The following is a 72089-nucleotide window of genomic DNA, read 5'->3' as shown; positions in this document are numbered from 1 at the left end:
CTCCCTCTCCCCTTCTGCCGGGTGAGGACACAATGAGAAGTCTTGGACCCAGAAGAGAATCCTCACTCAATCATGCTGGCACCTTGATCTCAGACTTCCAGAACTGTAAGAAATAAATTTCTCTTGCATATAAGCCCCCCAAAATATGTGATATTTTGTTATAGCAGCCCAAATGGACTAGGACACCTGCCCTCCACACTCTGCCCTACCCCCACTGCTCTACTCATTCTCTCCACGTAGGTATCATCTCCTTTAAAGAGCCTTCCGGGACCTATCACTCCAGCAATCCCAAATTAAGTCTCTCTCTTCTGCGCTCCAAAAGCACTGTGGATATCACTTATCACTACTCTTACATACTATATGGGCTCTTTCTTTTAACCAGTTGGTGGTCCCTTGAGAGCCAGTCCATCAGCACCTGACCTGGCACGCAGCAGACAGTCAATATTGAGATAAACTTTGAATCAATCGTCCAGAGACACCTCAAAGTCAACAGACAAAACTAAAGTCATGAGCTCTATTCCCAAACTAGCTTCTCTACTGCCTTTTTTATCTACTCAAATGACATCACCTGTTCATCCGAGCGAAAAACCTAGATTTCTGTCTGTCACTCACTCCTCTCATCCAACGAAGGACAAATCCCTCATCAGTTGTCTCGTATCCTCTCCCTCCTCCCTAACTCCAGAGTCATGTTTAAAGTTGCACTGTAAAGGGGGACTTCCCTGGTGGCACAGTGGTTCAGAATCTGCCTTCCAATGCAGGGGACAGGGGTTCAATCCCTGGTCAAGCAACTAGATCCCACATGCATGCCACTACTAAGAGTTTGCATGCCACAACTAAGGAGCCCGCCTGCCACAACTAAGACCCAGTGCAACCAAAATAAATAAATTAATTATTTTTTTAAAAAGTTGCACTTGTAAGGGGATCCTAACTGGTCTCTCTGCTTAACTTCTTATAGTTTATAATTCAATGTCTCTCAGCTTCTTGGGGAGTCTAGTCAGGGTAAGTAATTAAGAGCTGTTGCAACAAGCAAAACTCAAATAAACAATGTCTATTGCTTGCTCATGTTACTGTCCCCCAGGGGTCCTCAGGGAGCTCAGCTCCACTCAGACATTCAAGGACCCAGGCAGATAGAGTTTCCCCCTCTTTGTAGCAGAACCAGAACTGCACTGTCTCAACCAGTAGCCACCAAGCACATGCGGCTGTTGAACCCTTGAAATGTGGCTCGTCCTAACTGAGTTGTGTTATAAGTGTAAAATACACACTGATTTCAAAGGTTTTTTTGTTATTTTTGAGAGTAATTCTTTGCAAGAGCTCAATTATCAGTTGTCCGTGTCATAATTTTAATGTGTGGCCCACAGGGAGAGGGTGCTAACAGTACACTTAGCATCTATCTTTCCTAGGTACAAAGCATGAACAGGCAGTGTATAAGATATTAGGGGGATTGTGAAAATATTCTTAATGTTTTGAGGGGGTTAAGGCAGTGGAATGGTGAGATACTTGTTTTTCATTTTGGTTCCTTAGTTCTGGGGATTCTGACATGTTCCTTTATTTTTTAAAAAATTGAGATGTAATTGACATATAACATTGTGTTAGTTTTAGGTGTACAACGTAATAATTTGATATATGTATATATTGCAAAATGATTACCACAATAAGTTTAGTTAACATCTATCATCACACATAATTACAACTTTTTTTTCTTATGATGAGAGCTTTTAAGACCTACTCTCTCAGCAACTTTCAAATATGCAATACAGTATGGTTAACTATAGTCACCGTGCTATGCATTATATCCCCAGGACTTATTTATCGTATAACTGGAAGTTTGTACCCTCTTACCATTTTCACCCATCCCAATATTTTTTTAAATGTAAAATATCTTGCTGGTTTTTAAGTGAATCTGAAAATTGGGTTTAGACCAAATTAATTAAAAGAGACCATATTCAAATATATTGAACTTTTTTAATTTTTAAAAGTAAAGAAGATATAAGGCTCACACCCAGGAGGAAAATACAAAATACCAAATCAGGAACCAAAATTATATTGATGTCAGACTTTTCCACATTGAACACCAGGAAGTAATGGAGTAAAATCTTCAAAGCCCCAAAGGACAGAAAGTACAGATCAGACAGCACCTGCTCTAACAAGCTTTCTTTGACCACCAGATGATACATTTGTGACATTTTATGGAGTTATGCACTTAAGAGTTGCACATTTCTCTGTGTGTATGCAATGGTTCAATACAAATTTTGCTTAAGAAAAAAAATACGTCTAACGTGTAGCTTCTCTCTCTCTCGCTCTCTCGCTCTCTCTATATATATATGGAATCTTCTTTATCCATTCATCTGTTGATGAGCACTTGGGTTGCTTCCATGTCTTGGCTATTGTAGATAGTGCTGCTATGAACATTGTGGTGCATGTATCTTTTCGAATTACAGTTTTTGTTTTTTCTGGATATATGCCCAGGAGTGGAATTCCTGGATCATATGGTAGTTCTCCTTTTAGTTTTTGTTTTTGGTTTTTTGGTTGTTTTCTTTTTTACTTTTTATTGGAGTATAGTTGCTTTACAATGTTGTGTTATCTTCTGCTGTACAGCAAAGTGAATCAGTTATATGTATACATATATCACCTTTTTTAAGATTTCCTTCCCATTTAGGTCACCATAGAGTACTTTTAGTTTTTTAAGGAACCTCCATACTGTTTTCCATAGTGGCTGCACCACAAGGTGATGTGAGGACACAGCAAGAAGATGATCCAGGAAGCAGTCCTCTGCCAGACCTTGATCATGGTCTTCCCAGCCTCCAAAATTGTGAGTTTCTGTTGTTTATAAGCCCTCTAGTCTCTGGTACTCTGCTATACCAGCCCGAATGGACTAAAACATCGCAGAATAGTTCAAGTGAGGGGTTCCTGGTCGGTGAGCATGCCTCCTTCCTGAGGAGATTCAGGAACCCAGTCTCTTTTTCATTTCACGAATATAAGGGGTATTGGGAAATGAGATCCCTGGATGAGCAGATGCATCCCAAATACAACTCTGCACTGGCCAGCTCTGCTTCACTGGCCCCAGCCCACAGCTCGCAGTGTTTGCGAAGCCTCACTGCTGCCCTCCCTGGATGCTCCTGCAAACTCTCCAGGAAGGTGGAGCCAGACCATGACCAAAATATACAACATGGCTCCTGGGAGCCTCCCGCAACAGTGGGAATGATGTTCTCCCCTCATCAGCCAGGTTTGTGTTCACCACCTGGTTTTCCAAAACTAAGCAATATATCGTCTAAGCATGCAAATATAAGTGTGATACTATAGAGAACTATAGAGAAAAGCAGGACAAAGATGAACACCAACGTCAGGATAGTTGTTCCTTCTAGAGGGGAGGGGAGGACCACCCAGGCAGCAAGTCCTGGCGATGTTTCATTTCTTAACTTGAGTAGTGTGGTTTTGGGTGTTTGGATTTTGTTTGTCTTTATTGAACTCTTTAAACTGTACACATACATTATATTCATTCTTTTGCGTGTATGATGCATTTCACAATTAAAATTTTTAAAAGGTACAGAAAAAAAGGAAAAAAGTGATAGATGCAGCTACACAAAACTGTAAATCTTCAATAGGTTAAAACATTAAACTGAAAGGCAAACAACAAACTGAGAAAATATTTGTCAGGAACACTGCAAGAGGTATTCTCTTGCAGGTACACTCTTCCACTGAAAGCCTCACGAACTTCCCTCCCCTTATTCGAGTCTTTGGGCAAATGTCACCTTCTCAGTGAAGGCATCTCTGAGCACCCTGGCACTCCCTCTGCAACTTCCCTGATTTATTTTTCTCCATGGCATTCACCTCCTCCTAATATACTATTTCACATATTTATTCTCTATCTCTCCTCACTAGAATGGAAGCCCCTTGAGGGCAGGAATGTTCGTCTGCTTTGTTCAATGCTGTATGCCCAGCGTCCAGTACAGTGCTTTCCTCCTTGTAAATGCTCACTAAACATTTGCTGACTGAATGATTATGAAAAGCTCACGTTACATTTTTTTGTATTTATTTTATTGAAGTGCAGTTGATTTACAATGTTGTGTTAGTTTCAGGTGTACAGCAATACATATATGTATAATTTTTCAGTTATACATATATGCATATGTATGTATAATTCAGTTATACATATATATGTATAATTTTTTTTCAGATTCTTTTCCCTTGTAGGTTATTACAAAATATTGACTATAGTTCCCTGTTCTATACAGTAGGTCCTTATTGGTTATCTATTTTATATATAGTGGAAAAGTTCACATTAATTGATAAGACAAGCATGAAGAACATCTACTCAAAAGACAGAAGATACAAACTAACAACGCAATAAGGCATCAAAATGTCTTTGAAGCACATGTGGAAATATTTACTATCACTAATAAATAAATTCACATTAAACAATTACCTATCTTTTGCCTATGGAAGTAGCCAAGTTTATCTTTTTAACTATAATAATGTTGGCAAGAATGTGCCAAATTGAGCAATTATTCACTGCTAATTAGTGTAAAAGGATACAACATCCTGAAAAGCAAGTTTACAATTTCATTCAAGAAACTTAAAAATATTCATGCTCTTTGGACCACTAACTACTCTTCTAGAAAGTTATCAGAGCAAAATAATTTGAAAATATATTAATAAAACTGTGTACAAAATTATCATAGCTTATCATAAAATATCAAGAAAACTTTTGAAATGTTTAAAATGTACTCTAAATACTTGGGTAAAAATCAGGATGAGAGGGAGAAAATAATTCAACTATCGAAAATAAGCTGGACTTCCCTGTTGGCGCAGTGGTTAAGAATCTGCCTGCCAATGCACGGGACACGGGTTCAAGCCCTGGTCCAGGAAGACCCCACGTGCCGCGGAGTAACTAAGCCCATGCGCCACAACTACTGATCCTGCGCTCTAGAGCCCTTGAGCCACAACTACTGAAGCCCGCACACCTAAAGCCTGCGCACCGCAACGAAGAGTAGCCCCTGCCTTCCGCAACTAGAGAAAAGCCCGCGTGCAGCAACGAAGACCCCACGCAGCCAATAATTAATTAAGTAGTTTTTACAAAAGGAAATAAGGTATTAAAAAACAGGAAGGAAATATTAAAAATACAGGAATAAAAATACTAACAGGAGTTACTCTGGGTCATGGGGAATGGATAATTTTCATGTTTTCTTTATAGTTTCTCATTTTAAATGAACATCTATTTCTTTTAAAATAGGGATGCCTTTATGGTCTGAAAACTGGCAGCTTTAAAAATAATGGTTAAAAAATAAATAAATAAACAAAAATAAATAAATAAAAATAATGGTTGTTTGGTAATTTGAATAAATCATTTCCATTTTTAATGAAATAGTATAATGAATGGAAAATATGAGATTATATGAAAATGGCTCTAAGAAAGAGTCAGTATCTGAAACCTGGAACCTCAGACCAAAAAAATAAAATAAAATAATGAAAAATAATATAATATAATAAAAGATAAGATAAGTAAGGTAAATAAAATAAAATAAAACTTTAAAATATCCAGGCCACCATGATCATGGCCACTGAACCCCCTTGTGGCAGGAATGCCAAGTAGGGAAACAGTAAGGTAAGAATCCACTCTAGCTGGGAAAAAAACTGCAAAATTAACAAATAATACACTCTAAAGACATAGCTCCATGTTCAAAACATCAGGAAAAATATCTCACCCATACAAAGCAACACTGAAATAAACATATGCCTTCATCCTTTTTATGCTGTTGTGTCTGTCCCCTGGGATTGAAACCTGCCGCCATATGTATTGTTTTACACCACCATGAAGGAGCCATTCATGTTGAAGGCACAAATTATCTACTTTGGGGCATAAATTACCCAAATGGACTATTTATCTTTATCAGTTTAGATCATCACTGCCATATCTCCATCATATGCTCAGCCTTGTGGTACCTCAGATGAAAAATAAATTCGTCAGGATCAAAAACAAGTTATGGTGGCAGTTTAGGTGGAGGTGGGGAAACAAGAGGAAATTGGCTTCAGAAGCTTTTAAATATCAAAACATCACAAATCGAAGTGCTAAGGTAACAATAGTAGTTTTCCACCTCTCACATAGGGAAAGGGTTTTAAATATTACAACGTCCGCTCTGATCAAGTTTTCCCTCCCATCATTCCCCTGAAACGGTTCCTGTCACCAACACCGGCCTCAGCTTTAGTACTTTTGTGACATCAAGCAAGTTTTTAAATGTCCCTAAACCTTCACCCAGAAAAAGAAATTTGAGCTGTGCCTGGGAAAAGTTTCAGAGTAGCTGGGGAGAGAAGTGATCAAAGCAATTGAAGGCTTAGGAAACTGATAGACAAGGAGAGAGAGAGAAAGAGAGAGAGAGAGAGCAGGAACATGGCATGGGGTCTTCCTGTTTCTTTTACCACAAAGGCCCATCTAGGATCCAGGTTCAGAAGCTCAGAGCCTATCACAAAAAGAGCACTGAGGAAGGCTGGTAATAATATCAACAAGAGAGACCTGGAGGCTTCCAGGGTGGTTGCTTGTCCTTGTGATTCCTCGCATCCTCAGGTACCCACTACCACCAAGTGTACAACTTAGGGCAGAGCTGACAAGGTTAATTCTCAAAGCGTGGAGCTCATTAATGGTGATGGAGGGGAAGTCCGTGTATGTCTGTGGTTAAAAGCAAGCAGCCTTCAAAGGCTCCTCTCAAAGGTGATTTGTATCTCACTGCCTCCTGCTAGAAGACCACAGGTTGGTTACTCTCATGAGTTCCTGGAGGAAGTAACAGAACACGTGGTTTGTACATACCCAGATGTGTGCCAAATAGGGATGATGGTGATGGTGACAGGGATGGCAATAAGATTTGCTCCTAAACTAACATTGATTGAGGACACCTGGGTCACTGAGCCTGCATTAATTTCTTGGAAGAGGAAGGTTAAAAGGCTGACTCATTCACCTTTATCTGCCCAGGGCCTTCCTGGAGGAGAAGGGCCTTAGCTGAGTCTTACTGGACGATTACAAGGATAATTATGAAAGCTTATGTTGGAAGAAAGTTTGAATGGTCTTCCAGTCCATTTCTCTGTCAAAAGATAAAAGAAAGTGATACTACGTATGAGCAAAAACATTATCAAGATTAATTTTAGACAACTTCAAATATAGACCTATCCCAATCCAGGGATTATTACCTAAAAAGGCAAGAAGTCCTTCTCATGCCCAAATGAAATCTTTCTATCTTGAATTGGGACCATGTACCATTGTATAAAAATTCATTACAACTATTACTAAAATGGAGCAGGACCCTATGGTCCTTGTCCCCCAGGTCCTCTGCCTATATTTTTAGGGCTTATAGAAGTTCTCTTCTGGTTGCTTTTATTTTCTGAATAAAATAAGAAGCAAGGTCATCTACCCAGAGTGAAGGTGGTGAAGGAGGTAGTGGAGATTTGGAGAATATATTTATCAAGGAGATGAGAGGCAATAAATTGGTATCTGGCACCAGAAGGTAAGAGAGAACATGAAATAGTCATGTAGGGGAATGAGGGAGCAAATGGGTGTTTCAGGAGAATTACAGACTCAGCTGAGGTTAGCGGTCATACATTTCAAGTGAGATTAGTCAGCAGGATTGCAGGATTTTCTCCACCCACATTCAGCAGTGTAGGTTCAAGCACAGAATAAGTAAGCTGAGACTTGAATTTAACTGGTGTTGGGATTTTACCAGTTGAATATGACCAAGTGAGAGAGGCAAGTGACCGAGGTCAGGTGCAAAAGGAGTGGTTATAATAGCTTGCCATGGGATTTAAGTGGGGTAGAAAGGGAAATAGGACACAAAGGCAAGAGACAGTAAACTGATTATAGGATTTAGCAGGGGCGAGAGAGCAGGTGATAAAGATTGTTGGACCCTCACATCAGTCACTGATGACTATTAACTTTTCCATTCCACTTGCATGTCACTGAGGTGCAATTTAATATTCTGCTAATTGGTGTAACTCCAATCCAGCCTTCAGAGTAATGGAATTGATCATGGGCAGAGTGGCCAGTTTGGGGGATGGTATGATGTGGGAGTGGAGGAAAGATCGGTTTAGGTTTAGACTCCTAACATGGGGTTTAGTGAGGAAGCAGTCAAGAGGAAGTGTCCAAGATAGATTAAAACACTTGACTAGAAGCTGAGACTGCCCCCTTGAATAGTACTTTGCATATAACAAATAGTTGCTGAATATGTTTGAAGAATGAAATTGAACGGATACATGAATGGCATTCTCAGCCTGGAGGAAGTAATTTGAAAGATATGATTTTCCTGAGGGAGATGGTAAATAGTGGCAGTAGATACAGAGAGAAGGGGTGAATTTGAGAAATATTAAGGATAAAATTAATATGACTTGATGGGGAAGTTGGGGGGAAGTAAGCAGGAATGGAGAAAGTTAATGATGGTGCCCAGATTGCTGACTTGTTTAATCAGGTAGATGACAATGCCCTGCAATAAGATAAGGAATGGAGGAAAGAAGACTATCAGGCTAGGGGCCAATGGGAGTGGTGAACGACTTTGAGCTTATTGAGTCTGAGATATCTGTCGGATATCCGTGTGGCACTGTCCAGCGGGGACATGGTAAAATGAGCTCAGCCAAGATCTGAGCTTGAGGAACTTGGAGAGTAAAGCCCCTCAGTCACAAGCAGGCTCCAAAGCACAGCGAGGGCACATACATGATTATCAGAAGCCATGCGTTCACTGGTGTCTCCTAAAGAGAAGTCACAGAGCGAAAGGATCCAACAGCGAAAGATTGAACCCTGAAGAACCCTGATGTCTAAGGATCAAGAGGAAGGAGAAGAGTCCATGAAGGAGACTAGGAAAGAGCTACCCAAGATGTACAAAGAGAAATCGGAGAGAAACGCCAACGGAAGAGAGAATTTAAAGGCAAGGAACTGCTCGAAGGAATCCAATGCCAAGAAATGTCAATTAAGTTGTGACCCGAAAAGCGTCTGTTAGATATGAACTATGAAGCCATCAAGCCCTAGAAGGAGATGTTTCTTTGGAGAGGTGGAGGCCAAAATCAGATTAGAATAGTTTGAGGAGAGAATAGAAAGGGAGGACATGGGAGATGCAAGAAGAGGCTCTTTTTGAAGGAGTTGGCTGTAAAAAGAAAGGTGATGGCCATGGGAACCTGTGACTTATTTGTAGGGTTTTTTGTTTGTTTTGGTTGTTGAAGACTGAAAATTCCTTTTTTTTCCCCAGGTTTTTATTAATTATCTATTTTATACATATTAGTGTATATATGTCAATCCCAATCTCCCAACTCATCCCACCACCCCCCTCCCTGCTTTCCCCTCTTGGTGTCCATATGTTTGTTCTCTACATTGTCTCTATTTCTGCCTTGCAAACCGGTTCATCTGTACCGTTTTTCTAGATTCCACATATATGCGTTAATATACAATATTTGTTTTTCTCTGACTTATGAAGACTAAAAAATTTTGAGCCTGTTAATAAACTCAGAGAAAATGGCCAGAGGTTAAAGATATAGGAGAGCCATCAGAAGAGTCAGGTTCCTTGGTCAAAGACAAGTCAAATATATAGCCCAGAAAGATGTCTTTCCCTACTGGAAGCAGCAAAGAATGGTTCAGATGGAGGCATATTTCTATCTGCCATGCTATTGAAAGATGTCTTTGTTTCCCCCACTTTCTCATCGCTTAATTCTATGCATTCTGGTTTCTGACTCGACTGATTTGCTGAAACTGCAGTTTCCAAATTCTCAAATTACCTCCCAATTTCAAATTCAGTGGCGTCTTCTCAGTTCTTTCCTTCTAAGCCTCTGTGGAGCATTCACCGTACTGAACACCCTCTCCTTCCTAAAACTCTCTTTTGCCCTGGTTTTTGTGACACTGTGACATTCTACCTCACCTCCCTATTAATTTCTTCTGTCTCCACATTGGTTTCCCTTCTTTGTCTTCTGCCCTAAATGTGGATATGGTCCCAAGATCTGTGGGTTCAGCTCTCATCTTTATAAAGATGGCATTCACAGTTACACGTCCAATCCCTGTTATATGACTTACCTGTCCAGGACTGTGTTGTTCAGGCCTCCACCCCAAGATATTTGTTTGCAATAGAGCAGATGAATCAGAGTCACTGGGCATTGTGAATAGCACCAAATCAATAAAGAAAATCAATGATGATGGGCCAAATTTTCCAACATATAACTGTGATTGAGTGACTGTGACACAAACATGAAAGCAGCAATACCCAGTATCACCTGCAGTGGGTTTAGAATAAAGACGAATGCCAATCCACCAGGAGATAAGAGAAAGATGAAAGGCAGACTATGAATAAAGGATAAAACTGAAACCAGATTACTCACTGAAGGACACATGTCATATATTCTATGAAGAGAGGCTCAGAGGAACCCTCCCAAGATCAGGACAAGATGACATAAAAGGATAGGGGAAAAATCAAGTTTTCTGATAAAACATTGACTCAGATGGAGCTGCTAGGATCTGGGATCAGCCCCTTGTGCATGCAGTCCCCAAGCAGTGACACCTAAATGAAGGGGCAGGGCTCTTTGGTGGCACAGGTGTGTAAATCAATATAGTGCGACATGCCAATTAAAAGCACACTGAGATACCCTGACTCACTCACTAGAGTGACTAAAATTTAAAAACTAGCAATACCAAGCGCTGACAAGGTTGTGGGAGCCACTGGAGCTCTTATATGTTTCTAGTGGGAATGCGAAGTGACAGAGTCACTTTGGAAAATAGTTTGGCAGTTAAATGTACACTTGTCATAAGCCCCAGAAATCCTACTCTTAGGCAATTGCCCAAGGGAAATGAAAACATATGTGCAAACAAAGACCTATATGTAAATTTTTCATCATAATAGTCAAAAACTGCAAACAACTCAAATGCCCATCAACTGGTATAGGAATCAATGTTAGCACATACATACAATGGGATACACTCAACAATGACAAGGAGCAAACCACTGACACCCAGCAACATGACTGCATCTGAAAAGCATTACGAACATGAAAGAAGACAATTGCCAGAGAATATAACCTCAAACTACCCGCTGCTCAAACTAAGAAATCGTATTTATATTTGACAACCATACATTCAGTCCACCATTTCACTATACCTGTGATGAGCAAACAATTTTGCCTGAGGGCAAGTTCCGGAAAAGAAGAACAAAAATATTTGCAGGCTACACGTTATTTTATAAATTGTACGGTTATGTTTTCTTTTTGTTTTGTTTTGTTTTTTTATCAGGAGGTACAGTATCTGCAACTGGGCTTAAGCATTTGTTTAATATTTCTTTAACCAAGGGTTTCAGAATTATTTGGCAAAGTTTCTGAAATAACAGAGGCGCACATAGTACAGTATCTGGTTTTAAGTTTTGCCCTTGAATAGATGCTGTTGTTGTGTAAAGTATTCATGAAGCTCATTACTGTCCCAGATAACTGAGCCTTTATTTCTGTGTCATATCCAAGTCAACTCCCACAAGCCCCCTTCTCTCCAGGCTCAGTCTGCCTTGTGTCTCTGCGAGCCGCGTGGTTAACCAGACCGTCTACACCATCCTGACTGGTTGATGGCTCACCATGGTGATGCTTACCACAAGAATGTGATAACTGTATCTCTCAGCTCCTGAGACACAAGGTGGGGTTGGGTGAGGGGAATGCATGCACTTTCTTCATTGCAGTGAAGTAGAAATTCTCGTCTTGAATAATGTTTGAATTTAACACAGACAGAAAGAGAGCTACTCTAATGCCATTCCCTTTGGAGACTCTTCCCCTTCCTTTTAAGACCCTTTGCCTGTTCTCAGCATCAGCTTCAAGTTCAAGGCTAAAGAAAAATCAAACAGGACAAACTTTTCTCTACCTCTAGAAGTGAAAGATTCCATAATCATTCATGGCTCAACCTGAAATCCTCCTGAGTTGTTACTGTAGTTGTAATTTTTCCAGATTTCTTCAAACACTGGCAGATCAGCAAGTTCAAATAGGTTCTAAACAAAAAGGAAGAAAGAGAGAGAAGGAAGGGAGGGAGGGAGGGAGGGAGGGAAAAGAGCTTCTATGGAGAAACTACTGCTCAACATACATGACATTTCTAAATCCTCTCTTTTAATTACTCCTGCTGAATACTCAGATGTGACCAAAAGAATCAATGAGCTTAATCACCACATTTATGTCAGCAGCAGCACATATTAGAAAAATGGGTGCATCCATCATAAGCATAAGCATGATTCGGCCACAGTGTCCTTCCACTCTCTCATCCCCAGTCCCGTCAGTAGCAATCAAATCTCAGGGCAAACCTCAGAGATGCTCCTCACGCTTCATCTTACAGAGTGATTGTTAATGGACAAGTGCCTAGGATTGACTGTATATTGTTTTATAGCATGTAAATTTAACCAAACATAATATGTCTAAACATGTAAACTTAAAATAGACAATCATATAAAGTTGAGGTAAATACTATTAAGGCATGTATTAAATTCATCACTACCTCTCAGTGATTCACAGAGGCCATGATTCCTGGGTGTTCTGTCACTCGAACAAGTTTGGGAACATCTGCCCAGGCAATCCCTGTGTCTATGATACCAAAGTTTACCAATCTTTTCAGAATATCAACCCTACCCTTATTCCCCTCCTGCTCCCAGAACCTGCTTCCTGAACCAAAAGCCTTCAACATCCACCCTTTTCCTCAGTTATAAGCTTTCCTTGTGCCTCAAAGATAGTGATAGCAGTAGAGGGAGAGGGGGAGAGAGAGAGAGAGAGAGAGTATGTGTGTGTGTGTGTGTGTGTGTGTGTGAGAGAGAGAGAGAGAGAGAGAGAGAGAAGTACTTGGTGCCCAAAGGCAAACCTTTCCAGTCAGTTCAGGGCAGAACCACCTGGAAGGAGGAGATAGGCCATGAATAAGATCAGAAGGTCCTGAGAGCAGCACCTAAGAACCCAGGGGGCTGGATGAACCTGAGATTCTCTCCAGGAATCTCCACAGGGAGGAGGGGAGGGCCCTCTGGCTGTCTGAACCAGTTGTCATCTAAATTTCAATAGACAGGAGGACCCCAGCTGACCGGGGCCATCTTTGCTGACTTGTTTCTGTCCCCCTTGTAGACCATGAGCATCACAGTGGAGAGAATGGCACCTTTGTGATCTCTGATTCCCCAGTAGCTGACACAGTACTAGACCTTAAAAGGAGGGTTTTCGGAGGATGACTGAAAAATTGAACCTACCTTACCAGCTCAATGTGTCAACCTCCCAGAGGTGTGTACTTTTCAGTAAAGTCCTCAGAAGTGATGTTTCAAAGAGAGGATTTCAGCAGAGCACAAAGATATATTTTGCCGGCAGAGTCTCTTCCCATGGCCCACAGATTACAGCACAGGGAATGTAGTCTGTCTTGCTAAGCTTGAGACCCAACCATAGCTGACATTCCTGGAGGAATCCCACGTGAGGATGAGAACGAAGACTGAGAGGCTGTGGAAGTGGAGGAACCAGGTTTTCCTAAAAAACAGCGTGCCCACAAAGACTAATAATCATCCCCTCAACCATGTTGCCCTACTGCCCTTTAATCTATCAAATTCAAAGAGTTGGATGAAACCAAAGGATTTCAAATAACCCTTAGATTAAATGTGATTGTCATGCACTGTTTACTTTTATGCGTTTAACCTTGAACAGCTACAGGTATAGTGAAGGTCATTTGGGAGGCTGAAAATGTAGGTCGGGTTCAAGTTCGTGGAAGGAGCACTCCACCAACACTGACTTCCTTCCCCTGAGGTTACTGTAAGAAGTTGCCTGTTTCAGTCAGATGGTGAGAAGCCAACTTCAGGTTCCAGAATGCTCTTCATGCATCTCCCACACAGGGCACTCAGCAGTCAAACTGAAACAGCATCCCTCTGCATCCTTTCAGACCTACCACATGAGTGAGTCAGAGACATTTCCCTCTGAGGCCTCCACCTCCTGCTCTCACCAAAGACATGGTTCAATAGAACTGGCCACGGGATAAAGCAAAATTTCCAGAATAGACTAAAAAGAGGTCTAAACACATGAACCTCAATTACTGCTCTGAGGCATGAACAGTGGCCAGGAGATTAGAAATGGGTAGATCATGACCAATAATTTCTAGAATGAATGTTCTCCCAGCCTCGAAATATAATTCTTATTTAGGCTAATCAAACATCCAAGTTGACGAAGAGTTAGCCATGCAAGAAAGATGTCAAAGAAAAAGAAAATTCAATTCGTTTCCTATCACTGCTATAACAAATTACCGCATGCTTGGTAGCTTAAAGCAGCACACATTTATTCTCTTACAGGTTCACTGGGTCAAAACCAAGGTGTCAGCAGGGCTGTCCCTCCAGAGGCTCTAGGGGAGAACAGTTTCTTTGCCATTTCCAGCTTCTAGAGCTGCATTCCTTGACTAGTGGTCCCTTCCTTCATCTTCAAAGCACATCACTCCAACCTCTGTTATCAGTCATCACATCACATTATCTTCTGTTGTCAAACAGACAACAGAAGATAATGCCTCCCTCTTATAAGGACATCTGATTACATTTAGAGTCCACCATAATAATGCAAGATAATCTCCCCATCTCCATAGCCTTCATGTAGTCACATCTGCAAAGTCCCTTTTGCCATTTAAGGTAACATTCACACGTTCCAGGCATTAGAGTGTGGATATCTTTGGGGGCCATTATTCAACCTACTATTCCATGCAAGAAAGATTTTCAGAGAAGAAAACAATCAGACACACCCTACAGCACTCTTAACACAATTAAACATAATATTCTCTTGATTATTTAGGAAACAATATCTAAGATCATTCTCATTATGAACATCAATTCATCACCATATTCTAGGAGCACAGAAATGCTTGTTAGTATAGAGTTCTGGTGAATAAACGAAACCAGAGATTCAGCTCTATTTGACTTCAGAATAAATTATGAGGTATGGAATCATTTTCGTTCAGTAAGAGTGCCCTAAAATCTTTGAAACCTTAGAGCAAATAGTAGTATTTGAGAATTTATTTCCAAGAGGCAAGCAAATTTTTTGCTTTGCACTAGAGGTATATTGAAACCCCCTATTTTTTTCTGAGAAATGCAAACAGTTGGGCCATTTAATTATGCAAATATAAAATACAGCAACTTAGGAACTATAGTTCCTGGGGATTAACTTGCTTTTTGTAAAAGGTGATTTTAAAGGTCATTAATACCGAAGGCAGAGTTGCATCTCTGCAGACTATGTCCTTTGCACAAAAATTCCTTTCTAACTATCAATATACTTCATTGTTACACCCTGTTGTTTTTTAATATACAGGTCTGTGTTTGTGAGTTTTTAATTAACCTTGTTGAGGTGGCCAAAAAATGCTGCAAAGGTATAAAGGCACAATTTTTAACTCCTACTGGACGACAGAACAAAAAATAGAATTGAACTAGGCATAGCTCAGGTTGCCTAGACTCACAGATTTAAGGCTGAATGAACATTTAGAAAGGGTAACAGTGCTGGGCTATTGCAGTCTGAAATAATTGTTTTTGGAGCATAACATAATTACTATGGCCATGTAATAAAAACCCCCAAATTTCCTGGTGTAAAGCAACCATTTTAAGCCCACAGCTAACATCATACTCAATGATGAAAGGCTGAAAGCTTTTCCTCTAAGATAAGGAGCAAGACAAGGGTGCCCACTCTCTTCACTCCCATTCAACATAGTACTGGAAGTCCTAACCAGAGCAATCAGATAAGAAAAAGAAATAAAAGGCATTCAAATTGGAAAAGAAGAAGTAAAATTGTCTGTTTTCAGATGACATGATTTTATGTAGAGAAAGTCCTAAAGACTCACCAAAAAACTGTTCGATCTAATCAACAACTTCAGTAAAAGTGTGGGATACAAAATTAACATACAGAAATCAGTAGCATTTTTATACACTAACAATGAATTACCTGAAAAAGAAATAAAGAAAACAATCTCATTTACAATAGCATTAAAAACAATAAAATACTTAGGAATAAATTTAACCAAAGGAGTGTAAGATTTGTATACTGAAAGCTGTAAGACAATGGTGAAAGAAATTGGAGAAAACACAAATAAATGCAACAATATCCCATGTTCATGGATTGGAAGAATTACTATTGTTAAAATTTCCATACTACCCAAAGCCATCTATAGTTTTGACGCACTCCATATCAAGATTACAATGAAATTTTTTACAGAAATATAAAACACAATCCTAAAATTCATTTGGAACCACAAAAGACACCAAATAGCCAAAGAAATACTGAGAAAGAAGAACAAAACTGGAGGCATCACACCTTCTGATTTTAAACTATATTATGAAGCCATAGTAATCAAGACAGTATAGTACAGACATAAAATAGGCATATAGATCAATGGAATGAAATAGAATCAAAATCTCCAAATAAACCCATGCATTTATGATCAAGTAATTGACAAGGGAGCCAAGAATATACTAAATGGAGAAAAGACAGTCTCTTCAATAAATGTTGGACTTCCCTGGTGGTCCAGTGGTTAAGACTCCACACTTCCACTGCAGGGGGCACGGGTTCAATCCCTGGTCAGGGAAGTTCCACATGCCAAGTGGTATGGAAAAAAAAAAATGTTGCTGGGAAAATTGGATATTCACATTCAAAAGAATGAAACTAGACTCTTATCTTATACTGTTTACAAAAATAATCCCAAAACAGTTTAAAGACTTAAATATATTATATTTTTTTAAAAGGTTTAAATGTAAGACCTGAAACCATTAAACTCCTAGCAGAAAACATAGGGGAAAAACTCCTTGACATTGATCTTGGCAATGAATTTTCGGATATGACACCTAAAGCACAAACAACAAAAGCAAAAATAAACAAGTGGGACCACATCAAACTAAAAAGCTTCTGCACAATAAAACAAACAATCAACAAAATAAAAAAGCAACCTATAAATTGGGAGAATATATTTGCAAACCACTTGTGTGATAAGGGGTTAATATCCAAAATATATAAGCAACTCATACAACCCAATAACAAAAACAAATAATCCAATTTAAAAATGGGTAAAGAACCTTATTTTGTGTTCCAGTACCCCAATTGCACCATCTGGGCATGGGGGTTTCCCCCACATGTCTAATAAGCAATTCTCAGACACCAGCTGGGTGTCCTATAATTCAACTCAATACTGATACCACCTACCCCGAGATAGCATCAGATTCCACAGGGTAGGGGTTCAGTTCTAAATGACTCCCCCCAACCCCCCCTTCAGATGACAGTCACAAGCCCTGGTTGTTACTTGTGCTTCTGACCAAGTAGCTACAGATTGGGGGTTGCCATGACCTCCTTCTAGGGTTTGATTAATTTGCTAGTGTAGCTCACAGAACTCAGAGGAACATTTAACTTACCAGATCGCCAGTTTATTATTTAAAAAATGTAAATCAGAAACAGCCAAATGGAAGAGATGCATAGGGTGGAAACGGGACAGAGCTTCCATGCCCTCTCCAGGCTCACCACTCTCCCCAGATTTTCACCAGTTCACCAGCCCAGAAGCTCTCCAAAGCTAGTCTTTGGGGGTTTTTATGGAGGCTTCATTACACAGAATGGATTCAATCTCACAATATATACGTATATCAAATCATTGTGTTGTACACCTTAAACTTATACAATGTTATATGTCAATTATATCTCAATAAAACTAGAAAAAAATAAAACAACCATTTTATTTCAATCACAAAAATTTAAGAAGGGCTCAGCTGGGCAGTTTTCTCTTGGGATCATGAGCAGGCTGATTTCCTGGGTGCACAACCTGTATAGTCACATCGGGCCCTCAGCTTAAACAGGTCCCATGGTTGGTTTAACTCTCTGCTCAACATGCTGAATTTTTTAATGAGGAGCTGTGCACTTTGTCACTAGGCCCCATAAACCATGTAGCCAGTCTTGCTCATGAGGTGCCTTCAGATACTGGCTGGGGCTCCGGCCTTTGAAGACTCAGCTAGACAAAGTGAACAAGATGGCTCCCTCACATGGCTGTCGGCTGGGAGTACCCTGGGACTGTCACCCAGAGCATCTACACATGGGCTTTCCAGCATGGCATCCTCAGGGTAGCTGCGCTTCTTGAATGGCGGTTGGCTTTCCCCAGAATGGGCATCCCCAGAGAACCAGGTGGAAGCTGCATAACCCCTTGTGACCTAGCCTGGGAAATTGTAGAGCCTGACAGAAATGACCAGGCCTCCACCTGCCAGTGGCTGGGCAGGGGAGAGATTGGCTCTCAAAAACCAGACAGTTGATCAAGGTAGTGAACATCCTCGGGGAAAATTGGAGGGAAATGAGGATGTTGCTCAGAGATTCCCAGAAACCTGTGAGGAAGAAGGCCTGGGAAAGAACTGGCCTTCCTATACACAAGCAAGATGAGGGCCATTACAATCTGAGGTATTTATGGAAGCTGGCACAGTTGAGAATCTATTGGTTACATTTCCAATGAGCTTTCCATAAGCTTAAAATTCTGCAGTTGCATGATTAAGCAAATACTGAAATTAACGTGCTCTCTCTGACCACTCACAGAGAGAACGATCCTCAGAGAAGATTCTGTGATTCAGAGATTCCAGTACAGGCAAGGGATTCCCAGTGGACCGCCTACAGCAAGGCAATGTAGCTGAGGAACAAAAGGAAGGATAAGTATTGTCACCTCAAGGAAGGTACTAACTCAGTCTCTGCCTCAGTATTCCCATCTGTACAGTGACACGAATTAATAGTTCCTAATTGTAGAGTTATTATGACAAATGAGTGTGTGAATGCATATAAGTTAGAAGAGGTCTATTCTATTGTAACCATTCAACAAGTGTCAGCTTTCATTAAAATGGGTTCCAGTAGTAATGAGAATACTAGGGAATCCCTTGGTATTCATCTTCTGTGCAGTAAGAGTAATTAAATCAATTCTTTTTTTACTTTTAGTTAATTTATTTTTTTATTGAATGAAAGATTCTTTAAATTCTATAATGCTTTACAATTTTCAAAATTTTCACACACATGATTCTATATAATCCCATAATAACACTTTTTTCCCCCTACCTCTATATTACCCCTCCCCCTGCCCCTCTCCCAACTGGTAGTTTTTTCTCTATATCTGTGAGGCTGCTTCTTTTCTGTTATATTCACTGGTTTGTTGTATTTTTTAGATTCCACATATAAGTGATCTCATATAGTATTTGTCTTTCTCTGTCTGACTTATTTCACTTAGCATGATGTCCTCCAAGTCCATCCATGTTGCTGCAAATGGCAAGATTTCATTCTTTTTTATGGCTGAGTAATATTCCATTGTATATATATATATATATACCACCTCTTCTTTATCCATTCATCTGATGATGGACACTTAGGTTGCTTCCATATGTTGGCAATTGTAAATAATGCTGCTAGGAACATTGGGGTGCATGTATCTTTTCGAATTCGTTTTTGGTTTTTTCGGCTATATACTCAGGAGTGCAATTCTTGGGTCATATGGTAGTTCTATTTTTATTTTTTTGCGAAACCGCCATACAGTGGCCATACCTAGTAAAATTCATTCTAATATGACAAGAACTTCAATTCACCCAAATTCTCAAACCCAAATCATAGTACTTAGTGGATTTCACAAAGCTAAGCAACATAGAAAGAGAAAAGATTTGTTTGCTTTTATACTTAATTCAACGTCTATGTGTTTTCAGATACAGTCACCAGAAGTTTGGCATCCCATATGCAGACACAGTCAAAAGCAAGTGGCTTTCTTAATGGATCTCACTTGAGGTTTGAGGTAACCGCAGAAGGCAGTCAGGCGTTTGACAAGTGGTCTGTGGGAAATCTGGGTCTTTTTTCTCTTAGAGGTCTCTTAGGACCCTGGGAAACTCTTGCCTCATGGATTAGTATTTTCAGAATTTTTCGTGAATAGCGTGTCCCTTCCGGGGAGGCCCATCAAACGCAGACCCCACTCCAGCTTCAGCACACACAGCGCCCCCAGAGCTGTGCCTCCCAGATCTGGTTTCTGTCAAAATCACGAGACCATGGTTGTGGGAAATGGTTACATGGCTTCTGGTGTTGTTACCACCACAAACAAGGTCTGGTCCTTGCCTTCAGGCCATGCAATGGGCTGTGGTATGTCACCTACAGACAGCATGTAAGGAAACCACAGAGGTAAGCCAGTGGAGTAGGAAGTCTCTGAGAGAACAGAGAGAATGCAGATAGAATTTTAACATGGAAGGCAACTGTACATACATAAAGACGTACACTCTTCTGTCTATAGTGTATATATCACATTAAAAAGTAATTAAAACAGGTATAAGCATTATCTCATTTTTCTAAGCAAAAATAGTTAAAGGTTCACAACTAAAGAAATACCTAAACAAATTCTGGTTTGTCAACTTGAAAGAGTAGTATGTAGCCACCAAAAATCATTGTGAACCATATGGAAACAGAAAATGTATAAAATATAATATTAAGTAAAAAATATAGATCGCACATATGTTGCAGTTACAGCCTTATATAAAGCATGTATCTGTGAGATGAATGAGCAGAAAAGAAAGCAAAATATTAATTTAAAAAAATACAAATGAAGTTGTTTACAAAACAGAAAGAGACTCACAGACATAGAAAACAAACTTACGGTTTGGGGCAGGAGGAGGAATAAATTAGGAGTATGGAATTAACAGCTACACGCTACTTATATAAAATAGATAAACCACAAAGACTTACTGTATAGTACAGGGAACTATATTCAATATCTTGTAATAACCTATAATGGAAAAGAACCTGAAAAAGAATATATATATATATATATATATATATATATATATATATATATATAAAACTGAATCACTTTGCTATATACCTGAAACTAACACAATATACTAAATAACTATACTTCGAGAAAAAAAGTGATATGTTATTATTGTGGGATAATGGATGGCTTTTCCCTTTCTTAATAACACACCAGACAACACATGCCAGGTACTATGCTAAGCACCTTATATATATTATCTTATTCTAGCCTCTCAACAATCCTGTGAAGTAGGCACTGTGATCATCCCCATTTTACAATTGAGAAAAGAGGAACACAGAGAGGTTAGGTGACTTGCCCAAGATTATTAGTAATTGGTGCAGCCAGTAAGTGCCAGAGCTGGCATTTGGCTCCAACACCTACATGCTTAGTCATTATGGTGTGGTTTCTGATATTGCTATGATGCTCATACAATTTAAGAGAAGAGATGAACATTTTGCAGGTAAGAAGTCTTCGTGTTCAAATGGGGGTCATTCTTTTTTTTCTTTTTAGTTTTGAAATATGTTCTCTTCACCACTGAGCAAAATTCTCAAAATCAGCACGGGTAAGTAGCTGCTAGTGTGCCAGCAGTAAGTCACAATTTTTAAAGCATACATTTCACACAGCCCCTGTTATAAAATTACAAGACCAAGGTCACACACCTGCTACTAGTAAACAGAGGTGTGTTTCCAGAAGGACATCAAGTAGTGCTATTTGTAGATCAAGGGTTAATCCTGAGAACCTCCAGTGACCTATGTAAGAAGCATTTTAATCAGTCTTCATTTCCAGATAGGAAAAGATTCCAGTGAAGAAATATTAAGACACTTATCCAAGTTTACCCAGATAAACTGATTAGATGATCAGGCAATAGGAGATCTGATATGTTGTCCAAGAGACCGGAGTTTAAACCTTGAGGCTAATATTTACTAGCTCTTGTGACCTTGGGCAAGTAATTAATTCCACAGTTCCCTCATCTGTAAAACGAGGATAATAATATTTCCAAACTCACACCACTGTTGTAAGGACTAAGATGCGTGTAAAACAGCACAGTGGCTGACACACACAGCCAACACTCCGTGTATACAAGCTGCTGTCATTGTTATCATTTTCATTCTTTTTAACAACCCTCAATAGAATTGTTATTGGGTTTAGCTTCCTGGGTCACATTAATACTCCAGATACGAAAAGTAAGATTCCGTTACAAATATGTTAAATCCTATCACAAACATAAGAAGATGCAGAATTATGACTTGGTAAGTACAACCTCCCTGATTTTCAGATTCACAGATATAAGGGATAAGTGCTTCTCCCCACTACCCCACACCTGATCTCTCACTGACTGGAGGGACTCTGTTTTCCTGGGTACTCTTTAGGGAAGAAGGAATGTTTTTGTAGTCTGTTATGACACTTGGAGATGCACAAGCAAGGCTTAGAGCTCGTCAGCTTCAGAAGCTACCTTTTTTCCAAAGATTCTTTCCTTGGCACCAAAGAGGGTGCCAAAAAAAAAAAAAAATGATGTTTCAGTGTTTGAGAAAATGTGTGTTCCTTTGTAACCTGAGGGGAGTCAGGCTGAACAGGTACCCCTTCTGCAACTTACTGAACCAAAATGCTTTATATCGGTGGAATAGGCTACAATGCATATGTGGGACAAAGGGGAATTTTTTTAATGTATTAAATCTATAGCTTCCTCCATAGAGAAAGAGATCAGATTTGCAGTTACCAGGAGGGGGGCGGAGAGGGTGGGAACTGGATGAAGGTAGTCAAAAGGTACAAACTTCCAGTTATAAGATAAATAAGTACTAGTGATGTGATGTACAATGTGATAAGTATAGTTAACACTGCTGTATGTTATATATGAAAGTTATTAAGAGAATAAATCCTAAAATTTTTTATCACACACAATTATTTTTCTATTTCTTTAGCTTTGTATCTATCTGAGATGATGAATGTACACTAAACTTACTGTGATCATCACTTCGTGGTGTATGTAAATCAAATCTTTATGCTGTACACCTTAAACTTATACAGTGCTATATGTCAATTCTATCGCAATAAAAATGAAAGAAAAAAATCTATAGCTTCCTCTACTCTTTTCAACTTAATTTAAGGTGTTTAAACAAACCATCTTTATAATAATAACATACTAACAATATATAGATCATTTGTTTAAACTACCTTAAATTATATATTGAATACATGTGTATACAGAGAGTAAATAGAGAGTATAAATTTAATAACCACGAGGAATATTATAGCTGTGGTGTTTAAGCATAAAAGTTGGTTGTGAGTTTCCTGGGGCCAAGCAAAATGGGAAACATAAGTTCTGTGCCTCTTGGGATAATGACTACCGGTAACTAGGTGCCTACAATTTCCTGGGTACTCAATTGTCTTTTACGTTTTTTGTTTCGATTGTATTACACTACTCTTTAAAATAGCTATTATCCCCACTTAACATAGAGGAAGCTGAGTCTCAGAACCACTAATTTGCCTAAATTTATACAACCAGAAAATAGTAGAACCAAGATTCAAAATCAAGAGTTGTCTAAATATTAAACGCATTTTTTTCTACCTCTCCTATTAGAAAAAAAGACAAACCAATTTCATAACCGTTTTCCTCACTGTAAATTACAAGCGAAACTTCTCCCATGTGATGTCATAAATATAGGTGACTTCTATCCAGGTTTGGGGAGGAAGAGAGAGGGAGAGAGAAAGAGAGAGACTGAGAATGTGTTTTTCCTCTCAGCCAAGTCTTCATAAGTATGAACTGGATATCAAAAGAAAAGTCTATATGCTTTCAAGTTTCCATGTGGAAAGAAAAGTTCCTCTCTCCACACACTATATGGTGGTTGGATTTGGATGCCTGAACCACTCAACTTGGCCACATCTCCTGCAGGCAAAACAAGACACCTCCAAGTCCCAGAAAGCTGGGTGCAGAGCTGAGGAGCACAGGAGGGTCTCAGGTGGCTGCCAGGGAAGACAGAGTCCCCCAGGAGGGAGCCATCATTCCCTAGGCACCTATGCTAGGGAATCTGGGGACAAACCGGTGCAGTGTGCCACCCTGTGAGTGGGAGAAGACCTGCAATTTCCTGAACAGCAGCCAACCATGGAGGGAAGCTGTAACTCAGGGCCCCAGGCTCCAGGGGGCGCCATGTACAAGGTACCTGGAGATGTGGGCTGGGGAGGTCCTTCATCACGGCTCCCAGAGTCCTTATTGGAAACGCTATAGAACCAACATGAAAAGTCACGAACTTGGAGTCAGTGAACCTGCTTATGTCACTAACTACCCAAGTGACCTTGAGCAAGCCACCTAATTCATCTGGGCCTCATCTGCAAATAAAAAATGTCGACAGGTGATCTACAGGGGCCCCTCCAGCTCTAACTACGTGAATCTACCACAGGAGAAATTGCCTTCCCTCTGACCTTGTAACCGGCCTTCTGGTTTCCATCCCTTTTATACACTTACCACCAAAATTCTCTTATGAAATACAGCTGTGCTCTTATAACATCTGTAATAGAGCATACAAAACCATCCACAAGGGGGCCCTCTGCCTACTGTCCTTTGCCTACTGCCATGTTCATTCATTCACTCATGTTTTCAATCGTTCTCTCAAGAAATATTTATTATGCATCCTCCACTGTGTCCCCGTGTCCACATTATCCCAGGCATATGCTGTTCCCTTAACACACCAAGCTTTTTTGTGCCTCTGCACTTTTGTTTATACTGTTCCCTTTGCTAGGAATGCCCTTCCCTCATTTTCCTCTAGAGCAACTCTTATTTAACCCAGTGCAAAAGTCATCTCCTTTCTGAAATTTCCTGGTGAGCTATCATCCTCTGTGTCTTCTTTAAATCTCAGACCTTGATCATGGTACTCAGCACATCGTTTTGAAATTACATGTGACCACGTGTAACAAGATAATATCTTGATACATTCAGAGGCATAATTTTTTCCTCTGCAATGTCCTTCACCTCTATACTTCTCTCACCACTCAGATTGAGGCTTTTTGTGTGTACTACCCTCAGGGTAAAGCTATTACTGCCAAAATGAACAGGGAAAGGAAGATTCATTGCACAGATTTCTGCACCAGTATGGACTTGTGGGATTCACAGCAAACTTACGAAGCTGATAACTATGAAAGAAAATGGTTTTTAGATTCCAAGAGGCTGAGCATTTTAAGTACAAACGTCAATGTTTACACCATACGTGAAAGACTCTGAAGCAAAGAGAAGAGCCCGCTTACCAACTCCTCCATCCCCACCCTCACCTACAGACTAGGTAAAAGTTGCCCCCACTAAAGAGTTAAAAATGGGTGCCAGGCTCCTGCCCACTGCCCATCCTCAAGCCAAGTTGCAGGTGGGAGTGAGAACTGATGCCCCATCCCCTCTCCGGGACTGAAAGGCAGCAGAACACAGATGTGCCTTGAACCGGTAGTGTAGCAGTGAAGGAGGAAATGTGGTGCATCTGGGCGAGAGAGGGACCAGTGAGCCTCTGAGTGGTAGGGAGACCAAAATCTGGAAGCCCCTGTGTCCTCAAGAAGCACAAGAGATTCATGAAAGACCACTAGTGATTCCAGATGCAGAGTGACCGCCATGGCCCTAGGGACCAGGGGCTCTGCAGGCGGCCGCTACCAAGACCATGGCCCCCGCCATGTGCATTTGTTACTTTTCTTCGTGTCTCCAGTAGCTACCACAGTGGCCAATAGATGTTCACGTTGTAAAATAATATAGCCAGGAAGACAGAGCAGTAAAGAGTTACTAGGGAATGCGAGCCCTGTTTGCACAATTTTCTTTAACTCTCCTCCTAACCCCCGAGAACCATTAATAATAGAGGAACTCTCCAAGGCATGGAAACAGAGAGGAGATTGCTGGTTGCCAGGGGCAGGGTGTGGGGGAATGGGGAGATGTTGGATGAAAGGGACACACTTTCATTTATAAGATGAATAAGTTCTGGGGATCTAATGTACAGCCTGGTGACTGTAATTGACAATACTGTATTGTATTCTTGAAATTTGCTAAAAGGGTACATCTTAAATGTTCTTATCACACACACACAAAAAAGGAATTATGTGAAGGGATGGAGGTGTTAAGGAACCTTATTGTGGTAATCATTTCACCATATATACATGTATCAAATCATTACCTTGTTATCACTTAAATTTACACCATGTTATTTATCAATTATGTCTCAAGAAAGCTGGGGGGAAAAGCTAATATTACCAAGATCACACACAAATAATAATAATAAAAATTCTGACACTAGCACTCTGATGAAATATGAAAAACAGATGACAGGTGTATAGAATTTCATAGTCTTCAGGTCCACAAGGTTCGTGAGTACAAGCTGAGACTGGAAACAAACATCTGAAGCATTTTTCAATCATTAAAACTTTATTATATTAGTACTTGATATATTAATTTTTCTCCTACAATTTTATATAATCAATACATCATAAATACATGGACAGTTTCCCTATAGGTATAAATATCAGGCCAACCTCATCTATATTTAGCAAATGTTTAATAAACAGGTGCTGGATCCTTATCCCCATCCTTCCTGCCCACCCCATCCTGCACAGACCCTCCCACACACTCTTACATTGTGGTTATTTTATTTGTTGCCTTTTGTGGAGCAGAAGCCCATTTTACCAAGGGGGACCCACCCAATGACTGCATGGCTGGGAGGTGGTCATGATAGCACATAAGCAGAGTAGGTGAGGGTCCTGCATTCTCCTCCATCTATTTTCAGGGGGGTGGGACACTGGAACATCTCAGGACCGTATAAAGATTCTGAAGCCCCAGAAAGTTACTCTATCTAATACAGAGCTTTGAGAGTCCCATGCAGATCTTATGAAGAGACCTGGGAAGTGGAGAGAATTGGGAACCACACAGGACTCATGGCAAAGTGCTGGGTAAAGAGGGGCGTTTCTACAGCTTCTTCAGCTGAGCTGATCTGCCGCCCTCAAGCCACGCACGTAGCGGACGATGGGGGTGACACAGGTGCAACCAACAGTCACCCGCACCTTCTCCAGCCGGAAGGAGCGAGAGCAACCCTGGGACTCCCTCCGGAGGACCAGGAACTCTTGCTGGATGGGGACGGAGTTCACGGAGCTGTCTTCCTTCCCCTCGGCGTCGATGCAGCCCGTGTGCCTGCACCGGGCCTCTGCGATCTCGGAGGGGAACCGGTGGGGGTCCCGGGTGATGCTGCAGGAGGAGCAGGGAGAAGCCGATGGTGAGACCGGGGGTGGGAGGCGGGGAAAGATGCACAAAGGATGGGGGCCCCGCGGCACTGGGCGCCCACTTGCAGGGAGGCGGTGCCGGGCGACTCAGGGCGGCAGCGCAGGCGCGGAGCAGACAACCTGGACTCAGTACGCCGGCCCGTGGCGGGTGCTTAACTCCTTAGGCCTCAGTTCCCTCAACTTTAAAATGGGGGTTCGCAAATTCCTCTCCCGTGGGATTGTTACCAACACTCGGTGATACAAATGCATATGAAACGCCACACCGTAAAACGTTGGCATTCCATGAATGTTAGATCTTTTAGTTCATTTCCCTTTTCATTTTTATTATTATAATCATCATTCATCCTTTGGTTAGAGACTGAACCTCACTAGGAGGTCCCCCAGTACACAGTCTACAAAGCCTGCTGCTTGGGAAAGAAAACCAAAGCCCCGGGGGGGTCGGTGAATCCAATGCCTTCTTTCAATTTCTCCCTCAATAGCCCCCTTGCCAGGGGGAATAAAGGCAGCAAAGCCAATCCAGCCAGCTGGCCAGCGTACACTCTCGCTTCCCAAGGCAAGCAGTGCGGGCGGCCCCGGAAGCACTTCTAATGGTCCTCGGGCTCTGTTTTCATACTTATATTTAGAGTATATAAATGAGTGCTTGCTATTCCGAGAACCTCCATGTAAGACAAAATCCCAAGTCTGGACCCTGAACATCCCCTTCCCAAACTGGCCTTTCTCCTCCACTCTGGCCTCCTCCCCACTCCTTGAAGACTGAAATCCAATCTGAGTGGCTCTCTCTGAACTGACTTTTCTGGTTCCCACTTATCTCCATGCAGAGACCATTATGTGGGCTGCTTTAAAGAGTCCTCTCTTCCAGCACAGAAAGTTTGTAAATTCCAAATCCAGGGCTGCATGAAGCAGAAAAGGGCAAAGCGTCGATGAGAGTTTGGAAGCAAAATAGACCTTCGACCACGTAAGAGGACTTAGCCCAAAATAGCAAGAAAATGTGAGCACCCAGGGAACGTGGAATTTCCGTTTTTCAGAGTGAATGTAAGGACTATTATTTTTTCTATGTTTTTGAAATTTTCTACTTATGGTTAGAATAAATTAACATGTTTTTCAAAAGAACGTGGAGGTCAGTCTCCTTGGCACATACTTGTAATCCCAGGGGGAGCTGGAGCGGTTCTGGAAGTCGTGTGAGAGGAGAGCGCCCTGGGTCTGCCTGAGGATGCGGATATCAACCCTCACAGTATGGTCCTCCAGAGCGGGACAGAGGGCAGGGTCCCCAGCTTTGGGGGTTTTCCGAGCTGCCACCTCCCCCAGGAGGGTCAGCCCCAATGTCAACAGCAGCAGGGACTTGACCTGGAAATAGATGAGAATGGGACTGGTTAGTGACTCTGGTGTCACTTGCTGACAAGAGACAGGTCATGCTTCAGCTGAACTCAGCATCCCTGGGATGGGATCAGGGCTCCTCTCTGAACCTCAGGTCCTCACCTGGCAACAGGAACAGTCATACATGAAGATACCAGGGTACCAACCTGAGAACTAAACTCATTAGCCTGGTGATTGAGCCCTCTACGGTCCAAGAGCTCCTGAACAGGGAGAAAGAAAGACGTCAGGATCTGGGACTGGGTTTAAATCCTGACCTGGTCTCCTCACTGAGCCTCTGTTTTCTCTTCTTTCCAGCCAGAGCATAACACTTGCTTCATAATAATATTCACAAGATTAAATAAAACGTTCTCTGTAAAGCACCTACAATAAAAATAGGGGCTTAAGAAATGATAGCTCTTGCTTTTAATTTCCAACCTCACATCCATGAATCCTCCACAAAACTCTTCGTCCCAGCCATCTCTCCACCTGGAATACACTGCCCCACCTCTATCCATCCAAATCCTCCCCTTCCGTCAGGGCCCCAGTAGGACTCGGTCTCCTCCAGGAACTGTCCCGAAAGTAGTTCATTCATAAAGCTTTTACCATCTAGCACTCAAGCAGCCCTTCTTTATTGTCTGGACATGCAGTATTTGTGTTCATGCAGACCTACACCTATTAGATGGTAAGTTCCTGCAGGAGAACATGTCATAGAACAGGTGTTCCAAAATACTTTCTGGATGAATGAAAGAGCGGCTGAGTGAATGCATGAACAAAACAATCCATTTAAATTAACAACATAGTTAAGCTCAACGCATTAAGAAAAACACCATGCAAAACCAACTATAGCAGAGTTCCAATGACCCATGCTTACTGAAGGAAACAGAAGCACTAAGGATGCACGACAGAGAAATGGAAACTACTTCTCTTTAGCTCCAGAAAATATATTTTTTATACTTACATTGAAATACCAGTTTATCTGGTATTACAGGAGTGCACAAAGAAAGAGTTCAGTGAAGACCTAATTAAAATAAAGGAAGAGATAAAAATCTCTCCAGCTTCCCTTTCTCACAACCTGCTTTGCTCACCCCACCGTGACCACCGACCCTCACTGGGGATGGACAAGCCTCATCACCGATACTCAACATAATGCAGACCCAGGGCTGAAAGTGAGTTACTTTCATCCTCGGGGCTCAGTGTCGTTCAGGCTCACACCTTCCGTGAGTTAGGGTTGGGAAGGTGCTTAGACATGTTGGTTTAAAGGACCTTCTTTTTATCTTTTGCAGGTGCTGGAGGCAAGAAATGATAAGAGTAAACAAAAAGGTCATGGTATCAAGTGCTGTACTAATGTAGCTGATACTAAAAAGAAGTTGAAAGCAAGATTGACGCAGATAAGCCTGAATGAGGCTGATTTGCCTCCAGATAATCAGCAGGTGTCTACTTTTGTCTCCTGCAATCATTCATTCATTCAACAACTCTTTCCTGTCTCTGGAGTGTGATGATAAAGGACATGGGCTCTGGAGTCAAAAGTCCTGGGTCCATAACTCAGTTCCTGGACTCTTACTAACTGTGACTCAGTTTCCTCCACCAGCAAATGTGGAGATTAAATGATAGGATCCATATATAGCATGAAGAGCAGGGCTGGGACATGGAGAGTATTCAGTATAGGTACTGTTGTTAAGTCTACATTGTCCTAATGATACACAGTGGACGGGAAAGATGTGGAATTTGCCCTCATGTAACTTCTGTCTAGACAAAGCATTATGACATTTTAAAAAGTAAAAGGATGCCTGCTTAGACAAGATGGTCCTTAGCTTCCCAAGCATCACCTCCTCACGTTTCTTAAGTAAATCCCTCCTTTGTGTTTCCTCTTTCCTCTTCTGTATCATATTCACTGAATCATTTCTAATTTCATTATCAAAATCATATAACCATGGGGTTACATGATTTAGCAATAATTACCAGGTTTCTAATGTCATTATTGTAAATATTTGCTTATATTCTTAGAGTGTTGTAGAAAACACTTTCACATTTCTTTAGTCTCTGGATTCTCACAACTACCTTGTAGGACAGGTAGAGCTCATATTAGTCATCCCGATAAGGCAGGTGCAGGAGTTGTGTCTGAGGCGATGAGGTTCACCAGCCTGCTAGTGCCAGTCTGGAGACTGGAACAAGGCGTCTGTGGTCAGTGCCATGGCCACTGAAGATCATTACTATTGTCATCAACATAGAGCCACTCACGGTGTTTCACCTCAGCTTTGTCTCACTAGAGGAGCCAGGCATTTTAAGCCATGTGTCAGAATTGCCTGTGTGTTGTAGGTCACATAGCCCTTTATCAGAAATCAGATGATGTCTGCAAACCACTCTAGTTTTCTCCAAGAAGCTGTTGATCTGAAACTGTAGATTTTAGTGGTTATGCTACACAGAGCAGGGGCTCGGATTCTTGCTGGTTCTTAAGAATGATACATAGCACAGCACTTCTCTGAGAGGCTCAGAGTATTTTATAGTCTCAAATCCTTCTGTGCCACCTACGAGGCAGGTAAATGGACATCACTCCCTGTCTGTCCGATAGGAAACAGAGGCAAAAGAAAGCACCAGCTGAAGGTGGGCAGTGCCAGGACACCAACATGCTCAGCTCAACCTTTTACTTACTGCACTGTGAACTCCCGTAAGGAGAACATCTGAACACTTGTCCCCTGAACTCACCTGTGATTCGTGCTCACCCATGTAGGAACATGCTCCAGAACCCGGGCAGCTCCTGGTCCATAAGAGTTTGCCTCACCACCGTATTGAGGATGTCCTGTGTGCCTGCACCTCCAATTTCTAATCCTATTCTAATGTCCTTTGCCCTGTCATGTTTCTTGCTGACAGTCCAACAGATTTCTTCAAAGAAACCAAAAATAGACGTGGCTTTAGAACACAAAACTATCCAACAAATTTGTTTAAACACAATGGCTTTAAATTCAGAAATCTTGCTTCTGAACCATTCAAGGAAAAGAATATTACTTGGAGCCAGAAAACCTAGATTCATGTCCTCATTCTTGGGCATACAGTATCCAGTGATGTTAAATCACTTAAATTCATTGAGCTGTTGTTCATCTGTACAATGGGGAAAGTCATCCCAATCCACTTCCCTAGATTGGTGAGAGACTCAGAGGTAAAAATAATGACATCATTAATATTAATATTTAACACTCTAGTTCGAAAAGATACATGCACCCCAATGTTCATAGCGGCACTGTTTACAGTAGCTGAGACATAGAAGCAACCTAAATGTCCATGGACAGATGAATGGATAAAGAAGATGAGGTGTGTGTGTGTATATATATATATATATGTATATATACATAGTGGAATACTACTAAGCCATAAAAAAGAATGAAATAATGCTATTTGCAGTAACATGGATGGACCTAGAGATTATCATACTAAGTGAAGTAAACCAGAAAGAGAAAGACAAATACCGTATGATATCATTTATATGTGGAGTCTAAAATATGATACAAATGAACATATTTACAAAACAGAAACAGACTCACTGACATAGAGAACAAACTCATGGCTACCAAAGGGGAAAGGGGGTGGGGGAGGGATAAATTAGGAGTTTGGGATTAACATATAGACACAACTATATATAAAATAGATAATCAACAAGGACCTACTGTATAGCACAGGGAACTATATTCAATATCCTGTAATAAACCATAATGGAAATTATGGTTTATTTATTCAGTTATATATAACTGAATCACTTGCTATGTATCAATGTTGCTAATACAACATTGTAAATCAACTCTACTTCAATTAAAAAAAAACATTTATTGAATGCTTTCTCTATCCTTATTGGTTGTTATATTAAAATGGCCAAGTTAACTAAAAGCCATGCCTGCATATATCTGCTATTTCAGAGAATAGGTTTAGTCATTCTCAATGATATCGATTAATCCTTCCATGAGGGAGAGACCATTATTATTCCTCTATACAGATAAGAGGAATAAGAATGCACAGAGGGGTTTCCCTGGTGGCGCAGTGGTTGAGAATCTGCCTGCTAATGCAGGGGACACGGGTTCGAGCCCTGGTCTGGGAAGATTCCACATGCCGCGGAGCAGCTAGGCCCGTGCGCCACAACTACTGAGCCTGCGCATCTGGAGCCTATGCTCCGCAACAAGAGAGGCCGCGACAGTGAGAGGCCCGCGCCCCGCGATGAAGAGTGGCCCCCGCTTGCCACAACTGGAGAAAGCCCTCGCACAGAAACGAAGACCCAACACAGCCAAAACTAAAAAAAAATAAATTAAAAAAAGATCATCTCTTGTTTAAAAAAAAAAAAAAAGAATGCACAGAGAGGTTAAGTAACTTACCCCAAATCCCACGTTTAGTAAGTGGTGAAGCCAGGTCTGCCTGACTCCAAAGCCCATGCCCCCTAACTACTGCACTTGGCTGCATTTCATACCATCTCTAAAACAATATATGAATATAACATAGTATTATCATCACCATATGCCATGACCTTTTATGAAATCCGAGCTCTTTTAAGTTGCATGGCTTGTAAAAAGAGAGAAGAAAAGGATTATTTAAACCAATAATATGGTGAGTGATTTCCCAAGCCCTGCTTTCATGCTGCTGTATTTTAAATTCTTCGAAGGTCTTACCTGACGACTGCCAGGTGAGATTCTAGACCCAGGGGATGTAGATTTCCGTCACATTAACATCTGCCTCTCCTCCAGGAGGAAGGAGACAATGCAAAAATGATCAGCTCTCAGAGATGGGGCAAATGTCCCTCCCATAGGAGCTGTCCAAGTGCATCACCAGGTGGTTTCACTCCCTGCATCCAGGGCACTCCTTGTCATCTGCTCGTCTTGTGGGAATCATTACCCCTATTGGGGCCCCAGCTTCCTTGGTTAAAATAAACATGTACAGATCCTAAAAGGCTGGCTAAGCTCCCCCATGAGATGAGGGCCAACTTAACTCTACAATGGTGGCCACAAGAGAGACCATGTCCAGTTTGTGACCCCAAGAACTCCACAAGCTAACACCAACTATGCCAGAGCCATTGGTGAAGAGCTATGGTTTTACACCCCATTATAATTTCTGGTTATTTTTTCTTTTTCCCCACCAGACAGTGATCAGCATTAAAGTCAGCTCTGTTTTTTAAAGAAATGACCCCACAAAAGACCCCAATCTAGCATCATTCCTTAGAAATCTGCTTTCCTGAAATCCTAGGGATGACTGTACCAACACAAGAATGATCCTGACTACTCACCACGGCCATGTCACGCAGCAATGTCATTGTCACTTTGCTCTGGTCACCTGCTTCGTGCAGGAAGCTCTTTCTGTGCTGTGTTGCCTTGTGTGTGCCCGTGTGGTGTCAACGAGAGCACTGTTGGTTTTATAGCAATCTCTGTCCTTGTTTCAATTGACCTGCTTACTGTCTAACTTGTGGTTGCCCCAGAGTTACTGACGAATGTAGTGTTTTTTTTTTTTCCTATTCCACTTCCTGAAGGGGAGTCGAAGGGGGACCCTAAAAAGGGATGATGAAAAAAGAACCAAATCTTCCTCTTCTTCTGCCCCACTCCCACCCCCATTGTCTTCACACTACAGCAAATTTCTTAACTTATGTACTACAGAGATGAACCAAGTGACAAACTGCTGTCATGATCTTTCATGTTCGTCCACAAAATGGCTAAGAACTCTAGTCACACACCTTATGTTCTACTTTCCAGTCATGCAATGTGAACTGTGATTTAAGTGGATAAGTCATCCTTTGAGGAGGCTCGGTATTAAACAGAGGACTATCTTTAGCTCCACTTTATGAATGGAAAAAACAAAACCAAAGAAATGAATGGCATCAGTGAGAGATTCAGAAATTATATCCCCAGGCAGTTAGTTTCATGGTCTCCCTGAACTAATTCTGTTTTAACCCCATGGTTAGACTCCTATCAGTGTTTAATAGATTGATAATCATTACTTATACAACATATAAACAACTATTACCTTGGCTGTGTCTGACTGAAGATGGTTTGATTTTTTAAACTAAATGGATTAGCAAGTAGAACCTTTAAATGCTCTGATGTGTAATTTTAAATGACCTGCAAAAAGTTAATTTATCTTAGTTCAGTTCAGGTCAACATTTATTAAGCACTTGCTGTATGCCAGGCATTATAGCCTAGGGATACACAGACATTTCTGAAATAACAATAACTTACTCTTTTTAATGCCCATTAAGATCAGGTAAAATTACACATGCTCTGTTAATAAGGCAGGGCACATTCTAGCAGGGTAAGGTTACTCTCCTCCATCACGTGCTTGAACAAGTTTGCCCCATTTTCTTTAAATGTAGGAAATAAAGAGGAAACAGCTCTTGGGTTCATGAAGCCCCTCCAAGATTGATCAAAATTCTTCTGTGATCACGAGTCTTTCACCCGTGTTTCTCCTCCCCATGCCTGTGCGTTCTTCTCTACACCTCCCCTCTGGGACAATCAGCAACGTAACCCCCCTAAGAAGACCTCCTTGAATCACCGTTCCCTCCCTCGTTACTCTGTGCTCATCTTTAGTCTACCTCACACTTGCTTATATGTTCTAGGATGGTTCTCTGGGGTCTTCATGGACTTGGGGTAACTTCAGTTCCCCCCAGTAATCTCTGTCAGCATCCTTCTCTAAATATATATCCCCAAGTATACAATCTAAATTAAGACAGTGTATATATACAATGGAATATTACTCAGCCATAAAAAAGAATGAAATAATGCCATTTGCAGCAACAGGGATAGACTTGGAGATTGTCATACTGAGTGAAGTAAGTCAGAGAGAGAAAAACAAATATATCATATCACTTATATGTGGAATCTAAAAAAGAAAAAAGTGGTACAAATGAACTTATTTACAAAACAGAAATAGAGTCACAGCTGTAGAAAACAAACTTATGGTTACCAAGGGGGAAGGGAAGGAGGGATAAATTGGGAGATTGGGACTGACGTATATACACTACTGTATATAAAATAGATAAGTGATAAGAACCTATTGCATAGCACAGGGAACTCTACTCAATACTCTGTAATGGCCTATATGGGAATAGAATCTAAAAAAGAGTGGATATATGTATATGTATAACTGTTTCATTTTGCCGTACAGAAGAAACTGACACAACATTATAAATCAACTAAACCCCAATAAAAATTAATTTTAAAATTAATTAAGACAGTATATTTTCTATGCATACACCATTTCAAGACAAGTCCCCTAGGCAACCCATTTCAGGGCAGACTGAAGCCCTGAGTCCATCATATAGAGAATTTTCAAGGCCCCTCTGGATACATTCTTCCATATACTCAGTGAAGCTGACACCGTGAAATCAAGAGTCATGTTTTCAGATTTGCTTGTATCACACAAGCTACCAAAGCAATATGTGCAATAGACCCTTAAAAGCATATTAAGTTGAGTGGACTGAATCACTCACTTTCTGAGGCAGTCTCTTCTCCATGCAGAGCCATACCTCAATGCAGAGAAGACCACAGCAGCTCTCCTGAAAGAAGAAACAAGGAAATCACCTTGAATTAAGAAGGCCTGATTCAATACAGAAGGATTTGCTGGTTGCAGAGAAAATTAAATAATTTTTTTTTTTAATGTAAGAAGGAAGCAACATTGATTTTTTATGTGCCCAATGGTCACATAAGTTTTCCCCCATCAAGGTAAAAATAACTAACTTATCAGGATGTCAAACTAGTAATCAACCATCACCAAGTTTGAATTCCATCAATGGATCCAGATCATTGTTTCGTCTAACAGTGATAAACCCTTCTTATACTGTAAATCATGGGCTAACATTTGGGGACCCAGTAATAAATATATGATGAACACACAGCTGATTATGGTGGAAGCCCTTCACTAACTGGCCCTGTACCACTTGTGGCCCAAGCTGCTGCTGGCTTTAAGAGTTTCAATAATCCAAGTGGAGCTATCATTCAACACACCGACAGCTACAGCACTCTACACACAGTTCAAGGGCCCACAGAAAAAGACAGCAGGAAACTCTGTAGTTGTATGAATGAGTTACACACAGCCTCCATGTCATAAAATATTACAGCTGTTCAAACATCCAATTTAGCAAGATTTTTGTATGCCCTCCCATGTTCTGGAAGCCGTGCTGCATTACAGGTAATAGACTGTACTAGTAGAGTCTCTACCTTAATGATTTTAAAATATAGTTATGGAACGAAAGCAAACACACGTATATTAACCAATAAGATAACGACATGGGATTGTTGGGGATATTGATAGCTAAATGAACACATTTAGTTTTACAAATCCAACCCTCAAGAGGTTTCATCTTCATTCAAGAAAGGGGAGTCTAAACATTTGCAAATATTTAATTTAATGAGGACATACATTCATAATTAAAATCTTTTTACACCATAGTTTGAATTAATGTATTTTATATTATTTTGCAGTAAAACATAATTCAGATTTCTTTAGGCCTTAAAACCACAGACAGTGGTTCCTATTTGAATTGTCTTCTGTAACAGATTTCACTAAAATTGGACCAACTTGAAAGAAAGAAAGAAAGAAAGAAAGAAAAAGAAAAGGGAGTCTAATCAAGAAATGCTGGCACAACCTAGCAGTATACATGTGGATACAGAAATCGATGCCTAGAAGTGAGGGGCTTCCACAGCAAAAGGTTGAAATGGTGGCATTTTCCATGGTGGTCAGGTGGTAGGCTGTGATGACAATGAAATTGGAAGCTAGATAAATGATGACCAATGTTATGAATGGCAAAACATTTGGTAAAATTATTGCCTGCAGTAACTTGAGAGGCAGATATTGTACCTAGAGGTCCAATAAGAGCTCTAAAGGAGGACATTGGAAACAGAATGCCAGCTATGTGTGTTGGAGGTTATTGTCTGCATTTGGTGAGGTAACACAAGAAAGACATGAGCTCAGAAAAGAGTAGGCAGGTTTGCAAACAAAAATGAAAGAGAATGAAGAGAGTCCAGAAATTCAGAGCCTTGCAAGATTGGAAAAAACACAACTATTTCTATCCCCCCAAAGCAAAAGATACGATTGGAAAAGCCTCTGAGGTAGAAGTGCCCAGTAAAACCTTTCAACCAAATACATTTCCCACAAGCGGGAATCAAAATGAAGCATCTGGAAATCCCTTTACGTAGGTAAAAGGACTCAGAAAAAAACAGTGTAAGGGTAGAGTTCTAGTAATCTACCATTAAATCAAGAGAGGGAGAGTTATACTTGCCATCACTATTTCAGATGCGGCCAAAGAGCATATTGGGGGAAAACCTCCCAGCTGGGTGGAGCCAGCAACCACAAAGATAATGGGGAGGTGAGCCCTGCTCAAAAAGCAGAATCTCGTCTGATCAAAGCACATCCCACATGCCCTGGCTATGGGAGCCCCACAATGTTAGCCAAACAGGATTTCAAGGTTGTAACAGATCAAAACTACTGCGTGCATCTCCCATTCTTTCTCTCTCTAAATGGAAGTGTTTCATCCTAGTCTAAAATGACTGAGAGAGACCTTAAAAATTTTACAGGATTTTCTGCTTATTTTCACTGTTTATCAGAGCTCTGACTCCTCATTAAAATAGCCAGTTAAACAATGTTGTCATATAACAGGTTTAAAGAATATTGATAAAGAATTAAATGCAAAAAATAATCACTATCTTATTATCATTATCATTCTTATTATCATTCACTATCTTATTCACCAAACAAAAGCTATTAGTATATAATTTACTTTAACTCCAGTCTTTTTTCTAAATGAAATTAAAACACGCCTTTCTAATTTCCCTGAAGCACTGATTTATTTATGTTAGAGTCAGACCCTCTGAATATGGGTTAAAACATTAGGTCAGAATGGCCTCAAAGCATTACGGCTTTTATTCCCAACCTTCTTGCAGCTCTCCTCCTCATCAAGCACAAAAATTCTTCCTCCTTTCAGGCTATTCAAACTAATTAAATATAAGGTTTATTTGCCTTTTCAGTCCCTAGATCATTTAGAAAGTCCATGTCCCATTCCCTTTCATAACCCTACTTCTCCATCCCCTATTGAAGAAAAAACATGGAGCATCCTTATAACTATAAAGCCACAGACCCTACAAATCCACATAATTCTTTTTTTCCCCCTTTTAATACAAAAGACTGTTTCCAGTTTCAGGATTCTTTGCATCCATTACTTCATTTTTACCTATTTGTTTGAGTCAAATATTCAAACCCATTATGTACTTAATAGAACCTCCATAAAATCACACTCCATAGCAACCAATTCTTTTTTTTTAAAGGTCAACATATTTGCACTGTGAAAAGATGTTCAAGAACAAAACAGCTTTACTTTTGGGTTAAAAATCAGAGTTCATTACAATGATTATTTTTCAGATGAAAATGCTGTGCCAGGGTCTTCATATGCCAATGTTTGTGGGCATAGGAATTATTTGGGGCTTAGACACAGAAGCCTTCTCTCTCTCTCTCTTTCCCTCCCATCCTCCCTCCTTCCCTCCCTCCCTCCGTGGGGGTAGGTGTGTGTGTATCTGTTTATTGCCTAAAAAACAGTATAATTCCTGATCTTCTGATGAAAAGGTGAAGAATCTATGAAAGAGTTACAGGGGACAGAAATGAAGGGAGGGGATTGGAGGCAAAAGCTGAAAAAGAAGAAAAGTATCAGGTTGGGGGAAGACTTAGGAAAGGAGTTTCCCAGAGTGCTGCATGAGAACCCTGGATAGAATAGGGTTGAGGTCACTGGAGAAAGTTCCAGATCAAAAGCAGAACCCCTCAATTCTGAATCTATTCTATGAACCATGGAGCTATTTGCACCAGAATTTTATCTCCTTATTAACAAAAACACCATTTATTAAATGCCCACTCTGTGCCAGTCGCCATGCTGGGTACTTAACATGGATAAGAAGAAGAAAAATAAAAGTACTATCCATAAAAGAAGAAAATCATCATGACAGTTTCCTCCATCCAGGAGTGCCATGAACTTCATGTTAGACAAAATGGCACTTCTGTTTTGGAGAGAACTTACCTTGGGCCTTTTTGGAAACTCAAAGATAGAGCCTATCTCTATCCAGGGTAAACACAGAGAGGGAAGTTCTATTTTTCCAGGGTGGAAACAGAGAAGGAAATCACTACACATACAAATAACAAGAACTTGAGTTATCACCAGAGAGAAGAGAAATGGGGAGAGATGCCAGTTGGAAACTTCAGTAGCTGACACAGCAAGGGAACTAAAGAGTCATGAGCCTAGTATTCAAATTGTTTCCATGTCTACATTGTGCCTTAATTCTCTTCCGTTATTACCACACCTAAAATAAAATTCTTTACATGCAAAACAGTCCTATGATGTCCACACAGCAGCAAAGAGATGTGGAAAGAAAAGGCAGCCTCAGGAGAGGAAGCAGCAGAAATGGGTCAACAAGAATTTGGAATGAGAAAGTAAGCACCAGCCCCACCCCTGCCATCTAGCTTGCTAGAACCTGGGAGCTTGTTAAAAAGGCAGAATCTCAGTTGATGGTTGTTAACCAGACTTATCGTGGTGATCATTTCACAATATATACAAATATAGAATCGTTGTTTTATACCTGAAACTAATATAACATGTCGATTACACCTCAATTTGAAAAAAGAAAAAGTAGCAAAGTTTGCATTAGAAGAAAATAGATAATAAATATGTGAAAAAAAACCCAGTTTAACCTCAAAAGCAATCAAACTAATGCAAACTAAAATAGAATTCCATATTTAGTCTATCAAACTGGCGTAGATTTTTAACCATGCATATTAATAGGAGAATAGGAAAAAGGGGCACTTTCAGGTATTACGGCTGGGAGTGTATTGGTACAACTTTTGTAGGGTATTTAATAATATGAAGCAAAAACCTAAAAAAAAAAGTTCTACCCCTGGGAATTGTTCTAAAGAAATAGAGAAGTACCCAAAGATCCACATACAAGGATATTCAGTGTGGGAAAATTGAAAACACCCTAGATTTCTAACAGTAGAATAATGTTGATAGTTCAGTGAATTGTTAGCATGTATATATGATAAAACCTATGTAGCCACTAGAAATTGCTTTCCAAGAAAATGTAATAACTTTAAAAATACCTTTTTTGTAACAATTTTTGAAAATATTAAGATACGGTTCTTCATATAAAGCATGACATTCCTTTGATGTAGATACACACACACTATGTACATGTATATGTATATTTGTATGTGTGTGTATATGTGTAAATAAATGTACGCTCAGAAAAAAGCCTAAAAATATATGCAAAAAATAAATGCAGAATCTCGGGCCCTCACCCCAAACCTATTGAATCAGACTCTGCCTTTTTACAAGATTTCCAAGTGATTCTCATCACATGAAAGTCTGGGCTGCACTGCTTTAGGGAACATTAAAGAAAGTGCGGGATTTCCTATAAAATTACAGCAGGGCTCACTGGACACATTCCATTTTCTGAAGCTGAGAAATTGAGAGTCAAGTACACTTGAAAAGTGATTGGGATAAGAAAATCAGAGCCTTAAATCTCAGGCTGCACTCCCTCGAAGCTAAGAACCATACACCTCTTCTCCTACTCTGCAAGTTTCCTTGGCAAGGGTGGGGATGGAGAGACCACAAAATTGAGGTCTTTCCATGTAGAAATTCAGCAGCAGCTGCTTTGGGTTGACCTGATTGAGCCACCCACAGGCGATATACAGGCAACTCAGGGTTTCGTGCAGACTTTCACTTACTCAGCAGCCAAGCTATTCAATAATTTCCTGCATCGAGGTGAATAGAATTAGTCAACTGACTACCAGAGCTCCATGCCCAGGGAAAGCCCAAGTGGGTGTCTGTCAAATGCTGTCCAGTGTTACTGGCTTCCTCCCACAAAAACCCTCAGCTGTTTCCACCAGGGTCGTACAGGAACCAGGGATCAGCAACGTTTGCTCCTGGACTTTCCCCCAGTCCCATGCTGACAACCCACAAAGTTCTGGGATGGTGAACTGGGGTGGAGGGTCTTGCCCCAGAAAGATGAGCTTACACTCTACTCTTGCCTCTGGGTTGGATGACCAATTCCTTAGACATTGGCCTAAATCTGATGCATGGCCCCAACCTAGTTTGTTAAAGGAAGTCACCTTCCCAAACCTTCCGCATGAAAGAACCTCATTTTCCAGCTTCTGCGCCACAAAATGTGTTGTATTTCTGAGGCCTCATCCTCTGCAGGCCAGGTCCTTTTTCCTGGAAAGTTCATTTCAGTTCTTCTCATTTAGGCTCTACCCAAACTCCTGGACTCTTCCTCATAGTCCGTCTCCTCTGACCCAAAACCCACTAGTGTCTGTCCGTCTTCTGAACTCGCCACTTGCTCTCGTGGAATTTCATTTAGCAATTACTAGAGACAACTTTTCTACCGTCCACTTGAACGGCTATTTGTATGTGCTTTGGCTTTTTAAGTTTTCAAGTGTTTGTTCCTAATCTGCTCTCTGGATCTTAAACTCTTTAAAGGAGACACCCGTGGCTTCTGCACACCCCTATCCCAGCAAGTACACTACCCATGGCTGGTGCTCAGTGAATACTTACTCACTTGACCCGATTTAATTTAATGTTCACACTAAGTTCTTAGTATGAACATTAATTTCTTCTTCCACCCAGTTTCTCACTAAAGAGGGGGATCAGAATATGCCACCACAAAAGGTGCCACTTTGGCATAAGGATTAATTTGAGCTGAAGGCAATTGAGAAACAGCAGACTCAGGAAAAGCTCTCCGCCCTCCCCCTTTCTGTCTAAAAACCAGGCATAAATTTCCTTTTGTAAAGGTAACAATTTTCCACTTGTAAAGGAAGTTTACATATTAGAAAGAGGGGAACAACTCTTATGGATGGAAAAGGCACTAACTTGAGCCTGCATAATAAACCTTACTAAATAACCTTTATCTTTGATTAGTTTCCCCCATATACTTACCTTCCCTTAATCTACTTCCCCTAGAAGTTCAACACTCCCTCCTTCGTTTAGTTATCTATCCACAGTTTATGACTCTTTGTTAAAATGGTATCTAAGCTGCTGGGTCTAACTGCTTCTTTGAATCTTCACTTCTTTTCTACAAAGGCCTCTGTATGCACACATAATAAATTCTTTCTCTGGTAATCTGGTTTTGTCAGTTTAATTTGCAAGACCCCAGGGACTAAACCCAAGAGGGTAGAGGAGAAAGTTTTTCCTCTCCTTCATTACTTTCAATTCCTAATAGATCAGATAACTTTTTAAAAAATCTTACTTAAAGGGGGATATTTTGGAGAAAAGAAAACTTACACAGAATATTATTTTCAAGTATTTAGAAAATTTTTAAAAGGGAGAGGGATTGGACAGTCACCAGAAGGTCACACTAAAGCTTGATAAACATATGGTAGTGACATTCCAGAGAGGAATGGTACACCAGGGGGTTCTGTTTGAACGGGACCATCTCCAGGTTCTCTTCCAATTTGGGGATACTGTGAAAACCAAAAAAAATATGTATTGATATTTTAATTAAACACACCCACAATTTCAGTCTTAGGAGTAGAGGTGTGTGTGAGTGCACACACATGTGTGAGTGTTTTTCTGTGTGCATATCCGTGGGGGGTGGGGAGTAACATAGCTTCAGTTTTTTCCTCTTTTTCTGGAAAGCAATCGCATGACTCAATTTGAATAATTCTGTGTCATCACTGCATGTTTCCCATGAAAATACAGGTTAAGAAGAGAATAAAATGGAGGGGAGAAGGACCGGAAAGAAAGGCACTGAAACAACCACACTTCCGAGAAATGTGTCACTTTCACTCTTGCGTGGACTGACTCAGAAGGACGAATGAATCTCGGGGTTCTCCTAGTGTTCCTAGAAACGCTGTAGAACGACAGGATGAAATGGGTTTCCTGTGAGAGACAGCTCTTCATCCTTGCTGAGGCAAGGGGATGAACGACGCATGAAGGAGAAGGTGGAGGAGAAGGAAATCAATAGAGAGAAGAGGCGAGGGAGGCGGGAAGGAAAGCGGAAGGGGCGGAGCAGAGAGCAAGTGCTCCCAGTGGGCGGGGCTCATCCCAGCGCTGCTCCGCTGTGTTTGTCCAGCTGGAGATCAAAGGAAGGTAGCGGGAAAGGACATGAAGGGAAAACGAGGACTCTGAGAAGGTTCTTGGCCGTGCAGACCTGAGGACTCATCTGAACTGGAGAGATGGCTTCCTGTAAATCGCACACGACCATGTCCATCACGCAGGTTTTATGCCAAGCTAGGAACCAGAGGGGACCCCACTGCTGACTTCCCTGTCCTGTGACCCTCTCACACCCACAGGTGTCCAGAGCACCCCTTCACCTAGCACCCAGGTTAGATTAGCCATTAAGACAAGGGAGATGACTCTTTCTCTTTGCTTTCTGACTCCATCGTGGCTTTCGGGAGTAATCTGCTCCAACCCTCTCGCTGATGAGGGCGTTGGATAGCTTTCCTACAGACAGACCTGGCCGGGGAGCCTTGCCTGGACCCAGGCTTCTTGACTCCCCCTAGTCTCCACCTGCAAATAAAGGGATCCCTCTCTCCAGCTCTTCCAGGGCCATTTTTCTCTTTAACAAAATGCTGCCAGGGGAGGAAAATAATTATAATATTAATAGCCTTACATGGTAGATAAAGCCACACAGCTTACAAAGCATTTTCATGTCCACGATTTTATCTGATTCACACAACAAACCCATAAATCTCTCCATTTCACAGGTTAAGAAATTGAGACAGAGTGCATGGAAACTGTCCAAAGCCACACAGCTATTAAATAGCAGAGCTGAAATTCAAACCCAGGGCTTCGATTCTGAACCCAGAGAAGGATAAATAACTTTCTCCAGATGCAGGCTGGAGAAAATTTGAAACACAGGCACCTGGGGCATGGTGGAGAGTGAGGAGTTGTCAGAGGACCAGACTTGCAGGGTGAGCAGCATCTTCCAAGCGACGCCTGCCCTGGAGTCAGGACACCTGAGCCACTCTGCCCATCCTTTGAAGAGGATGGGAAATGAAACCAGTCTTCTATTTTTTTTTTTTTTTTTTTTTGATTCTGAACACTTTTTAGCCTTTGCACATTGTCTTACACACATTTATCGGTGTATTAACAAGATAAATGAACAAGCAGCCAGATGGTTTCAATGACAGCTCTTAAGATGCCTCACTCTACCAACTTTTTACCTCTGGTTCTCAAAGATTATATAGTGGTAGAAAGTTGCCTTTTCTGCATTTGCTATGTGTAATGATAGGAAGAATTTCTAAGCCACTTACATATCACTGAATTGCAAGTGTTACTGAAGGTATGATATGAGAAGTGAATGGTATGAGATCATAAAAATTAATTTCAAATTCTAACCAGAGTAAATTTGGCAATTTTAAAAATGTGAGAGTGGGAGTGGAAATGATATCCAATAAACTGTAATGGAAAAGAATATGAAAAAGAATGTATAGGGACTTCCCTGGTGGTCCAGTGGTTAGGACTCCACGCTTCCACTGCAGGGGGCACGGGTTCAATCTCTGGTCAGGCAACTAAGATCCTATAAGCCACATGGCACAGCCAAAAAAATAAAAGAAAAAGAATGTAAATATATGTATAACTGAATACTGTGCTATACAGCAGAAATTAACACAACATTGTAAATCAACAATACTTCAATAAAATTTAAAACAAAAATCAAATGGCCCTGGGTTTGGATCTAGAATCCACCATCAACTAGCCACGAGACCCTGGGCAAACTATGTAATCTTACTCTAAACCTATTCCCTCCTCTATAAAATTCGGATCATAAAACCCACCTCACAGGATTGCAGGGAAGATTTATTGAGATAATTTATGTGGTGCCTAGTCTATAGTAAGCCCTTAACCATGATAGTTGTTATTAGCAGGGCCAACCCCTTCTCACCTGTCCCAATCACCAAGTGCACAAAGAAGCTGTTTCTGGGAGTCAGAGTTTGCTTGGGAGCTTGGAACAGCATGCCTAGGTTAACTCTAACTTGCTTAGTTTTTTTTTTATCATCAAAGTTCAACGTGACAGTTTGAATTTTTGCACTTCTCCTGTAGTAAGATTTTCAGATATCTGACTTTCAGTTCAAAGTTTTAAAACTACTAATCCCTAAATTCCTGTTGTATATGAATCTCAGTCTCAAAACACCTGATCTGTAACTTGCTGATACCACTGGATATGTTGTGAAGTGTCACCTTTAAAACTGGTTTTAAAGTTCACCAAAAGTAAATTATAGTAGTTATATTAGGGTATGTTGTGAAGTGTTATGTTGTGAAGTGTCACCTTTAAAACTGGTTTTAAAGTTCACCAAAAGTAAATTATAGTAGTTATATTAGGGTATGTTGTGAAGTGTTATGTTGTGAAGTGTCACCTTTAAAACTGGTTTTAAAGTTCACCAAAAGTAAATTATAGTAGTTATATTAGGGTGGTAAGATAATTTTTTGTTCTCTGTTTTCCTAAATATTCCATGTTGTTTTATTAGTCATAATTATAGTTTTTAAAAATAGAACTATGCCCATAGTTCTAAATTCCAACTTTAGGCTATGTTTTTGGAGATTTTACCAGCTCTGTCATCGCTCTCATTCAGGACTCCATCTACTTAAATTAGTAGAATAGCAGCACGAGCTGACCTTTCTATGTCAAGGTTAAATGTTAGAAACTTAAATGTAAGAAGGCTTAGCTTGCTACAAGAGTACTTGCTGGGAGAACTATTATCAGAAGGGTAATTCTTAGCAGAGGCTAATATCCTCCTCCAGGCTATGGAAAAATACTCAGAATTTCATAGTAAAACTATTTAGGAAAAGAATTTAGAATCTTAATTCTCTCCCTTGAGGAAACACTGAAGAGAATGAGGTAGTATTCCATGCTGGTTAATAATGGACCAGGCAGAAACCAGCATTCATCACCGAGGCAGCAGACCCAAAAAAGAAAAGGAACTAGGCTTATATTTCAGCAAATTAAAATGGGGTTAAACAAAAATTAATTTTATTCTAAATTTTTTCTAGGAATTAAATACAATTCCTTGAGATAATTGGAAACATACTGGAGTTCCACCCACAAAATCGAGAAGCACAAATATTACTATCCTCAAAAAGTATGTTTAACAGGATGATAGACTCATTCTGACCTGCCTGCCAGGACTAACGTGTCTTCTGGGTAGAAATGACACTGGGTGTCTCATGCATTACCAGAAGGGACCTCAGAAATCACCTAGTTCAACCACCTCCTTTTCCAGATAAAGAAACCAATAAGGAAGTGGCTTGGCCAGCCTGGCACGTTAATCAGCCACTTACAGCCAGAAAGGAACTCAAACGCAGGGCCCCTGCTGCCCAGCGCAGGGCTCACTTCCTCTGCCAGCGTTAGGCTCTCCGGGGAGATTTCCTGCGCATCCAGAGCCAGGGCAAAACGCCCGACCTCCCCTCTCCCCTCCTGGGGGGCAGAAGTGGTGGCACCCGGCTCCTGGGGAGGGAGGGGAGAAGCTGCGGGGAGGGAAGGACTCAGAGCTGGTGTGAGGATGGAACAGACGGGCAGCCAGCACACAGGTGACCCTGGCACCTGCCTGATTCCACGAACCACACCCTTTGGGGAAACTTCACCCCAGAAAAAGTCTGGAGTCAGTAGGACAACTGGTGTAGTTTGAAAACTCAGGGAAAATGAGAAGAGGACAACCTATTGATTCTTTGGTTTCGGGGAGCCCTTCTCCTCTTTTTCTTCCTCCTCCTTGTTGTCCTGATGACCCCACCTTGCAGGGCTCTTCTGAGGCCTGAGGTGACACTGCCCACCCTGGGCAGGCTTCCGTCCCTGGGAGACGGCTCAAGAGCCCCCTGTCACAAGCCGAGGCACGGGTCCTCCCTGCAAGACGCGCCTGAGTCAGAGCCACAGGGACCGAAGGACCGGAACCATCGAGGAAAGCGTGGAAAGGCAGGGAAGGGGACCGAGCTCGGGGATTCAACATGGGGAAATCGTTTTAAACGGTTTTGATCAAAGGATTGTGGGTTTTTTAAAACACCTCAAAATGAATCACTTTGTTTTAGTGAAACCAGGAATTTGCGGTGATAATGGCAGTACCATGGAGTATTTCCCTGCCGGCCAGCACCTACCAGCTGCCCTCAGTCACCTCACAAGCACCCTGCAAAGGCAGGAATTATCCCCCTTTTACAGATGAATTAACCAGCAGTTCACTTGAAGTTATTCGGTAAGCGGCAGAGGACTAGATTCCAGCCACACTTACCAATTGTCTGTTTTGACAACTCTCTCATACTGACACTTCATTTATCCAGGAGGGTTAAAGAATAAGCATAAAATTTTTCAAGATACAACTGATTTCTCAAAGCCCCACAAATTATTTGAACTCTTTCAGATGGCAAACCTAAATGGAAACAGACTTCTCTTTTGGAAGGAAGCATGTGGATAAGGAAGCGTGTTTTTTTTTTTTTTTCCTGGTGAATCGGGGCCACCACTGTGATCTCTGCGAAGCCTCAGTGATGCCCTCAGGGGACACTGACCCGCAGACCAGTTCGCCCCTGCCCAGCAGCCTCTTTCATGTCCCTGCAGCAGGAAGAGGGGGTCTCTGGACAATGAGTAGGAATATTTCCTTTAAATGCTTAGCAACTTTCTTATGTTGCTGTAAGTTGGGAAACAACACACACAAGTTTTTAGAAGGTCAACGTGAAGATTCACTGAGTTCCTAAGAGTCAGGTTATTTAGTACAATTGACATCCCTTTTGATGACTGAATACACTCTGCTACCTTCTGTTCTTGTGGCTAAACGTGGCATTACAGCTGTGGCTGAATCTGGTGTGCACCTAATTACTCTCCCACCCTGTGCCTCAGTTTCTTCAGGTGTGAAGGAGAGAGGACAAAAGTCCTATTGACAAAGCGTTTGGCCTTTCTGGAAATGCTCATCTGAGGGGACCCTAAAAGCCCCGAGCCCCTCTTCCTACAGCACCCCATCGGAAGCTCCCGCCTCCTCCTGATACTCTCATGGCCCCTCAGTTCCTTCCGCTCTGTGTGTGCTCTCATTCGGCATATAAATCATATTTTGTAGTTTTCAACTTTTCACTGACACATTAGACATATATATACCCCCAGCCTGGCGGCCTCCAGGGCATCAGGTCCTCCATTTGCACCCAGCACAACGCAGGACTCGCTGCCGGTGTGCAACTGTGTCCAGTTCCTCCGCTGGCACCACTGCCCGCTCCTTGGACTGTACTCTCTAGAGCTCTCCCAACAGGACTTGGATTTCACATCTGTGGAAAAAACAGGAAGATGACCCTGAACTCTCACCTACTTCCTCACGGCCTCAGGGTAACGGGCTGCCCTCAGCGACAAGGGGGAGGAAGCAGCTCGCGGATCTTACGGCTGGGAACCTGCACAGCCTCTCCTCCCTGCACAGCCTCTCCTCAGAGCAGCCTCCAATCCTTGTGACCCAGGCCCCTCATCAAGTCACACTTTCTTTTTCTTTTTATTTAAGTAACCTCAAAAGTTCTTCAGAAGCTACCTAAACCATACAGGGGATAGAAGTCCCGCCCTGGCCCCTCCACAAACTTCTGTGCAAACAAACTAACAGACCCTAAGGGCTGGACAACAGGTGTTACGAGGTTTCATAAGGGGACTTCCCTGGCGGTCTGGGGGGTTAAGACTTCGCCTTCCAAGGCAGGGGGTGCAGGTTCCATCCCTGGTCAGGGAGCCAAGATCCCACATGCCTCTCAGCCAAAAAACCAAAACACAAAACAGAAGCAATATTGTAACAAATTCAATAAAGACTTTAAAAATGGTCCACATCAAAAAAAAAAATCTTAAAAAAACGTTTCATAACGCTCCTGTAAGGGGATCTCTTAACGGGCAAGAATTCACATGATTTTGAGGCATCTGATGTATTGGGTATTATTTCTCCATGAAGGGGCTTTGATTCCTGCTCAGAAAAGCCAGGCAAAGGGTCAACCCTCCTGGACTTTCACTCACTGGCCTCCTGCGACTGTTTGGGTTTGCAGCTTTAACCAATAAATGCTGGCATCCCTGATGCCCAGAGAAGGCCTAACCCCCAGAGTGCAGTTGCCTGCTGCCACCTTGTGGTGACTCAGTCCAAACGCGGGCAGCCCATCCCACAGGGCAGAGCATTCAAGGAAAAAAAACACAAATATGTCCATAAAATCACACAGTATTAAGGTCACAATGGGTAAGTTTATTCAACGTCTTGGATATTTGAGTCAAAAGTACGTATAAGTCTTAACTAGTGCTACTGCAAAGCAAGCTTTCTTGGCCTTAGGACTTGCCTCAGAGCTTCTCTCCATCAGCACAGAACCACCCAAAGTCTGTTCTAGACCAAAGTGCTCGGGGTTGGGGGGATAAAAAGCCAACACAGAAAGGATGAACAGAAACCAACTGTGCCCCCCAAAATACTCAGAAGTCATGTTATCTACAGAGAACAATGGTGTGGCTTGTTTGGGGAGGGGCCATGAGGAGTGTGGTCCAGTCTTTTGCAGTGAAGATTCATTGTCTTCATCCTGCCCACCTTCTTCTCTTTACCCCAAAGCAGCTCTCATGTCCCATCCCCAGGCTTCCACCAAGTCCTGACTCCGCTTGGTCACCCGTCCTCCACTTCAGTTCAATTCAACACTGACATTCAGGGAATGAACGCATAGGCTGGGGGGAGGGGGAGGAGGAAATGGGAAGAAACTTTCTTGGCCGAACCCCACAGTCCACAGACGAGGGCCCTCAGATGAGGAAGACGATGCCCTCGGAGACCATGACCTGGTTGTCATCCTGCATCCTGCTCAGCGCAGCCTGGATCTCCGCAGAGGAGAAGGGCTCTTCGTGGTCCCGATTGATGGATTCTGTGAGGCGATTCATGCCCACCGACTGTGCGTGAGCTTCCTGGAACACCTCCAGGAGGGCCACCTTGAAGGCCTTCAACCTGCCCAGGACAGGAGAGAAAGGGTGAAGGAGCAGGAAGTGGCCCACATGCTCTCAGGCCAGATCGATGCTGGGGTCCATCAGCACAGGCATCCTCCAACTGCACAGCCCGCCCCAGATGGCCGCTCCACGCCAGAGCTTCCCCCTTAAAGCTAAGCTGTTGTATTACAGAGCTTCCTGCACAGTGAGAAATAACAGCATTTTAAAAACCAGAGGCCTCTGAGCATATGGGAAACTGGCATCCATATACCATCGGCAGAAACGCAAACCTGGATGGCATCTTTGGGAGGCAAGTTAGTCACATGTACTACAATTTTAAAGTGCATCTCCTTTGACCCCAGTAATCCATTCCTAGAAACTAACCCCACAGCTCTTCCCCCACCACTGCACGGTGATAAATGTTAAGAATGTTTTACTGTAAACAGCAGTCTTATGAAGGGTAAATGTCCACCATTAGAAAACAAAAATAAAAATTTACACATCCATACTATGGAAACCCATACTATGGAAAGTCATTGAAAAGAGATCTCCATGAGCTGATTCAGAAAGTGCTTTAAGATATAGTTCAATGGTTGTCCTGGGGGATGGAAATATACTTGATCTTAATGTTTTTTCCTAAATACTTTTCAATTTGTTCAAACTTTTTCAGTGAAGACACTGTGTTGAGTCTGTTAAGGTATTAAAAGAAAAAAGCAAACCTTAGCCGTGGACTTACTTTGATATCCAGGAAACATAAAATTTATAGATAAAACTGTTTCTGAACCTCTAATGGTAAAAATTCTTTATCTCAAAACAAATGACAACAGTTCAGTGAGGAGGAAAAAAAAAAAAAAAATATATATATATATATATATATCTCCTACTGAGAGGAACCCAAGATTACAGTGAGACACAACTTCTGTCCTTGCTCTACGACCCTTCTTCCTGAACTCACAAGGGTATCGATTTAAAATTCCCACAGAGAGAATTATTTATAAAGCAAATGGTAAAACATAAACAACTGGGGATTCTGAGTAAAGAGTGTAAAGAGTTCTTTACACTATTTTTGCAACTTTTTTCAAGCTTGAAATTGTCATCAGAATAGAAAATGTTCTAAAAACACTCGGGCCTCTAGTTCTGAGCTCTGTTGATAACAGCTTTTTCCTACCATCCTGGGGAGAGGTCTTCCCTACTCACCTGGATTCACTCAACTCCACCTTCTGGGACTCCTTGGTCTCCTGTGAGTCTGTCGCCTTTGGAGTGTGCACTTGAGGGGGAAAGGGTTGCAGAGAGTGGGAGGACAACAAGGTGAAGCCATGTCCACAGACCCCAGAGGCCCCTCTCCAACCCCACCCTCATGAGCCTGCAACACTCACTCCTGGGGCCCTCGGGGGCCAGCCAGGGCAGGTGGGGAGAAAGGCCTCAAGTCAGGCAGGGGACCCTCAGCACACGGGATCTGGGATGCTCACGCCAGGCTTGGAAAAGAGCACAATTGACCGGGGAGGAAGCAGACAAAGGGGCAAAGCTTATTTCCAAAGTTCTGACTGAGTTTCCTGGGGTTCCCGTGGACAGACCTCTTAGACACAGGGTCCCAAGTGGGGAGCCCACTGGGAGCCCACCAGCAAACGCAATAGGCAGAGCACTGAAGGGTCAGCAGTCAGGGACCACCTCTGTACCACTAGGGGCCGCTCGCTTACCCTGAGGCATCTCCTCCTCCGTGTCGCTGAAGTCGTAGGGGTCATAGGAGTCCCCATCCTTGGCATCCGAGTGACGGGTCTTCCTCCTAAAATGCCCACAGCAGTTAAGAGACGGGCTTTGGTGAGCTCCGCCCTGCACCTCTGACCACAGAGAACCATCTACAGTCCAAATGGAACACTAGGCCCAGGCCTGTACAAACTGCTGCCTTTTCTGAAAGAGACCAAAAGTCTCTGGACTAGAGCACAAGCAGGCCCTGCTTCCCAATGCTCTTTCCCTGTCGCCCACCCTCATAAATTCAACCACAGGTGTGAGAGGAGACAATAACCTGGAGGAAAGACTTCTGAAATGTGGACTCAACAGCCTCTGAGCAGGTTACTGCTCCTCTACTTAGCCCTTCCCTAGCAGGAAAGAGGCCAAAAGCTTCACACCGAGGACAAAGGGGGCTGTCACCCTCTCTGCTCGAGTCACCTCCACCCTCTGACTCACTGCAGCATTGGTCTGGTCACCCTTCCCTGCAGCCCTGTCCCCCTCCGCCCCTCCCCAGCCCTAATCTAAGTCTTTCATCTCCTTCCTTTGCGCCCCATCCGACCTCTTCCTCTTCTGCTCTTGGTCCTCCTGGCTTTTCTCTGCTTCATCTTCTGTCTCCGATTCATCCTCACTTTGCTTCTTACGTTTCTTCTCCTTCTCAAGAACCTAGGACCAAGCCACACGTGGGTGGGCAGGAGGGTCACAGATGCCGGGGACTAAGTAAAGAACAGTCCCTCCTGCACCATCGATAGCAGTGACTCTCTGGGTCTGATGACCTGGCCTCTCTCATTCCTGACTCCAGGACCAGGGGCAGGGGGTCGGCTGCGACCCATCCTTAAATCTGCTGGAAGCTGGGTGCCATACCCTTCTCATAGTATGTGCTCAAGGAGCGTTCACTGAATACAGAAATGAATGGAAAAAAGTTTATCCTATAGTGGTTAGGTGGAAAACAATTCATTTCTTTATAGATCAGGTGTTTAATTTAAATTTAAGACAACCCCCATGCTAGCAAAGAGATTAAGTCAGGGGGAGGCCAGTGGAAAGACGCTGCTTTCTGCCAACAACCCAGATACAGGTGTCAACCGTGCACGGCTGTGAGGCACGAGCACCGAAAATTCATTCAGAGGAGCCTCAGGCCCAGCACCTGGATGCTCACCTTCTTGAAGTAAGCGTACTGGACCAGCTCCACAGCCACCTCTGCATCCTGCAGGTCCACGGTCTTGCTCATGCGGGCCTTGGCGTGGGCCGTGGCCAATCGAATCAGAGTTTCCAGTGTCCGGGCTGTCACTGGAGACGTCTGGGGGAGAAGACAAGGGGGGGTCCACTCATCCAGGATCCCCCCATGGCATGCCAGTCATGCCCGTCACTCCCACCGCACAGAGAGGGAAAGACTCCACCAGAAAAGCTCTGGAAAAACCAAGCCATGGAGCCAGAAAAAGTAGGTAAAATTCAGAAAGATAAAAACAACCAAGGAAACATGACTGAGAGAGGGCTGAGGGAGGGAGAACGAGGTGAACGGGGAAGAAGACAATCTAGCATCTTACAGCTGGAAAGGATAGTGAGAAGAAAAACCTTTGCCGCAGGCCTGCAACGCGCCAGGATCCCGCTTTTATGTTCACTGTGTCAGTCAACGGCCTTAATAACCTGGAGCAGCTTTACAGATGAGGAAAATGGGACTCGAAGAGCTTCCAATAATTTGTCCAATGTCACACTATGGGGGTGTGAGAGAGGTTATCTGAGGACAAACTTTCTAAAGTTGGGTAAACTCACTTAGGTCCAGAGGAGAAGCAGAATTCTGACATGTTCTTATCAAGTGGTTCCCAAAGGGGTGGGTGTATCCCAAATGGGGGGGTGGGGGGTGGTGGAGGGTTCATCTTTTTAAAATGCTATTGTCTGAATGGCATCCCTGGTCTAACGGATCAGAATGTCTGGTTTAAGACTGGACATGTGTACTTTTAAAAAAAAGGGAATTCCCTCCCTGGCGGTCCAGTGGTTAGGACTCCACACTTCCACTGCCTAGGGCACGGATTCAATCCCTGGTCGGGGGAACTAAGATCCCACAAGCCGCGCAGTGCAGCCAAAACAAAAAAGGTTTCAGATGATTCTGATGTGCCCTCTTAGGTAAGCAGCCCTGACATTATCCAACCTTCTCATTTTATGGGTTGAAAAACTGCGACCTGGGAGGTGAAAGGATGTGTACAAGGTGCAAACGTTACTGAAGCCCTGGGGTCGGAGCCCAGGGCTGGTTCTTTCCACCACACCTCCCGTCCCCCATCCTATGATGCTTCAGGGATGCATCTGGTCACTTCTGCTTTCTAGTTTTCTAAATTATCACTTACAGCCAATCTTACATTCAAAAACAAATACATTCATATTCAAATAAATTCACCAATTTTTTAAATGATTTAGAAAGCTACCAGAGTATGTAGCTTATACATTCCATCATAAACTCCAATTCTTGAATAACCTAAAGCTGATGAAATCCTAGCCTACACGAGTAGAACTACAGAGCCCAAACTGAGAGATTTACCAATCCCACTAAGACCACAACTAAGATAGTGTATTATATTCAGTGAGAGGGTCTTTGACACAATGGAACATGTTCATGTGACAGGAAAAACAATTAAAAAGACAGGGGGCTGTTTAATCTGAAGAAAATAAGTCATACACAGTCTCCAGAAAACAAAATTAAGGCCCATGGGTAGAAGTCACGGAGAAGCAGGTTTAAGCTCAATAAATAGAAGAATATGCTAACATTTCAATGCAGTGAGGTACTAGGCATGCTGTCATTGGAGGTGTCAAGGAAGTCCCAGCAGGAATTCCAGAAGATGGAATTCTTGTCTGGGTGTAAGTCTGGAATAGATGATCTGGGGTCATGTCTGAATCCAAGAGTCTATGTCTCTATCACATCATGATGGTTTGGGACCTGGGTCTTTCTGCTGTGAAATCCTACCTATATAAACTACATTGCCCCAAAAGACTTCAATAAATTCACGGGCAGGTGTATTAGGTTTCTAGAAACAGCCTTGGATGATCATCATGGCTACCCAACTCCTAATTTTTTTTCAAAGTCCAGCCCAAATATCACCCTTTGGGAATCCTTCCTTGACATTCATATCCCTTCTGGAAAGTCTAAAGGAAAAATTAACAGCTTCTGCATCTACACTCCAACTGTCTTTCACATTCATTCCCCTTTGGGTACTACACTGTGGTATATACTTACAAATATGTATATATGACCTTTTCATCTACCTTCTGCCTCCCGGGCCCAGGACTGAGCTCTTGGGGGACTGCATGTAAGAACAGAAACTCATTCAGTTCCCAGAAGTCGCTCACGTTTGCGGAATGTTTTTTTCTTTTTTTGGCCATGCCGCATGGCTTGCGGGATCTTAGTTCCCCAACCAGGGATCGAACCCATGCCCCCTGCAGTGGAAGTGCGGAGTCTTAACCACTGGACCGCCAGGGAAGTCCCACATGTTTGCTGAATGAATCACAGCTTCTGGAGGCCAATGTCATCTGAACTCATGAGAAACACGTTAGCTCTGGGGTTCGCATTGCATTTTCCTTTGTAAAAGGAAATGATCACAGTAGTGTAACAGAAAGCCCTTCAGGCCAGAAAGAAAAAGGTAAGGAATCACTAAGTTAAAATGCTTCCAGTGCTCCCAGGGAGTGGGGACTCCCTCCCCAGCCTCACCCTGAGGGGCTCCAATCACCCTCCGGTCACCGTCCCACAGGCAGGCTCACCCTGGCGGTGTCCGAGCCCATGCTGTCCTGGCTGCGCAGGCATGAGTACTCCTCTGCGATGTAGGCGGCCGACTCCTGCGTCAGGACGGGCTTGATGATTTTGGCCACGTGGATGTACTTCCTCATGAAAGCCGCACTCACCATCTTCTCCCTGGACCCGCACACAGCAAATTTCACTCCCTTGCCACAGCCCAGCACCTGCCAGGGGTCGTAGCCTTGCCCCTCCTCAGGGAAGTCAAGGTCACGTGACAGAGCAGAGGTACAGCCCGGAACCCAGTGTCACAAACCCCATTTATACACAACATGTACAAGACCCTCTCACATACTTTTATTTAATTCTATGGTGTTACTTAGGTACTTGTGAAGTACTTGTGAAGTAGGTAGTTTAGGTACAAAGTGTTATCTGTCCTATTTTATCAGTGGGAAAACTATGGCTCAGAGAATCTTAAGTGGACTCAAATTTCATTTTCTGACTCCAAATTCCACGTTCTTAAACCAATAGGTTTGAAGATTACACTATGCTTCCGACTGCACCAAGGCCAAAAATAGAGAAATGGGATCTCACATGTCAGGCACTGAGCACAAGTCTCCTTCATCCAAATCCACTTGCAACCTTTCCAGTGCTTGCGATCTACTGCCCCTTCAACAAAAGCTCACCACGAATGGCCACGAGACTTGTGCAACACTTCACGTACACGGGTAACATGACACACCCACCATCAGTTAGGTGGGTCGTCAAAGCCTTCCATTTTAGGAAAAGACCAGAACCTAAGCTTGATCACCCACATTCACAAGGCAAGTGGCTATGAAAACGGGTGCATCTGTGGATCCAGAAGAGAAAACGGGCCCCCATGATTATGACTCCAAGCATGATCTTGGCCTGGGCAGCACATATAAACATGCTCTACACAAATCTCAGGTTCCCTCCAGGAAGAGGTGTGAAGAACGCTCACTTCTTTTTCTTGGCCCCATGCAGAAGGCTATCATGCTTCTCGTAGATCTGGGTGTCCTGCTGGTCTTCCTGGCTAAAGTTGGGATCCTCCGTGGCCAGGATATCCACGGCACTCCCTAGAGGCATAGCTGGAAAACCAAGTCGGGAGAAAGAATAAGAAAGAGCTGAACCCAGGGGAAACTGCTTCTTCTGAAGAGATACAAGACTCACAAAGCAAGGACCCAGAAGGAAGCAGACACGTGAGCCCCACAAACAAGGAGGCAGAACCATCTGGCCCACAGAAGATGCTCAAAGGTGTTCCCAGACCCTGAAATGGACAAGAGACACACTGTAGGAACCAGGGAGGCGAGGGCACCTTCCACATCACCCCAGACGCTACCACGCCCACCAACCCCAGGCTGGGTCTGAGAGCGCGGCCTGTGTCTAGGTGCCCTCCCCTCAGTCAGCCTTTCTCTTCCCCTGGCCTCACCGTCACCATCCTGCTCGCCGGGCGCCCGGTAGCGGTGCATTCTGAGGACGTGGTCTGAGATCTCCCGATCCTGCTCGGGATCCATCTGATCCAGCATGATGAAGAGGAGGTCGAATCGGGACAGCAGTGAGTCCTGCAGCCCAATGTTCTCCATGGGGGTCTTGTACTGATCGTACTGGGTGGGGAACACGAGAAAAAAGGAGAGTGGAGACAACAGCAATGGGAAGAAAGAACAAGGAGGCCGGATTGGTTATGTGAGTGAGAACAGAAGACCAGACCTTCAAATGCAAAGCGAATAAGCAGTGAAGATGTAAAACATTTGCAAGCTACTAAGAAACTGAATTCATTTCCTCTACGTGCAGCCCTCCTCTAACTGACGCTCAGCTGACCTGAGCAAGCTCAGAGCCCCACGACCTTCCTTCCAAGCAAACAGAGCCCCACCTCCTCGCTCCGGTGCCTCTAGCAAGCTGACTGTGGGTCTCAAAACCAGCCTTCTCGGGCTTCCCTGGTGGCGCAGTGGTTGAGAATCTGCCTGCCAATGCAGGGGACACGGGTTCAAGCCCTGGTCTGGGAAGATCCCACATGCCGCAGAGCAGCTAGGCCCGTGAGCCACAACTACTGAGCCTGCGCGTCTGGAGCCTGTGCTCCGCAACAAGAGAGGCCGCGACAGTAAGAGGCCCGCGCACCGCGATGAAGAGTGGCCCCCGCTTGCCACAACTAGAGAAAGCCCTTGCACAGAAACGAAGACCCAACACAGCCATAAATAAAATAAATTAAAAAAAAAAATTTAAAAAAAAACCCAAAAAAACCCAGCCTTCTCCTTCCCAAGCTTTACTCTGCTCCTCACTCCCAGGCAGGACCAGCTCTGGAAGATGAGTCCCTCTTCCCTACCTATTATGAAGACATGACGAGCTGGCTAAGCCAGAAACACCTGGAACCTCTGGCTTCCTTACTCAGAAGGTACTGGGTAAAGTCTCAACAAAAACGTGTGATAATCTATAAACCATAATGTCTTAAGGATCAAGGGAGGTTTTCCTGGGACTCAAGAACGCCTATACTCTTATCTTTCAACTCTGGGCCTACGAGCTGACGCCTCCCCACAGTCAGAGGCCTGACAACCTCGTAGGTAACATTAACGATTCTGACCACGTTCACATTTCAGGACCTGCCATCTTCTCCCTACGTTCCCCAGAGAAATTCTTCAGAATGACGTAACACGTTACCATTAATCTAAAACTGTATGGTTCTCAACCCACACTATGCATTAGAACCAACCTACGGAGCCTTTCTAAACCATAGCTACCAAGAGCCCCAACCCAGAGATTTGGATTCAGAAACTCTGGGCTGGGAACTAGGCACCTGTATGTTTAAAAAATGCCACCAAAACAGGTATTCTCATTCACTGCAGGATCATAAATTGTCAGAGCACAGCATGGGCTCTGGGTTCGAATCCTCTCTGCCATTTTCTAGCTTGTGACTCTTGAGCGAGTTACTTAATCTTTTATGCCTTCAATTTCTCATCTGTAAAATGAGAATAATACCTACCTACCTCACAAGGTTATTGTGAAAGTGAAAGGAGTTAATAAATATAAAGCATCTGTAAATATTAGTTAATAGTATTATAATGGTACAATCTTTGAAAGGGGCAATTTGGCAATCTCTACCATAAAAATGCATGTAACTGTTAATCCAGTGATTCCATTGCTAAGTATTCATTCCCAAATGTTTAACAAAATGCACATAAAGGGATGTTCACTGCAGTTTCATTCATAATGGCAGAGGGGAAAGGGAAAACACCAAATGCCCATCAATTGGAGACTGGTTAAACAAATTATTATAAGTCCATACAATGGAATACGAGACAGCTGCTTAAAAGAAAACAAAAACAAAACGCCTAAACTCAGCAAACCCAAAGCTGGATAAATATAAAAGATTACACCTAAGCACATCATAGTCATACTAAAAAACAAAGATAAATAGATTAATTCTTAACAAGGAGATAGTGTATTTACTGGCACATGATAAAGTTTTTGTTTCCTGAAACACTCAAGAGCTGTCAGTGGTCATCTCTTGGGAAAGGAACAGGAGAGAGAAGGCAGGCTATTAATTTCCTTATTATATCTCTCTGCTCTGCTCATAAATCCTCCGACCATCTGCATGCAGTACTTTTATTTCAGTGTCAATGTAGGTTACCTGGGTTGTGAGGCTGCAGGTCACTTTTGTTTTCTTCTTTGTATTTTTAAAAACTTATTTTAAATAAATAACTTTCCAGGGTATTCTGACATGGATGAATGGGTGAGGAACCACTGCCCTAAACCAAGGACAGTAACAAGATGACAAGCTTACTTTAGTCTGTGGCCTGTTACTCCCCAGGTCACCTGGAATGAACTTCGCAGCCCAGTCACTCAGCAAAACCAAATGAAGGTGAGGACAACAGCTGAGTGCCTGGTCCCACTCACCCTGCCGTAGACGGGGTTGGCAGCTGCCAAAACACTGCAGCGGGCATTGAGCCGAGCATGGATGCCGGCCTTGGCGATGGTGACTCGGCCCTGCTCCATCACCTCATGGATGGCCGTGCGGTCCATGTCAGACATCTTGTCAAACTCATCGATGCAAACCACGCCTCGGTCAGCCAGGACCATGGCCCCCGCCTCCAGACGCCGCTCCCCTGGGAGGTGGGGAGGGAAGAACACACACTACCATCCAGGTTGTAGGGGACAGGGCTAGATGTCAACCTCCTTCCTAAGCACCTCGCACTGCCATACATGAGAACGAGAGTGTAGTTAAGAGGTGTCAGCTTCTAGACTCAGAGGAAACCCTGGGGTCAGCTTTTCAAGCTCCTATCTGAACAGTATTCCTTGTCCCACTTTGATACCTAAGCAGCTAGCCTCCAACACACTTCCTTCACAGACTTCCTCTCTTTATCCTCATCTTCAAGCCATTTCCCAACTAGATCTCTGTTCTCTTTTCACTGGTCTTCAAATCCCTTCCTCTAACGTGTAAAGCTGTACAATCTTCATCTTTATTTCCCTTCAAATGTCAGAAGCTTTCTCCTTCACAGCTCTTTCCAACAGCCTTCCAGGAGACATTCTTGTCACTAGAGGGCCACCCAAACATTTCAGTAATTCACCCATTGTTGCCAGATACTTGGTCCTCTCCAATCTGGCCCACACTAACCTCTCAAGTGTATCTTCCCAATACAGGCCAGCGCCTGGAGCAAGCTCAAACCACCTATGCTCATCTCACTGCTGGACCTCTGCCAAGGACCCTTCCACCCGTACCTGTTTCCTGGTCTGTGGTGACAGCGGCCGTGAGACCCACTCCAGACGAGCCCCGGCCGGTGGTGGGGATGGCCCGAGGTGCGGTACACAGTACATACCGCAGAAGCTGGGACTTGGCGACCGATGGGTCTCCTGTAATGGGACGGGGCAGCAGTGACTCTTGGAAACTCCCTTGCCCCCCAGCAAGTGCTGCTTTTCTAGCACAGCTCTTGACACAATAGAAATATATAGTAACAGGTTGTTAATATTATTTCTTTCCCTTTCCCTTTCCCATTCACAGAAGAATATATTTTAGACATTATAAATCAGGAACCCCAGAAATAATAAAAATAATTTTAAAAATTCATTTTAGACTTTTGCCCTTTGATGGGACTGAAATACAGCCAGGTACAGACACACAATTTGACAGATGATAGATTCCTGCAACCACACCCCACAGGGGGAGACCAGGAGACTAAAATCCCCAACACCGTACCTATTAGAAGGATATTGATGTCCCCACGGATGTGGCTGCCATTCTCTAGGTCTCGTTCCACTCCTCCCAAGAGCAAGCAGAGGATTGCCTTTTTGACATAGTCATGCCCATGGATGCTGGGGGCCAGCGACTTGGCCAGCTGGTCAAAGATATCCTGGAGGAAGGACAACCACGGAGTGAAAAGCCTAAGGAGCCTCCATGGGGTTGGATGAACTCACTTCATACTTCAGCCCACAGAAGATGGTTGAAGAAATACACCGTTCTTAACTGTAAAAGCTTCTTCTCTAAGACTTTCACACCCATCAGAGCATTATCAGAACAGACACAGAGGAAGCCTGGATTCCAAAACCTGCTCGGAGCTTTAATCTTTAGGAAAAAAAGTGTTTCCAGGCTCCAAACATTTTAGGTTTAATAAGAATATGTACTATGCTTCAGCAGTAACCTCTGTCACACATGCACAGATTTTGTTCAATTCTAAATGTGAACATTCTGTCTTTAAAAGGAGAAATTTTTTAAAGAAAAATAAATTAGAGAACTACAACAAAAATAATATTTTATCTTTAAGTAACAATGTATCACTGGTGTATTCCATATAGACTCCTTGGTACACTAATATTCTAACTCCTAATATTTGTATTAGGTTCACTTAGCAGGTAGCACAACAGAAATATTAAAGAAAAACAGCAAAAACACCCTTTTGCTTACTGACTCAAAACTAGAAGCTGGCACCAAATACTTCAGAGAAAAAGCCTTGACCTTCCTCCTGATGCAGTACAAAAATGGCCATGCCCAAATACGACCCTAACAAATCCATCCCCACCCTCAAATCCCCAAAGGACGCCAGACCTTGGAACGGGTTTTACTGAACTTCTTGATCTTGGCTATGTCCTCAGCAGAGAAGGAAGGCTGAACGTCCTTGCTCATCTGCTTCACGTTACAGGCAATCAGGACAGTCCTGGGACAGAGAGGACAGTAAGAGGCTATTTTCAATTCCTAACACCAAAGCCTTCTTAGGCTCCTAACCTAGAACAGCAAATCATAAACAAAGAAAGAAAAGAAAAAACAGAGAAGCAAAGCTGTTCTGAATTCAACTACTGATTCTCTTCATCTAAGACACAAATATGTTGATGGTGCCTCACCCTGGGAATTTACCTCCTGCTGACCCACAGAGCTTGGGACAGTGTATGGGAGGGAGGTGGGAACATGCAAGAAACCCCCAGGTAAGCCAGGAGGCTGTAACCATGTGACCAGTAACTCCCACTTCTAGCATAAGACAGTATGGCGAGTTTTATCTCCCAGGCAGGTAGAGTGTTTCACCGGTCCAATGTAACTCTGGGGAAGATGGCAAACTGGAGAAAGATTGCTACCAGAATGTACTCTGCCAGCAGCAGTCCAAACACCTCAGGACGAACCATCTACCTGAAGGTCCCTGAGGTGTAGCCTCCCTTCTTTCCAGGAAGGCAGCGGTAGGTCCCCACCACCTGGACCCGGTCACCGGGCTTCACTCTGTCTACCAAGTCGTCATCCAGTATGACGTCCACAGAGCGGGGAAGCTGGCCAGCGGGGGCCTTCTCCGGCATCTCCTGGATGGTGATGATCTGGTGGTCTTTGTAGACAGAAAGGCCGTATTCTGTCTCAAGGGGATTGTTTTCCTCATCCTGGAAAAGGCACACAGAGAGGCAGTCATCTCGACCCTGTCTTAGAATGCCACACTCGTTTGTTGTAGGAAACAAATATAATTTGTAGATAAACCTCACGAGATTAGTATCCAGGAACAATAAACCCCAAATACCTTCTCCAGTTTTTTCCATTCCTGTCTGTGCTAGTTACAAACCATCTAATGGAAGGGGTGATCTACAGCCAGAAGGGACCACGGCTGTATTAACATCTATACTGAGATCCTTACTTCCCCTATGCTATGACTCGGTATTTCTACTCCTAGGTAATACCCAACACAAATGTTCACCCAAAGCCACACACTACAATGTTCACAGCAGCACTATTCCAAACAGCCAAAATCTAGAAAATATCCTAATGCCATCAATAGAATGGTTAAATAAGTGTGGTATAGCCACATGAGTGAATACTACACAGCAGTGAAAACGTATGGAGTACACCTATACACATGGATGAAACTCAAAAACATATGTTGAACAAAAAAAGCCCAACACAGATGAGCATTTAGATAAAATATAAAAACAGGGAAAAGTACTCGAAGCTGCTAGATGTCAGGATCTCGAGAGCAGTGTGGCCTCAAGAGGGACTTCTGAGCACTAGTAAGGTGCCGTTTCCTGGTTTGGATGCTGACTTTATATTCAGCTTGTAAAATTTCACTGAGCTGTACACTTATGTAAGCTTTTCTGTATATTAAACTTCAATAAAAACATTTTAAAGTTTTACTTCCTCGCCATTTGAATTTTCTAGAAACACAGCAGCTATCACTTGTGGAGTGCCTACTATGTGCAAGGCACTGTGCTGTAACTTCACGAAATTATCTCATGTAATCATCACAACTCAGTCCCCAAAGCTGGTATTTTCCACATTTTACAAATAAGGAAACTGAGGCTGGGAGAGGTTAAAGAAGTTCTCCATGGTCACACAGTAAACACCAAAGCCCATGCTCTTAAGAACCACACTTGACAACCTCCAGGAGACCTGGTCTGGTGTATTTCAGGTCCTGAGCAAAGAAGCTTGGCCACAGCAATCAGCAGAGTACCCCTGAGTAATTCCTGGAGAATAAATTCTAGAAAGTAGGGATCTTAATGAAGAAGAGAGCCGGGTGACTGAGGAAATGCAACTGGCCTGAGAGTAAAAAGACAGGCTCCTGTCCTCAGGGCCATCACTAACTGGAACATAAGCAACCTCGCCGAGCCTCACATTTCACCTGAGATAGACTAAATGGTTCTCAAGTATGACTCAGTTACAATTCTAAGAAACTCAGTCTTGTTTAGATGTTACGATTCCTCCACCAGTTGATAAAACTGTAGACAAGGACTGGGTCTTCTTTATATCTGTGTCCTCCTCAGTGCCAGACAATCCTTTAGATACAGTCGCTCTCAATTAAAATTTGATGGCAGGGACAGGCAGGGATAAAATGTGTTCAGACATCAAGTAATCAGTATTAGTCATCTTCTTTTGTCTCTAAGTAAGAAGACCTCGCACCAGCCTCAATTCAGACCAATCTGAACACCAAGACTAAAGCCATTCTCTATGTCAACCTTCTCTCAAATCCACAGTAAAATATTTGCAGAGATTTCAGAGTAACATTACTGCCTAAGTATTTTTCCATATTACTCTAAGTAGATTACAAAATCATATGATATTATAACTTTGCTAAAAGATCAACGTACATTAGATGACTTTTATTCTTTCTTTCAATTCTTCCATAATTTTCCAAATTTTCTAAAGAGAATATTTTTTCTTTAAAAAACAAAAAAGAATTGTGGACTTTCCATATTAAACTCTGACTAGCAATCAATCTTTCCTTCAGATTAACCCTTACTTTTCACCCTATTCACATCTAGAAGAAAGACTTCAGATATTACCCAATTACTTGCATTAAAACAGACATCTTTGAGCCCAACCTCTAAAGAGGTCCAATCAATTCATCCTCCTCACCTTGGTAGGATAGACAGAGCTGGACGGAAAGGCCACCAGGGTGGTGAGATCAGAATAACGTCGCTCTATGGTCTTCTTGGTAGCAGGACAGTAGTGAACACTGCGGACGACTTTGGGACGAACTAGAGAGCCTAGGAATGGAAAGTCACCCAACTAGACAGTGAGAAGGAGGATCTAACCCAGGCAAGCCCATGATGACTCCAAATACTGTGTTCTTCCAACTAGTTGAGCAATTTCAATACTCCTTGTCATTAATTCACTTTTATACCTAGAACAACACCATAATCCAAGTAAAACTTCAAGTACAGCTGATCCTGACTGAGAAGAAGTAGGAGCTCAGGGTCAGAATGAGGAGACGGCCAAGAGCCAAGCCTCCTCCACTCTCAGCAAACTTCATCGTTCTGCTGGCACAGGTGGTCACTCAAAGTCCCCCTAGTTACTGTGCAATACTTGAGCTCCTCCAAGTTTCACCCCGTAATTTCAGTGCTCCACCTTTCTGAAGCCATTAGCTCCCCAACTCTACTCCGCCTCTCCTGCCTTCCAGCCCCCCAAGCCTATGCCACCTCCATTCCGTTAGTCCCCCACTTTAGCCCACTCACATTTAGTGACAATGCCCTCCAAACACACGACACAGCTAAGGAAGCAGGAGGTAAGAGTCCGGGGAGAGACATGCTTGGAGCCAAAGCTGCCCTCCAAGCCTATATAGAACTCCTCATACTGCTTGGCATATGTAGCATCAATGGAGGCCACAAAATCCTTCAATGCCCGCTGGAAGGCAACCAGCTCCTCAAAGGCATTGCTCAGGAGGCTGCAGACGGGCGAGAGAAAGAATCATTAGGCAGAGAGGGCAGAACTCAAAAAACTGACCCACAAAACAGAAGTGGGTCATTCTTAGATCATCAAAGCTTTGATGGCAAAATCTAGCTTCTACTTTCTCCTGCCATCCTACAAGGCCCAGTACAATACATCAGAACTGAGGGTCAACTTTTAATTCAATGATGGAGAAATGACACTCAGTTAAACATGGAAGGAGGAGCTCTTGAGAAGAAAATGTCCACCACCTACTTTGGGAAGAGATAAAAAACACAGGAGCTGGTGAGACACTAAGGGTTTCAGGGTCAAAAACATTTCATCCAGGTCCTCTCCTGTGAAGCCTGCTCCAATCCAGGGAAGAGAGGGGAGCCATTCTCACTCAGGGCCAGGATGTGCCCTTGGAGACCCCCAGCCACTCACCGGTTAGCCCTTTTCTCGTTTTTCCTACGCAGGTCATTCACGTTGACAATCAACCGATACTGGTTGTCACTGATCAGCTCCCGAACTTTGCTTTGATAAATTCCCTGGTCTTCCTGCAAAATAGCCACCGCATGCCACAGCAGCCACAAATTCAAAAATCAGATGTTTTTAAACAGAGGCAGCTCTCACAGCAAGAAAAATATATCCATCTCTGCGGCACATCTGAACCCCAATTTCTCCCACGTTTTCACTCACTAGCCTCCGATTCCAAATACGCCCTAAGAGGCCAGTGTATGAATTATAATGATTTCCTCAAGCTCCATATTATTCCTATTATCACCAACAGCTCTTCTGTGTGCAGTCATTTCTCAACCTTTAATGGGGAATTAAAACGAGCTCGTAAGTCTACGAGGACAACAAATAAAAACTTTGTCAAAGTGTAAATTAAACGGACTTTTAATATGCCTATCAAAGTGACTTTTCCTTGCAGAATTTTGTATGGAATGAAAATATTTCATTTCCCTATCATCTGTATAATATAAAAAGAGTTCCTACATCCGGACCTAGGAGTAGGGAGCCTTAGCTACATTTACAAACAGCACTATCAACACTTCAAGATGTTTTTACCAACATTCCACGGCTGTCAGTCTTAAATTGCATGTAAAACCCCCTTTATCTGCATACCAATACTCTTTCTCCGCAGCCCTCTAGATATGGAAAAAGATTGCGGCCAAATCTCCGGTTAGGAAGTCAGTCACTAAAACCCGGGGACCCTAAAACGCGGTGGGTCACTACCGTTTTCCTGCCGTCCTTCCCCTCACCCTCCCCTCAAATTAAGAGAGCAGGGAGTCATCAACGTGGTCTTCGCAGCTGGTTTGCACTTGGAGGAAACCTGTTGCCTTTCGGGAGACCCGGCCACCATTTGTACCTGGGAAAAAGTCACAGGATCGCTTTTAACCACTGACTCCGCCTCTAGGAAAGCTACGAGATCAGGGCGGAAGGTCCCGAGCCGCTGCCCCGCCGCCGCAGCCTGGAGCCCCGCGGCCTCCCTCGGCCCCTGCGCGGCCCTGAAGCTCCCAGCGCCCTAGTCTCGCGACCCGGCGCCTCTCTCACCTCGTCGTCCAGGAAGTCCAGGTAGTCTCTCTGCGCCTCTCTCAGCTCCACATCGTCCAGCACCACGGTCCCCGCCATGTTCGCCGCACGGAAACTTCTGCCGCCGGAGCCGTGCGGAAGGCCCTTAGCCGACCCTGCCCCGGCGCGAAAACTTCCCAACTTTTCCCGCCAAGAAAAGTAACCTCGCGGAAGGGGCGGGGTATCTTGGAGGGTATTTACATTCTGATTGGCTGAATCCTCTCACGCGAGAATAGAGAGTATCCAATCGAGAGCTGCTTCTTCTCCGAGATTTCCGCGCGGCGCCTCGCTGTGGCGGGAAATGTGCCATCCGGGGCCCTCTCCGCTCCGCCCTTACTGACGGGAAAGCTGACCAATAGGACGAGAGGATGCTCGCGGAGCCCGGTCATTGGGCAGCCGGAGAGCCGGCGAGATCTGGGAGCACTGCATTCTGGGAGTCGTAGTCTTTCCCCTTTTTTCCGGATGTTTTATAGGGGTGTTTTTTTTTTTCCAAGTTGTGGTTCACTGACCTGCCGCAGAGTAAAGAAAGTCAGCCCGGAGATTGGACTGAAAGTAGACTAGACGTCAGAGCGTGGAGGTTTAGAACGCAGGGAAATACAAACATAAAGGCAAATCGTTTTAAAAATATATTTAAATCAGGTGTGCATAGATATGTTTTTCAAACCACCAATCTCTAGTGGCAACCAGGGGGGAAATGTGAATTTCGAGAATCTGGGGGTGGAAAATAGAATCATAGCATCTTTGGGTGAGGTTCTTTAGTTCAGTGAGACCCGTTTGCCATCTGAATACCGTGGCTTGAAGTACCCCATAAAAAAACGAAATTCTGGACGTAATTACTGCACCATCCTACTTGCAAACGGGTAAGTTAAAGGTTTTCTCGCCTTTTGAGAAAATCACAAGTTCTTTTTGAAAAACTTAGTTTATTGAAAGATAAAAAGACACAAGGAGAAACAAAAAGGTGTTTCGAGCCACTCTTAAGTATCGATTAGTAATTAAAATATAGCAAATCTGAAATGATAAATAATTAAAAGACCAATTACATATTGCGATTTGTTTCTATTTTTTAGCTTTATTTTTGAGGTGTAATTTATATACAGTAAGATTCACAAATCTTACATGTACAGCTCAATGAATTTTTATTATGTATACACCCCCGTAACCACCCAGTGCACAGTAAGGAGCAGTGCCATCGTCCCTGCATGTATTTCTAATTTTACTGAACAGGACTAGACACCTGGTAATTCTATATTTGAAATTTAGGCCACCTAATTATTAAATTATGTTTGAAGGTCTCCAGGACTCATTGCGCCCTGTTAAGTATTTTAAGTATAAGCTGCCTAAACCATATCAATATATATGCCATCTATCTGTATGTGTATATATATTCTTAGTTATTTTACAGTTTAAATTTATTTATTTATTTATTTTTATTTTTGGCTGCCTTGGGTCTTCGTTGCTGCGCGCGGGCTTTCTCTAATTGTGGCGAGCAGGGGCTGCTCTTTGTTGTGGTGCGCAGGCTTCTCGTTGCGGTGGCTTCTGTTGTTGAGGAGCATGGGCTCTAAGTGCGTGGGCTTCAGTAGTTGTGGCTCTTGGGCTCTAGAGCGCAGGCTCAGTAGTTTTGGCGCGCGGGCTTAGTGGCTTCTCTTGTTGAGGAGCACGGGCTCTAAGTGCGTGGGCTTCAGTAGTTGTGGCTCTTGGGCTCTAGAGCGCAGGCTCAGTAGTTTTGGCGCGCGGGCTTAGTTGCTCCGCGGCATGTGGGATCTTCCCAGACCAGAGCTCGAACCCGTGTCCCCTGCATTGGCAGGCGGATTCTTAACCACTGTACCACCAGGGAAGTCCTATTTTACAGTTTATAGTTAGCATATTTTTTGTGTCATCCTAGCGGGCAGATACATCAATCCTTAGTCAAAGGAAAAAGGCTGTCATCTGCCTGCTTGCTTTTTTTTTTTTTATATTAACAGGCCAAAAAAAAAAGAAAAAAGAAAGAAAGGAATTCTAGATGAAGATTCTGTTTGCAATTATGTAGTAAGAGATAATTACTCGTTAACTTGAGAATGCCTTTATCATACTTGATCATACTGTCATTTTATGACTATATTGAAGGTAATGCAGACAATATTCTCTTCTCTGGAAACAACTTGAAATTAACACTAAAAGAACCGGGAAGTTTAGTTCAAACAAGAAATCAAATTATTTCCAATGGAAAGTCCAAAGGAGTAGAAATATAAAAACCAAACCTTTGACTCTAACACACTTTTCTGTGGACTTTAGTTTTCTCATATAAAAGATGAGGAAATTAGAAAATCTGTAACATTCCATGAACCTATGGCAAATTTGGAAACTGTAAAGACAATTCCTTTTTTTTTTTTGGCCGTGCCATGGGGCTTGTAGGATCTTAGTTCCCCGATCAGGGATTGAACCCAGGCCCCCCGGCAGTGAAATCACGGAGTCCTAACCACTGGACCACCAGGGAATTCCCAACAATTCCTTTTAGAATTGTGGAGTTCAGCACATGGAACCATCCTGCCATGGTGCTGGATAAAGACTTGATTTCCCTTAATGTCATTATCTTCATCTGTGAAGGACATTCAGATTTTTTTTTAATTTTTATTTTATATTGGAGTATAGTTGATTAACAATGTTGTGTTAGTTTCAGGTATACAGCAAAGTGATTCAGTTATACAGACACATGTTTCTATTCTTTTTCAAATTCTTTTCCCATTTACCTTATTACAGAGTACTGAGCAGAGTTTCCTGTGCTATACAGTAGGTCCTTGTTGGTGACACTCAGATATTTAATTGGTATTTCTCCCTTTCATTAGGGCGTGAGATCTTTGAGCAGAGAAAGTGTTTCCTTCGTTATTCCCTGCTCCTCCAAACTGCTCAGAAAGGGCAATCAATCAGGTTGCTAAAAGAAAAAAGTTAGGGGCATTTGTATGTATGTCATAGAGTCCAGTGGAGCCAACGCCCTCCTCTACCAGAATGAAGAAGCGGGTGTCACCTGATGAAGCACGGCATCTATGGTTCCCATATCTGTTCACATTCTTGCTTTTCCTCTGCATCCCTTTTCACTCCACCCTAGACCTAAACCAGTCTCGCTCCTTGTAGAGCAAAAGTATGCAGGAAGCCGGTGAAAAACAGATTGCAAAGTATATGTAATACTTACATTTTTCCATGTCCACGAGGACCAAAAAATCCCAAAGGCACAGAACAAACCCATAATAAATATTATTTATACTTACTAAATGATATATATCTTTGTTCAAACCAATGAACAATTTTATAAGTTGCAGAACTTTTCAAACAACACCTGTGATTAATAACTAGTATTAACAGCACAGGGAATATAGTCAATAATACTGTAATAACTTTGTATGGTGACAGATGGTAACTAGACTTATCCTGGGGATCATTTTGTAATGTATAAAATGATCAGATCACTACGTGGTACACCTGAACTAATATAATATTGTAAGTCAATTATACTTCAATTTTAAAAATAAATAAATAAAAGTAAAAATAAAAGGAATATTTGGAACACACAAAACCCTAGCTTTAGGCACTCAGGAAAGTGCCATAATCCATTATAGCTTTTTTTTTTTTTTTTTTTAATTTTATTTATTTATTTATGGCTGTGTTGGGTCTTCGTTTCTGTGTGAGGGCTTTCTCTAGTTGCGGCAAGTGGGGGCCACTCTTCATCGCGGTGCGCGGGCCTCTCATTATAGCGGCCTCTCTTGTTGCGGAGCACAGGCTCCAGACGCGCAGGCTCAGCAATTGTGGCTCACGGGCCTTGTTGCTCCACGGCATGTGGGATCCTCCCAGACCAGGGCTCGAACCCGTGTCCCCTGCATTGGCAGACAGATTCTCAACCACTGCGCCACCAGGGAAGCCCCATTATAGCTTTTTGACATTAACTCAAAGACCACAAAATTTTGGAGGTCAAAAACTCTACACCTCTAGGTTTCAGAGCAGCTTAAAGAATAACCTACAGGTCCAGGCTTTCCCTGACCAAGCAGATCTGTTTTCTTCTGTGATATGGACTAGTCAGAACCTTTTCCTGATGCTGTAGCTAGAGTCAAGAGCACCCAGACAAGCAGACTCATTTCTTTTTCTGACTGCTCTACTCACTAGCTGTGTGACTGTGGAAGCCCTCTTAACCACTCTGTACCTCAGTTTTCTCACCTTCAAAATTAGAACAGAAGTAGCATCCAGCTCAAAGAATGGTTTGAATATTCAGTGAAGTCATAGCAGATGGAAAATATTGAGAAAAATGTCTGGCATATAGTAAGCACTAAATAAATGTTAACCATTGGTGGTGGTGATAGTGGTGGTGTTGGTGGTAATTAGTGTTTGGAGAGGGGTCAAGAGATGTTGGGGAGAAAGGAGAGGAAGCACACTGGCACATTCTGGAACAATTCAAACAGCCAAATTCAAGCCCCCTTCCCACTCGCACCCAAAGCTTACAATGGAACCAATCCACACACTTCTTTGAGTGAGACCATCTTTGCTGCAAATTGCCTACAGGAGTATTCATAGAGTATTGGTTGGCTCAGGTTCTGCCAGTGTTGAAAGCCATCAGAGGCGTTTACTTCATGCTTAAGGAACATTATGGAAGAAGACCAAATGGTCCCTGGAGTTAGCCAGCGTGTCTGGTAAAGACAGGAGAGCCCCATAGCCTCTGCCCCATCTTTTGCTTCCTGTAATCTTTTGGCTTAGATATGCTACAGAGAGCAGGAAAAGCCAGGAACCAGAGAGCATCAGTGATCCGGATTTGCCCATTAGATTTGACAACATAGTTGACCTGCAATCAGCATAGTTGATTCATTGTCATTTGCCAAGGTTAATTTCAGCAGCCAGGTTTCTTAGTCCCTGAAAAGTCATCTTCATTCTTCTGGGTTTTTTTTTTTTCAGTTTTATTGAGGTATAATTGACAAATAAAAGGTCATCCCCATTCTTAATTGCACAAATTTCACAGAAGCTCTGTTTGAAGAGGTTTGCTTCAGTCCTTAAAGACTTACAGGGAGAAATTACCAAAAACTTGCTGAGTGAATACAGTATATGAGATTCTCTATTAATAACTCCACTCTGTAAATCTGTCTAGATTTGTGTGCAGTTTTTAAAAAAATACAGTCCTTTAAGCTTTTAACTGTGCCAATGTGATGAAATGAAGAGATTTAGCCATGTAAATCAACCAATCAAATATTAGTTGAGCACCTATATACCTAATTCTGTCCTTGACCAGAGACTTTAGCACTGCCCAACAGAAAT

The 72089-nt window shown here is 42.6% G+C and overlaps 2 protein-coding genes across 2 annotated transcripts; both read right to left on the bottom strand.

The window, feature by feature from the left end:
• Positions 1-26668: 26668 nt before the first annotated feature.
• On the bottom strand, positions 26669-33605 carry IL17F (interleukin 17F). Its single transcript, XM_061194979.1, has 3 exons — positions 33579-33605; positions 28107-28312; positions 26669-26933 (listed from the first exon to the last, which is right to left on the bottom strand). The coding sequence occupies exons 1-3, from the start codon at positions 33603-33605 to the stop codon at positions 26669-26671; spliced, it is 498 nt and encodes a 165-aa protein (XP_061050962.1).
• Positions 33606-49462: 15857 nt separating this feature from the next.
• Positions 49463-66990, bottom strand: MCM3 (minichromosome maintenance complex component 3). Its single transcript, XM_061194978.1, has 17 exons — positions 66804-66990; positions 65691-65803; positions 65057-65265; positions 64458-64588; positions 62259-62497; positions 61686-61794; positions 60840-60993; positions 60365-60496; positions 59543-59751; positions 57084-57258; positions 56616-56742; positions 55663-55813; positions 53075-53215; positions 52481-52584; positions 51891-51976; positions 51391-51460; positions 49463-50215 (listed from the first exon to the last, which is right to left on the bottom strand). The coding sequence occupies exons 1-17, from the start codon at positions 66879-66881 to the stop codon at positions 50017-50019; spliced, it is 2427 nt and encodes an 808-aa protein (XP_061050961.1). The 5' UTR covers positions 66882-66990; the 3' UTR covers positions 49463-50016.
• Positions 66991-72089: the final 5099 nt, after the last annotated feature.

Source organism: Eubalaena glacialis, chromosome 7 (genome assembly GCF_028564815.1).
Source record: "Eubalaena glacialis isolate mEubGla1 chromosome 7, mEubGla1.1.hap2.+ XY, whole genome shotgun sequence".
In the NCBI taxonomy this organism is placed as follows: domain Eukaryota; kingdom Metazoa; phylum Chordata; class Mammalia; order Artiodactyla; family Balaenidae; genus Eubalaena; species Eubalaena glacialis.
The sequence above is the reverse complement of the archived record's forward strand: the minus strand, read 5'-3'. Positions and strand labels throughout refer to the sequence as shown.

Excerpts from the sequence above, each read along its gene's own strand:
- MCM3 (XM_061194978.1), bottom strand. The coding sequence starts at position 66,881 with ATGGCGGGGACCGTGGTGCTGGACGATGTGGAGCTGAGAGAGGCGCAG. Across the intron at positions 65,804-66,803 it reads TGGACTTCCTGGACGACGAG|GAAGACCAGGGAATTTATCA; the intron begins GTGAGAGAGGCG and ends GCTATTTTGCAG. Across the intron at positions 51,977-52,480 it reads CAAGAGCAGAAGAGGAAGAG|GAGGAAGACCCGTCACTCGG; the intron begins GTCGGATGGGGC and ends TGGGCATTTTAG.
- IL17F (XM_061194979.1), bottom strand. The coding sequence starts at position 33,605 with ATGACATTGCTGCGTGACATGGCCGTG. Across the intron at positions 28,313-33,578 it reads TGCTGCGTGACATGGCCGTG|GTCAAGTCCCTGCTGCTGTT; the intron begins GTGAGTAGTCAG and ends ATCTATTTCCAG. Across the intron at positions 26,934-28,106 it reads AGCTCCCCCTGGGATTACAA|CATCACCCGGGACCCCCACC; the intron begins GTATGTGCCAAG and ends CTCCTCCTGCAG.